At 43.9% G+C, this 72089-nt stretch overlaps 2 protein-coding genes, 1 long non-coding RNA gene and 1 pseudogene across 7 annotated transcripts in view; 3 read left to right on the top strand and 1 right to left on the bottom strand.

Annotated features, from left to right (window-relative positions):
* Positions 1 to 13480, top strand: part of Kcna3 (potassium voltage-gated channel subfamily A member 3) — a 19457-nt gene extending 5977 nt beyond the window's left edge. Inside the window, exons 2-3 of one of the 4 annotated variants that reach the window (XM_052179502.1) lie at positions 364 to 476; positions 7473 to 13480. The gene's annotated coding sequence lies outside the window, so the exon portion shown is untranslated. Of the gene's footprint in view, positions 1 to 360; positions 477 to 7472 lie in introns of all 4 variants that reach the window. The other 3 variants (XM_052179503.1, XM_052179501.1, XM_052179504.1) reach the window with 3 other exon arrangements.
* A 10701-nt stretch (positions 13481 to 24181) lies between these two features.
* LOC127682139 (splicing factor ESS-2 homolog) lies at positions 24182 to 25590 on the bottom strand (annotated as a pseudogene).
* Positions 25591 to 38425: 12835 nt separating this feature from the next.
* LOC127682138 (uncharacterized) lies at positions 38426 to 53873 on the top strand. 2 transcript variants are annotated; one of them, XR_007977356.1, is made up of 4 exons: positions 38426 to 38590; positions 49006 to 49254; positions 53422 to 53469; positions 53695 to 53873. It is a non-coding gene; the product is annotated as an uncharacterized LOC127682138 (long non-coding RNA). The 2 variants fall into 2 exon arrangements; XR_007977357.1 differs by lacking the exon at positions 49006 to 49254.
* A 9594-nt stretch (positions 53874 to 63467) lies between these two features.
* On the top strand, positions 63468 to 69266 carry Kcna2 (potassium voltage-gated channel subfamily A member 2). Its single transcript, XM_052179500.1, has 3 exons — positions 63468 to 63525; positions 65569 to 65894; positions 66332 to 69266. Exon 3 carries the CDS (start codon positions 66495 to 66497, stop codon positions 67992 to 67994), a length of 1500 nt encoding a protein of 499 aa, XP_052035460.1. The 5' UTR covers positions 63468 to 63525; positions 65569 to 65894; positions 66332 to 66494; the 3' UTR covers positions 67995 to 69266.
* Positions 69267 to 72089: the final 2823 nt, after the last annotated feature.

Raw genomic sequence — 72089 nt, 5'->3', positions numbered from 1 at the left:
GAGAAGTTACTGCTTGCTATTTCTTTTTCTTGTATGGTGTTTTAAACTCATATTATGACAAATTCAAATATGGCAACAAAACCATAGACAACTACATGGGAAAGAAAATGTTATTCCTAAGCCTCTAAACAGAATGTCAGGATTGATGAATATGCTCTGAAAATGAAATTTAAGGTTGTGGTTTATATAAAACTTATTTACATCTAACACATCAGCAGCTTTGTACACAGCATATACTGTGTACAACTATAGCACATATGACATACATGGCATATGTACAGCACATATGTATAAGAGCTTACTCCTTTGAGAGCCATAACAATATTTTCTATACATTTAAATTTTCAAAATTCTCTGCAGCAGTTTCAAGCCCTTTCCACCTCTCAGCTGTGAATAGAAGTGATAACCCCTCCAACTAAGAAATGCAGAGAAGCATGTGCCCCAGTCTGAAGACTTACGGAAACATTGAGGTAGAGGTGAGAAGCTCTAGACCTGGAAGAAGCTATTTAAGGATTGAGTCTTATGGTGGAATTTTTTCCCCTTTCTGTTTGGTAATGCTTATTTCAACTAAGGAAGATAGAATTACTGATTTGTAGGATTTCCTATGTTTTGCTGAGGCAAGTGTGTGTGTGTGTGTGTGTGTGTGTGTGTGTGTGTGTGTGTGTGTGTGTGTGTGTATGTGTGTGTGTGTTCATTTTCATTTGTTTTTTATACACCTGTGAGTGTATTTATCTTTGAGAAAAGATAAATCAGAGAGGTTTTTTTTAAGGAAAAAAAAAAGGAAGGGAAAGCTATACATACAAAGCCCAAACCTTAATTAACAAATTCTTCACATCCTGCCAGAAAATGTCCAGAGTTATGTGGCATTTGATGGTAGTCGTCATCACATACTCATTCTCAAGTCGCAAATACAGTCTCATGATTTCAACTTGTTAGAAGGTTTACAGCTGTTTGTCTTGGTTTTTAATGATGCTGTGATCTAATTTTGTCTCCCAAACTGCAAAGTAAATACATTTACAAAGGAGCGTTTCATGCTCTCCCTCCCTCTTCCTCCTTCCTTCTTCCCGTTACCTCTCCCTGCAGCTCCATCAGATGCAATTTCCTTGCACTTCAGAATTTGTACATCAGCCATCATGTGCATTTCAATGAAGACCTGGAAAAGAGGTTCCAGCATTTCCTTGAGTTCCATGTTGTTATCATAATCTAAGAGGATGGGAGCGATGCACTGAGAAACACAGAGGGGTCTGCTCATTAGTAATATAGCAATCGAATAAGCCACAAATGGTGTTTCATCATAACCAAGGAATGTTCAGACATGGCAGACAGGGGGGTCTTACCATCATTTATGGAAGAGTCACAGAAGTAGAACAAGTATTTCTTTTTCCAAAGAGCAGGAACTGTCACAGTATAAAGGCTCTTGGGAATTACTGTTGAGATCCCCAGTTTTTTTTTTTTACTAAGAAAGTTATCATCAAACCCATCATTGTCCCTCCCCTGGATTTTTATTGACAGTCCTGATTAGCAGCCCAGATATTCTTTCCCTTGACTCTGAACCCTCAGTAAACCTTCTTTCTTTGTTTTTATGTTTGTTGGTTGTTTTTGTTTGTTGTTTTGGTTTTTTGAAACAGGGTTTCTCTGTGTGGTCCTGACTGTCCTTTAAGTCACTGTAGACCAGACTGGCCTTGAACTCAGGATCTGCCTGCCTCCCAAAGGCTGAGATTAAAGGTGTGCACCACCACTACCCAGCTATTTTATTTTTCTCTCATACGATAAATCCTGACTGCAGTCTCCCCTCCCTCCACTCCTCCCAACCACCCTCACATCTCCCCTCTCACCCAGATCCACTCTTCTTCCATTTCCCTTAAGAAAAAAGTAAATCCCCCAGGGAGACACTACATAGCAAGATGCACTAAGACTAGGCCTCTCCACTCATACCAAGGCTGCACAAGTTAACCCAGTAGGAGGAAAGGGGTCCCAAGAACAGGCCAAAGAGTCAGAGACAACTCCACTCCCATAGTTAAAAGTCCCACAAAACCCCAAGGTAAAAAATCACATATATGCAAAGGACCCAGCACTGACCCATATAGGTCCATGATTGTTCCTTCAGTCTCTGGGAGCACTGTGAGCCCTGCTTAGTTGATTCTGTGGGCTCTGTTTCCTTCTGTATCAACTTCTCTAGCTCCTACCTCTTCCGTTTTCCTTGAGGTTCCTGCATTTGCTTGTTTTGATTGTTTTTGTTTATGGTTTTTTTTTCTTTTTTTGGCTTTTTTGCTTTGCTTTGCTTTGCTTTGCTTTGCTTTGCTTTGCTTTGCTTTGCTTTGCTTTGCTTTGCTTTGCTTTGCTTTGCTTTGCTTTGCTTTGGTTTTTTAGGCTGGCTGGCTGGTTGGTTGGTTGGTTGGTTGGTTGGAGATGTGGTTAGCCTGTAACTTACTCTGTAGACCAGATGGGTCTTGAACTTATATCAGTCTTCTCATACAGACCTTATAGTGACCTACAAGGCCCTACTTAATTGCCTATCAATTTTCCTTTCTGATATTTGATCCACAGTGCTCTTCTTGCTCTTTTTAAAATGTAGACGTCATCTCCACCCTGCAGATTTGTGGTGGCTGCTCCCTCTGCATAATACACTTGAGCATTCAAGCAACATCCATATGACTCAGCCCATCATCTTTTTGATGTTACCTTAGCATTGTAGCCTTGCCTAACCAGTCTGCTTACCATTGCAGTCCCATGACGTGTACTTTGTTCTTTATTTGATATTCCTTCCAACATAGTATATATTTTATTTATTAGATTTATCGTTTTCTCTTTCCTTCCTTGACGTCATGACCTGGAATAGTACCTGAAATAACATTTGTTCTCAGCATATATTTATGCAGATACTCTTATCATGCCTCAATTTTCACTGCTATGGAGCTCAGACTCTTTACTGGGATCTTATGAATGAAATTCCTGCAGTTCTGTCTATTGGGAAGGCTTCCACGTAGCATAACATACTTCAGATTCTTACAAAAAAGTTCTGCCCAACTGTAAAAAATGAAGTCCCATAATATAAGTATCTTAACTGTGGATATCATCAAACATGCTTAGAACTTAGAATTCTGTTTCCCAGAGAGCATGGATCCTACATAGTAGCTAACAGAGTACTTGTTATAAATATTGCTCCCAGACATGTTTGCATAGATTTATTAGCCTAAGTAGTACAAGAAAAAAATCCCAGCAAATAAATGATTCCCCAGAGGACTTCATCTTTCTATGAAGCAAAGACTGCCATGATTTCAGATGCATTCTTTTTTGCAAGAAGTGGAATTCTCCTTATTTTAATAGAAATATTTCTCTGGACCCCTTTTGAATTTTCTCTGTTCTCTTGGTTTCCCAAGCAAATCAGACCAGTTGGTGACCAGGATGTTTCCTCCACATATCCAGGTGGTACCATTTTCTTACTAAATGTGTCATCAAATTAAAATCAACATATGTGTTTGAATTTAGCAGCTTATCAAACAAGCCTACATGAGACAGAATACTCTATTCTGAAAATATTGTTAGGTCTTCTTAACTAAATGATAAAAAAATAGAAATGAATATTTTAATTTCTTGTTTTGTCATGCTTTTAATATTTTTTAATTCTGTATGTATTTATAGGGACGTGAGTGTGTCCCACAATACCCGTGTGAAGGTCACAAGACAGCTAACTTCAGGAGTTGGTTCTCTTTTTCTGCTATATGAGTTGTAAGGATCAAACTCATGTCATCAGGGTTAGTGGCAAGTGCCTTTACCCTCTGATCTACCTCGCTAGTGACCATCTGTCAGATTTCTAAATGGCCACATTTACTAGGTAGATAAAACTAAAGACAAGCAATTTCTCCAAGAAAAACTGTAGTTTAATTGCTTTATTTCTAGATTATATAGATCTTTTAGCTGCAAGTATTTTTACTGATTTGAGCAGAACAGTTTACAGTGCTGTGTAAAATTTAGGTAGTTTACTTACAGGCTTGGATCTGTAAATTTAGATATGTATTAGTAATGGACTTAAATATTCCTGATATTTCTCAAAGTAGTGGTGGTTCCATTTGACAGGCTCATTTTACAATGATTTCCGGTGATTTTTAGACAATGTTCATATCATTCATATTGCAAACTTTAAGTACTGTTTGCTTAAATCTTTTGTTGCTTGACAAGAGTTCATAACTTCCAAGACCTTAATCAGGAAACTTAATAAATAAATCACTAAAATGTTCTATTCTTTGGGCTTATTCATTATCATTTAGCTGGTAGAACTGTAGAACTTACTGGAAATGTAGCCAAGTTTAAGTCCTTTAATAGATGTTAAAATACAGACACATGGTGAGAACAGAGTTCCCATAAATCTACATTTTCTTAGGCCCTCTCATCAAATGCACATTGTTTAGTATGCTGAGTCTATATTTCTTTCATTTGGGACTTGATAGAGTTATGCGTTGCTTCTTTGCAGATGAATAATTAATAAACTTTGACCATCTTTGTTGACCTTTTGAGTAGGTGTCTTTAATTATAGGTCATCATTTTCTACAATACCTACTGTACCTTTTTTATATAAATGATTTTGATATTTAATTACTCTTTTTTCCTTTTCAACCCACTTCTTATCCACTAACGTAAGCATCCGTATTATTATCCAGATATCACCTTTCTTGTTGTTCCTATAGAATTACAACTTTATCAACTTTTATAAACTATTAAATAATTGTATGGAGGTTTTGTGTATGTATGTGTGTGTATGCATATTGGTAGATATATATTCTTGTGGGTACATGTATATGTATTCAGGTTCATGTGCACATGTGTGCACATGCATTTAGAGACCAGAGGTCAACCTTGAGTTATTCCTCACGAGTTATCCACTTGTTTTGTTAGACAGGATCTCTCATTGGCCCAATGCTTACCAATCAGGTTAGATTGGCTAGACAATCAACTGCAGGGTCTCCACTTGTCTTTACCTCCTCAGGATGGATTTACAAGCACAACCACCACACCCAGGACTTAAATGCACTTCGGTGATCAACCATAGATCCTCATGCTTGTACAGCAAATACTTTACCAACTGAGCCGTTCCCTCAGCCTCCATGCCATGTTATTCTTGCTCAGTAATTTCAAAGGCCTTGACAGGAATTTATAAAAGTTAGGTTCTGGTTCTTCCTCCCAGCCCCTTGCTCCCAGAAGTAAGTCTCAGACTCAAAATATATTTACACATACCTTGGCCATATAGATAGGCTCTACTCTGACTAGATCGTAACTTAGATAACCCAGTCTTTTAACCTACACTCTGCCATGGGACTGGTGAGCTGTGCTCAAGTACCATGCCTCTGTCTCATCACATCTCCCAGGAGAATCTCCCATGCCTGGCTCTATTTCAGAATTCTTTCTGCCCCCTAGATGTGCCATCTATTTCCTGCCTAAGCCACAGGCCATAGACTTTTTAATTGACAGGTGATGCATCCATATAATATGAAAAAGGTATTCTCTCTGCAAGAAGTAATGGATATGTAAGTTTTAAATCATAATGCTCAGTCACTTTTACTGAAGGTCATAACAGTTCCAAAGCAAGTAGAGCTGACCAGAACCATCTCAAGCAAGACGAACAGGCTGCAGGAGCACCAAGGGGAAAAATAGGTACTTAGGTTCTAAAATGGAGGCCAGATCATTCACGTTACTAGTATTTTCTTCCTAGTGGCTATTAATAATTAGATCATTGGAATTTTCATAATAAAAACTAAGCATATTTTTAAAATGCTCCTACTTTTTTACTCAAAAACAGTGTAAAGAAAGTATGTCTTTGGTCAATATGACCAAGTGTAATCCATGCAAACAAGAAAAAATGCTTCTGCAGATTGCCCAGCTCACAGGAGGCCTTGGTTTGTAGCTTCATGAGAGAACAATTCTCCCACCAAAAACATGGTGAAATTCCAGATCTTCATCTTTGGATATTTACTCAAGGTTTGGGGACATCTGCTAAGGCCAGCAGTATATTTGAGAAACCATCTTCTCTATGAATCTGATAGATAATGTTCACACATTCAACGTAGGTTTAACAGTCTTTGTGTCTTTGTGAGGTTTTTTTTATTACAGACTAAGCAAATGTTTTGATGGCATAACTCTAATCTTAATGTATCATTTGTGTATTCACTCAAAATATATACAGTGAGTACCCCACGGTATGTCAGGCACTATACAAAACAGTAGGAACTGACTCTTGTAACATATAAAATGTAACCTATAAAATTGTAGCATATATATTATATTATGTTTTTGCAAATTAGTCTCTACATTTCCTAGAATTTTTCTAGTGGGAGGAGAAGGAAGTCACCAAACTTGCAGCTTTTATTTATTGCTTCTTCACAACCCCTAGCGATGTAGTTTTTGTTGCCTTAATTATTTAAAGTGGTTCATGACTGTGCATAGTCATATTTTAAGGATAAATAGATTTGTGATGGAAAGCCAGGCCTAGCACTCATTCTACAGCTTTCTCCCCACCCCCTTCCTTCTCTTTCCCATTCTTTCTCTGTGTCTCCTTCTCCCTCTCCATGTAGCAAGCACCTCACTAAGGACAGAACTTCTGTTTGGTTCAGAGAGTTCTCATTTTAGCTTACCATAGTAGGAGATAGAACCAGCAAGGAAGCCTTCACAAACCATTGAAAAGATAATACATTTTTCTAACAATCACTTGAAATATGTCAGATGTCCTTGAGGACATGGAAAATTTTTTATTACTTTTATTAGATATTTTCTTTATTTACATTTCAAATGTTATCCCCTTTCCTGGTTTCCCCTCCACAAACACCCTATCCCATCTCCCTCTGCCTGCTCACCAACCCACCCACTCCTGCTTCCCTGTCCTGGCATTCCCCTATACTGGGGCATCAAGCCTTCTCAGGACCAAGGGCCTCTCCTCCCTTTGATGTCCAACAAAGCCAGCATAGTAGACCTCTGCGACATATGCAGCTGGAGCCATGTGTCCCTCCATGTGTACTCTTTGGGTGGTGGTTTTGTCCCTGGGAGCTCTGGGGGTACTGGGTGGTTCATATTGTTGTTCCTCCTATGGGGCTGCAATCTCCTTTAGCTCCTTGGGTCCTTTCGCTAGCTTCTTCATTGGAGACCTTGTGCTCAGTCCAATGGTTGGCTGAGAGCACCTATACTTTTGTTTCTCTTTGAATCATGTAAATCTTTTGCCTTTTTTTTTCCAAAGCATACTATTTTACTGGCTTAGATTAGATCCTGGAAAAATTATAACTGGCATAATCTGAAACTTTACAACTTACAATTTGAAGTTATTCAAAATATAGTCTATGATTTTTTAATGATATTTCTTGAACTTGACAGGTAACAGTAAGAGAACTCAAAGTTTGAAATATTAATGACTAAAACTTTTCTATTAACATAATTTCTGTAATTTCAAATGCTAGACTGAAAATTATTGAGTCTTCTCTATCCAACAGGTCCCTCAAGATCCCCACATAAGGAACGGCAGCGTGACCCTGATCAGAAGGATGCTCAGCTTCAGGCTGCTTGGATGGGAGTGCAATGGCAGTTACATATTTCTATCTCTGTTAATATTCAGAGATACATCTCCAACCGATGCTTCATATGAAGGAAAGAACTCAGAGCTGGATGGTTCTCTTCATATTATGAGTGGTACAAATGAAATTGAGCAGGGGATAAAGAGGAACATTAAAAATTAAAAAAAAATAAATGTTAAGGTATCATGTCAACCTGTAGACATTCTAGTTGATCAAATCGTCCAAAAACAATAATCGGTGTCACAGATAAAGATAGCCTAGTGTGTGTTTCTAGCAAGCCAACTATTGTTGTATTATTTTTTCATTGAAATACTGGACTGTATTTAATTGTGGAATATGTTTCTATAGTCTATGTTCTAGATTATGTTTAACTTTATCTGTGAGGGTGTGAATATACCAAAGGCTTCCATTGGTAGATTAGCCCATTCACACAAATAAGTGAATTCAACACTGTGCCCAGATGAATGGTATTAAAAACAGACTTGCCTAAAAGAAATGTGCCTTGCTTGATGAAACATTCTTTTATTTTTTAATTCAAAATGATAGATTTACAATTTAGATTTTACATAGGTTTTAGTTGACCTTAATTTTACAAGAATATATTAGTACTTATATTATGTTTAAGTTGTCTGTGTTACCTAAATTTTAATATTTAGTTATATCTAGACAGTTCCTATATATTAAATTCTATTTTATTTCCACAGGATGTTTGGTATGGTGAGACAAAGTACATTCTTAAAGATATATATACTATCTCATTTGATGTTTATAACTTTTCCTTCAAAATTATATGTGTAAAAGATTCTTTGACTCATTTTCTATTTTTATATTCTTTTAGAAATGGAACTCTTTTCAGTGTAAAAAAAAAAAAGGCAAATTTTTAGTTGGAAAAGAGACTTGGGAAGTCGTGAAGATGGCTTTCCATTTGGGAACATTTAACTTTTGTGCCATTATTGTATTTACTGTGACATCTCAGCAGAATGGTAGCTCTTTGTATATTATTTCATAAGCCTTATGGAAAGTCAAACTGTGAAATTTAATATGTACACTACTTTACTTGTTTCCATAGTTTATTATCAAAATATTCCTGAATACATGAATGAAAAGTAATGAGTGCTTTTAGAATACTAACCACTCATTATAAAAATATGTCACTATAAAAATATGTTAGTCTCAAGGCCAGGATTATAAGTTTTATGATGACCTACAAAAAATACAATGATGAATTTCATTATCTATGACTCTTAACTAAACACCCATTCATACAGTAACTCCCAAATCGGCAGAAATATAATCCAGGTAACTTTCTTTGAGGCAATGTCTAAAATGAATTTTTAATAATCTCCTGGTAATTTCTTCATAGTCAAAACTTGGAGGCCATATCACTATAGTTTTCATGAAGATAAATGGATTAAAACTATCTTTGATTTGAATGACATGAACCTCCAGTCGAGATGCATTAATCTATTAAACAGATTAATCTATTTATAAATTAATCTATTAAAATGAGAATATAACCACCACCTTGTTTTTGTTAGTGCTCACTCACATAGTAGAGTGGAGAATAGTAGGCCCTTAGAAATCATCTGGCTCCTCATAATGATGGTCACAGCCTGGTTGGCAGTAAAGTAATCCTGGTAGATGGAAAAAAACAGAGGTTCTTAAACTTTCAAATTTTTTTGTAAGGATCAGTAGGTGTTGCAAAGTTACGCAAGAACTACCTTCATACAATGACAAAACATTAAGCAATGTAATATATGTAATAGTAGATCTGTTTTATGATTACATAGTTTTAAATAAAGGTAAAACCCTGAACTTTTACCCACATACACCAAAGAAAAGCACAGAACAGTATCTGATTATAACATACCAAAACATTCACACAAGGAGTAGTACAAAATAGCATGTGCATAGGTTACAGGATCCTGGCATTCTTACCCACTACCTACCTCTGGGACCCCAGATAAGTCATTACCATTGCTAGGCTTTAGTTTCTTGGATTGCAGAGTATGTGCACCAGTTTCAGCAAACTCAAAAGCCCTTTCCAGTTACCAAATCCTATTATACATATTTCTTTTAAAAATGCTTTGAAGAATACTTACATAGAAAGATTTTTGATACATTTCTAAGGAATAAATTGAAATAAGATTTAAGCCTTGAAAGTGTATGAATATGTTCCATTCTTCAAATTGTGAGAAGAGGAAATAGGATTCCTTCTCTTCTAAGATCTTTCACTTGGCTGTAATAGGATCATGAAAAAAAGGAAGCTGAGGATCCCTCTGCAGAAGGGAAGCAGATTAATTAAATGGCTAACGAGGTGGGGCAGATATTGGTGACATTAATTGGATGTTAAGGTGATTTGCAAAGTGTGCATCAAATGCTGAAATGGTTCCAGAACTTAATTGCACATCGTGGAACTAAAAGTAGGAAGGGTGGGGAAAGACCAGAGAACGGAAGTGTTTCCCTTATGGTCTCTTGATTCTTTTTACACATGGGAACTTAGGCAGGGATCTGCACTGCAGCACTGTATCTGTCTGCCAATCACTCCTTTGTCCCTAGAAAGTCCCTTTAACTTCGCAGAACTCCCATTTCTTAATCTTTAAAGGGAACACTTTAAATTAGAATTTTATAGTCTGCATCTTTCTTTTCATCTTTTAATATTCTGTGGCATTTCAGATTCTAAAATACAGCCATGCAGACATATATGTGTTGATCCCTCCATCAGTCAGGAGGTTACCACATAACTGAATCGATTACAAAGTTATTTCTTTTTCTAACATTTTTGTAACATATGTTGCTATTTAACCTCAACAAGACCTAAAATACTTCAACCTCATTTTCATTCTGATATGGATGAAATTATTAAAATTTGCCATTTTATCTTTTTAATTTCTTTTTTATTGGATGTTTTATTTATTTACATTTTAAATGTTATCCCCTTTCCTGATGATCCCCCCTCCAGAAACCCACATCCCATCTCCCCTCCTCCTGCTTCTATGAGGGTGTTCCGCCACCCTCCCACCCACTACTGCCTTCCCGCCCTCGCATTCCCCTACGCTGAGGCATCGAGCCTTCACGGGACCAAGGACCCCTTCTTCCATTGATACCCGACAAGGCTATCCCTCCAGCCATTTTATCTTTTAATGCTGAGTTCATCCAACAAATAAATGTCTTATCAAATTACTCTGCACACTTTTTGTAATTCAATTATCATATTGTATGTACCAATGAACTATAGCTGACTGTTAGGGAACAATTCTGCCACATTTAAAAGTTAATGCCCTTTTGGTCAAAGAAGCTGTAACTATAATACAAAAGAATATTCATACGATTTTGTGAATTTTTTTAATACAAAGGCAGCTTGATAAAGCTGTACTGTAATTAGTCTTGCTCAGGAGTGAGGAAAACCTTCAGGGATAGCCCAAACACTTCTGTTTGGCGTTAGTGGACAAATGGAGAAAGAAGGGTTGTATCTTTTGCACAACAAGGATAACAGGTGATGATACCCATGAAAATGGAAGTATTTTTTGGTGGCTGGTTTTAATATAGGAAGACATAGGTTAGAAGAATGCCAGAATTCAGACACTAGAAAAATTATTAAAGTGGTAGCAATCCATTGAGTAACACAGAAATATTTTGTCATACTGAGATTATTTGTCCAGAAATTTAGTCTCATATCCCTTCCATTCAGAAAGGGGCCAAGTTTCAAAATGCCTCTGTCATAATAGGAAATGTATATTTTTGACTAGTGGAGCAATTAGCTAAAGCATTTAATCTGATATTATAGTTTTGTGAATCTGAATTTTCATCTTAGACGTAACTTAGTCTCTTGCATATGTGATAGTATCTGTGATCATGAGAAATTGTTTCATCAATTTTTTTGAAGTTAAAAACTGTGCTAAGTGGTGATTCCAGCATACTGTGTTAATACTGTATCTGGCAGCATCATTTGTGAACTGACCACACTAAGCAACCCATAGTGTTTCTCTTCTGGTAAATTGTTTCTGTGGTGTGATCATTTCGTGCTGGGGGCTGGGGTGGGGTGGGGGAGGTTAAGTATTTAGTTTACTTAAAATGTCAAAGTGTTTTTTAAATGCCATACAATTGTGTGACAATAAACCAAATAGAAAATCCTCTGTTTTCAACTGTGAGAGAACTATGTAGACTACTTTGGGGACTACCCCATAAATGCTGTTATATGTGTTTTTAAAAAGCTTATATATTATATATACATATAGATACCATACAATATATACTACATACAAAGGAAATCAAACAGTGCATGTAGTGTTTCTTGGAGTCTACATGTGTTTTATTTACGAAGACTACTCATACTTCACAAAGACCATCAACATAATTCTGTATAAATTTCTAAAACAATGTTCACATGAATAACTAATACCATCTAAAGTTAAGAAATGGACCAATCAGGGTTTTAAGGAATCAAATGACTTACCTTAACTCATGTGCCCGTAGTAGCTCTAAATGCCCTCTCTTTACACTTTTCACCCTGGCATGTCGTGTATACCCTATTGCTGCCATTTTACTTCAAACTGAAACTTTAAAAGATGTGTTGACATTTTCAGGTTTTAGTGGCAAGGAGTCATTGGAGTTATGTTAGCCCTTTTTAGATAACATCAAGATTGTCTCTGCCTACATGGAGTACCCAAAAAGTACATAGTAAGTCCCCACACCCAAATTGTATACCCTCATATTCATTTAATGTCATCAAGCTAAACTAAAAAATGTTTCTTCAACTATCTCTTTGACTTGCCTTTTAAAAAGCCCACTGTAGGGCTGGAGAGATGGTGCAGTGGTTAAGAGCACTGACTGCTCTTCCAGAGGTCCTGAGTTCAATTTCCAGCAACCACATTGGGGCTCACAACCATCTGTAATGGGGTCTAGTACCCTCTTCTGATGTGTCTGAAGACAGCGATGGTGTACTCAGATGCATAAAATAAATAAGTAAATCTTTTTAAAAAAATAATTTTAAAAAGCCCATTGTAACAACTAATTTCTGAACAATCTTTTTAAAGCAACTAGAAAGCTTGCAGTCATTCTGACTCAGAGAAAGCAACTCCCTGCCCCACAGCAATCATTTTAACCTCTTGTTTTTATGAATGGGGGAAAGGCAGAAAGGTGGGGGGGGGGGGCTAGCGAGGAAGTGTAAAAATTTTTTTTAAAAAACTACATTTCCAGTAACTACACAGAAATACTGAATGAATTAGTCATACCACTATTGTTAACATTAGCCATAGTTCAAATACTGGTAAGCTTTTCAACATTTAGTGATATACTTAAGGATTTTCCCAGGTTAAATTACAATCCAATGACATTCTCAATTTTAATATGAAGAGCATTTATGTTTTAATCCATGTCAGATATTATATTTTTTTGTTCTCAAACATCAAGTAGACACTAATCTGCTTTCCCTTGTGTCAGCAAGAGTCTGTGATGTGTTCTGTCCTTCTCTGTGCAATGCAGTGTTACTGTGAATATTTAAAAGGAACATGTGCATATTATACTGGTATTTAATATTTCCTGACCTTGACTTTGGTTTTCCTCATCAAATAGGTAAGTCAAGCAAGAATTATTTTGTATAAAATGAGGTAATAATTATCCCTAATAACAACAGGATTCTAACCATGATGTAAAACCAAATGCGCATTTTATATTTTTATAATCATTTTCTTTTGCCATTTAGATCTTCTTACCACATCGTAATGTAAAGTTAAATTCTTATACCACGTTCTCTGCTTAATTTGAGGCCTTTTGTTGAGTAAATAGCTATGAGTTTGGATTGTGTGATATTTTCTTATAGTCAGCACAAGTCCATTTGCCATTGGACTTGACGTATTTGTTGCAGATGTTATAAGCAGAATCCAATAAAACACCTGGAAACATCCTGTTGCAGTAATAAGTCCAAATGACTGTTTGTTTCTTTTCTTCAGACGTTTCATCCCTCGCCCTTGCTCCTTTCCCTTCTCTCCCTCCATTCTTCCCACACCCTCCTCACAAAAGAGGAAACATCAAAAGCTAAGCTCTTGTCCACAGTGCCAGCATTAGCTGTCTTTTCCTCATCCACCATTTGCCCTCCCTCACAACAACGGCCTCTACCATTCCCTACATGTTTTTCCACTGCCCCTGGATTACACTTCTAGGAGCCCCGTAAAGTCTCATAAAAGAAGAGTAACTGTTTAAAAATGATGCTGTACCATCACTCCTTAACACAATCATAGAGTAAATTATTTAGTAAATTAGAGTAAATAATTTAAATTATTCATTTAAAAATAGCAATCACATTCATCTGAGTACAACCTTGTTAAAAACATTATGGGGTTATTATGGTCAATGTGTAGTTGACCCTATTTTTTAATTGTTCTGAACTTTATTTTTTTTAACTTTTTATTGATTATTGTGAATTTCGCATCACGTACCCCCATCCACTCATCTCCCAATCTCTCCATATCTGTCCTTTAAAGACAGATTAAAGTCACTTAAAGACAGTCACTTAAAGTGACTAATAAATGAAATGAAATAATAATTATTTCAAAATTAAAATGAAATGATAAAACATCTCGCCACGGAATCTGCAGTGTGTCACCTAGTAAACACGTTTGCCCAAACAGCTTGCAAATGTCCATCACAGTGAGTCATTTGTCTGGTCCCAGGCCTCTGGCTCCTGCTCCCCCATCAACACTGGCTCCTCACCTGGACCCTCCACAGAGATCCTGTTGGTGCCCTGAGTCATGGAGATCCTGCAGCTTTTGTTCTGTAGGATGGGCCTCCCCACATGCTCCAGCAACTTACAGATGAGGTAGATGCTGGAGTGACTCAGCTCAAAACCCTGAATCTGGGCCTGGGTAGCAGCTGAGTTGCTCAGTCTGCCTGCTCTTTTGTCCCCAAGCCACCAGAACCAGTGATGGATTATAGGTAGTCAGATATTCCAAAGTTTGTAGATTAGGGGAGTAATTATATCCAAAACAATGGAGTATTGAGGATATTATCATTTTCACTACATAATATCTTTAGGATTCCAGTATTTTTCACACTATTAAAGACTCTAACATCCAGCAAGCACCTAACCATTGCAATCATTTTGTGCCCAGAAATGTTGACCTTCATTCTCTAACAGCAGCTCTTCCCAAGTGTTTGTGATTCTGGATTGTCAACAAAGCATACATCACCAAACAGGCCCTCTCTAGTTTCCATTTGGAATTTTACTTTATCTAAAACAGATGAAAACAAGTGAAGATTTAAACATTGTTACATGTTCAGTGATTTTCTTTAGAAGAAACAAAATATTTCTAAACATCCACTTTTTCTAAGAAATAACATTGTTGTAAGCTGTCTTACAACATACAATTTGTTGTAAGACAAACTGTATGTTGTAAGACATACAATTCTGCTGACCAACTCCATGAGCCATCATTTGTTTCATTTTATAGAAATTTTCAAGTTGTTTCCAAGGGATTACAAATAGTCTCTGAACTAAGATAATCCATAGACAGACAGATGGACAGATATTTTGTACTTTAACACTGAAAAGTTTCTACAGATGAGGGAGGGAGGGAGGGAGGGAGGGAGGGAGGGAGGGAGGGGGAGAGGGAGAGGGAGAGGGAGAGAGAGAGAGAGAGAGAGAGAGAGAGAGAGAGAGATTTAATAATATTAAAATTTTTAATGCAATAGTGTCCTGGTTTGGAGGCTGCATATGGAATGAATCCCCAGGTGGGGCAGTCTCTTGGCCTTTTCTTCAGTCCCTGCTCCACTGCATTTGTCCCTGCATTTCCTTTAAACAGGAGCAATTCTGGGTTAATATTTTTGAGATGGGTGTCAACCAGGGGCCATGCCTAACCTCTGGATATGGTCTCTACAAGGTCTCTCTCCCCTTTGTTGGGCATTTCAGCTAATATCATCTCTGTTGGGTCCTGGGAGCCTCTTGCTTACCTGATGTCTGGGACTTTCTATTGGTTACCCCCAGTTCCCCATTGCTACACACCTCTGTTCAATTTCCTGACCCTCCGAACATCTCCCTTGCCTTCTCCTACACCTGATCCTGACCCCCCTTTTTTCTTCTCCCCCTCCTTTCTTCCTCCCAAGTCCCCATATCCAGCCATTAAACCCAGTCGCCATTGCTGATACCAAGAAGTGCTTGCTGACCAGAGCCTAATATGGATGTCTCCTGAGAGGCACTGACAGAGCCTTAGTGATATCTATGCTGATGCGTGCAACCAACCATGGGACTGAGCATGGGGACCCCAATGGAGGAGTTGGGGGACAGACTGAAGAAGCTGAAGGGGTTTGCAACCCCATAGGAAGAACAATAATATCAACCAACTAGACCTCACCCCCAAAGCTCCCAGGAACTAAACCACCAACCAAAGAGTGCACATGGAGGGCCCAATGGCTCCAGCTGCATATGTAGCAGGGGATGGCCTTGTCAGGCATCAGTGAGAAGAGAGGCCCTGCCAGTGTAGGGGAATGCTAGGGCGATGAGGCAGGGGGTGGGTGAATATGTGAGGACCCTCATAGAGGCAGGGGTTGGGATAGAGGGGTTTCGGAGGGGAAACTGGGAAAGGAGATAACATTTGAAATGTAAATAAATAAAATAACCAGTAATTTTTTTAAATCTTTAATGCTGCATCCCTTCTGTGACTTAAGGCCACTACAATGTTATCTCATTTTCTGGGATTAGTCTTATCGTCTTGTGCCTTTTTCTCCTTTAAGTCGACTACTTAGAGCTTTCACTCATCAGAGCCAAAGGAGGCTTCTTTATTTCATTTTAAAAGTGTCTCTTTTTGTTCACTCTAAATAATATCTGCCTTGAATCATGGAAGAAAACTGTTATGGAAACCAATGAGAAGGACGAAGACCTGATGCAATAATCCATTGAAATTTAAGGTCAGTTAAGCTGGATGTTTGGGGGAGGGGGGTGCTGTTTTTCATTTGTTTTAAATGAGGCAAACAAAAGAGAAAAGTAAATAACCAAGAAATCTGATTTCAAAATCCATAACTGACAAGAAATTGAGCATGTGTGCCAGAGTTTATGCCTGTTCCCACTTGGCATAACAGACACTCTTACATGAAGATAAGGAACACGTGGGCTCACAGGTGTTATCATTAACCCTTGGTGTCAGGAAGTACTTAATGTAAACCTGTTATGCTAACCATGAAAAGAGGTGGTTATTTCCACATAATTTGTGTGGTGCTTTGAAAGACAATGGCCCTAATAGGAAATTAAACAATTGGGAGATGTAGCCATGTTAGAGGTAGTGTGTCACTAGGGTATGGGCTTTGAGATCCAAGAAACTCAAAACCAGGCCTAGTAGCCCTCTAGAACACTCAACTTCCTCTCCAGCACTATGTCCATATGCTTCCTGCCATGGCAGTAATGGATTAAATCTCTGCAACTGTAGGCCAGTTCCATTAAATGTTTTATAAGAGCTGCCATGGTCTTGGTGTCACTTCATGGCAATAGAAACTCTAAGTAAGACAACCTGAATCTATAAATAATCAGAGACTACCTGAATATTAGAGATAATGACTGGAATCTAGAAACTGGACTACAAGGTGTTAATTACACTTTTAAGGATTTAGTTTTCAATCTCTGGGGAAGCTTAGGAACTAGGTAGAAGAAAATGGCTGCATTATCTTTTTATTTCTGGCAGTGGAGATGGGAATAATTATGGGAGAGAAATAGTACTTATAAATGTGAAAGAAAATTTTTGAGACAGAATTAATTTTGCCTTATAATTTTAGAGGCAGTTTATAAGACTTTAAGAATGTTATGTGTCCTACTTTCAAGAAAGTAATGAATTTGTGATTTTAATATGCTTGTTCCTCTGGGCATATTAGGCCACCAAGAATACTATGAACCGTCAGGCTAAGCCATCAGCATGTGTTACAGCCAAGAAAGAACCTATCTATCCTCCGGAAGCACACTGTATGAGTTGCATACATACATACATACATACATACATACATACATACATACATACATACTAGGCCAGATCAGAGAGCACACCTGGGCACACTTCAGAGAGACTCCACATACTCAAAATGGCTAAATATATATTAATAGGAACTTACACCTATACTGTGATTTCCAATAAGCAGAATTTAAGCACACACACACACACAAACACACATACACATACACACATGCACACACACATACACATGTGTGTGACATGTAAAACTGGAATAGATAGAGATAGTGATATACTGTAATTACTTCAATCGCCATTGCCACAAAGAATTGTCATCCCACTGTGTCTGGTTTCTGTCTCCATATCTTCACTGAACATTTCCTCATGACTACTTTCCTTGTCATACTTCAGCTCTCAACCCCTCAAATCTTGGTAGAACCGATACCATTGACTGGCACCTCTCCTTCTAAGTTTTCGACATTTCTTTTCATCGCTTTCCATCTCCTCTTGGTCACTTTCATTGGTTTATCTTCCTCTTATCACCTCTTAAATGCTGTTGCCCCCAAGGATCTGATTTTTTCAGAATCTAGATTCTGTCTCTGTAATTTTACCCACCCAGCTTAGCTTTAAGCCCTCCTGTAACTACTGTCTCTGTCCCCAGATCACAGAAACTGCTACTCTCACCACATGCCAGGTGTTCACTGGTTTTGCAGCCAATCATGAGGCCTGCTTACATTCCTTTGATAGAGAACCTGCCACTCTACTATCCAGAAGGAACACCCCTAAAATTCATGTGAGTCCATTTTTCTGTCCATAGTGCATCACTTGAGCAACTTGAATCCTTTTTCCTTGGAATTCAGAATAGAGACTTAAAGATAGAAACAAAGACTTGCAAAGTTAGGGGAGTTGTGTTGTATCACTATACCAAGAGAAAAATGAAGCAAACATTTTTTTTTGGTATTGCTGCAGAGAAAGATGGAAAGAGCTATCGTTTTCTAGCACAAACCTTCCAATTTGGAGACACTAAACTCTGCTCATTACCATTGGGGTCTATGAGATTCATCTAAACCTATAAACTGTGATGATACTGGCCAGTTCCATGGACTTTCTGTCCCTTTCTGATATCTTTTGTCTATGTGTCTCCTTGGTAAAACTACCATCTTGCATGGTCTTTAGACTTTGAAAACTTCTTAAACATGGCATATTCAAGCTGAGTATGCCAAACACTCAAACAACCCATCCTTATTATGTCCTTGGGCAATCAGACTGCTGTACTGCTTCAAGATGCAACTCCTTAGAAACCCAGGATCAATTAACCTCAGACCTCGCCCTCACTCTTCACAGGAATTCATTCTGTGGCTTTTGCAACCACCTCCACCTCTGGATTACTTCTGCATCTGTGATTTCAGATCATTGTGATTTTAGGTTGTGATAATCACCTAAAATGTTCATACTGTAGACTATGTGAGCTCTCTCATTCCTAGCTAAAATATTTCAAAGACTCTCCCGTTATCATTTTGGAATAAAGGCCAACCTTTTTCACATCCAGGACCCGTAATGATCCTTCATAAATCCTTCTGTCTTCAGTTTCTTTACATTTCCTGATCCTACAGCCCAGGGTTAATCACATCTTTCCTCTTCCCCATCCACACTGTTAGACTTGGTAAGGGGACAGCAAATTATCTTTCAAAATGCATTGACACCTTCTCTAGGAAGAGCTGTTAAGTGTCTCTCTGATGTGCCCGCAACATCCTGTTGTTGAACTTAACAGAGAATATTGTCACCTGTTCTTTTGACTCCTTTACAAAAGTGAGGAACTTGCAAGCTGACTCAGCTAGTTATCTTTGAATTCACAGTGCCTGATACACAAGGGATGTTCAATAAACATTTGCTAAATGAAGACTGCACAGAGAAGATGTACTTCTACCCTCAATAATTTGTAGAATCTAAAGAGACATGGTGGCAAGCTTTGTAGGGGGCAGGTCCAGGTGCTATGAGGAGGGAGGTAGAGAAAATAAAAGAAGGGATAAGGCATAATGGGTGAGTAGAAACAATTAAGGGAAGCAAGAGTGGGGAAGGGATTCTAGCTCTTTGCAGCCAGCGTAAAAATACTTGTCTGTGCAGTTACAAAATATGCTACATGCTGATGCTTCCAACACTATACTGGCAAGGCAAATATAGTCTGAAGAAACTCATTCAATAAGTCATTGTCTTAGCAATAGAAAACTTTTTTGTTTGGTTTTATTAATTTGGAAAATTACTTTATATTTATGATTTATACACATGACTGAAATCATTATAAAAGCCTGCATTAGATGTGAATTGACAAAACATATTAGTAATAAATATAGCAAACATTGAGTATTCTAATATAATGCATAATTCATGCATTTTATTTTGATTATCATGGAGTATGGTAATACATGAAGCCTGTTCACAGTCCACCAGGCCTGGCATGATACTACAGTCTAAAGTTATCTTTAGCCCCACATGGGGACACATGCTCTTAATACTGGCACTTGGGCAGTGGAGGCTGAAGAATGAGAGTTCAACGTCATCCTCAACTACAAAGAGGGTTTGAAACCAGTCTGGACTACAAAATTGTGTCTCAAGAAAGCAAACTAACAGAAAAGAGGAAGGGAGAGGAAGGGAGGAAGGGGAGAGGAGGGGAGGGGAGAGAGGGGGAGGGGAGAGGAGGGGAGGAGAAGGGAAGACAGGAGGGGAGGGGAGAAGGGAAAGGAAGGAAGGGAGGGGAGGAGGGGAGGGGAGGAAGGGAGGGGAGGGCGGGAGGGGAGGGCAAGGAAGGGGAGGGGAGGGCAGGAGAAGGGAGGAGAAGAGAGGGGAGGGGAGGGGAAGACAGGAGAGAAGAGAAGAGAAATCAATAAATTGTAATTGTTCAGCAGTAAAAAAAAAAAAAAAAAACTTCTAGAAAATGTTTCAAACTATTATTTTGGATTCAGTAAAACCCCAAATATGTTTCTCTCTTGGAAATTTTTTTCTCTTAATCTTAAAACATAAAATAATATGTACTTTCAAATCAGCCACTCTTACATCATGTAGTTTCTGGGGAAGAGGTAGTTTATTATTCCAGGAGCCTTTGGGTCCTCATTGTAAACTTTCTGGCTTAGAAACAGGCTATCATATTTCATTTCAAGTGTAATTTTAACCTCAATATTTAAACATTTCCGGTAGTTTCTAGACTTCATACTTTAATCTCCAATCCTTTGAAGTATTCTGCTCAGATAAGGGCTCTTGTGTTTAAACTATAAAGGATTCAGCCATTGGTTTCTCTATAAATCCCAGTCAAAATGACTTTCAGTTAAAAATATAAAAATATACACACATTCTCTCATTCTAGTGAAATCTATTGGAAATTAGCCTACTTAAGGCTCCAAGCACAAAACATAAAAAGGAAAATTCTGGCAAGGATGTGAAGAAAAATGATACACAGTGAGAAAATAAAATGGGATAGCCATACTAGAGACCAGTGAGGCTCTTCCAGAAACTAAAACTAGATCTACCACATGAGCCAGTTACTCCACATCTAGGTGTATAGCCAAAGTAAATGAAATTAGCATATCAAAGAGATGACACCTCCCCATGTTTGTTGCAGTATTAGTCACAATAGCTAAGTTATGCAATCAACCCAGTGCCCATCAGCAACTTAATAGACAAAATGTGCTAGCTCTGTGTACACACTGTGCAGTAAAATGGGCAGCATTAGGGGGCCTTAACAGACATAAACCACATATAAAGGAAAAGTACAGTTCGTTCTTTCTCTTATATGAAAGCTCTGCAACACAGTCAACCCGAATGTGGACTAATAATAAATAGAGGTTGGGAAGATTGAGGGCAGAGTAGATAGAGGAAAACCGGATCAGGGCTTACTGTTACACATACTCAAGCCTCTCACTTAACTCCATTGATACATGCAACTAATACATACTACTAAAATAAAAGGTGACAGAATAAGACTTTAGTTGCTGGTAATTCTAGGTAAACTCCTCCACAAAACTGAGAATAAGGATGTTCCTATCTGCATTAATGAAGAATATAGATTCTTAGAAAGAAAAACTAACTCTGAGCCCCGCAAATGGGGTCTCTATATCCTATTTAGCGCAGAGCTCTCGGATCAATGAAACAGGAGTCAGAGAGTCAAGGAGTGGGATGCAATTACTGTGACTGGTGCTGGGGACTTGTCCAATGACAAACTGTGAGTTGGCTACTCTAAATGGCTCCCAGAAGTTCAGGAACGGCAAAGCTCTTCTGTCCTAGGATAGGTTGTGGTATTCTCAAATAAGTCGCTTCTTGTCTCTTCCCAGTAAGCATCTGTCAACTGAGAAGTCTTTCATCTGGAATCCAGTTATGTGGTTTCAGTTTAAACCTTTTTGGTGCCTCTAAGCTCCGTAGCACTGCAGCAAACTTTGCATCTTGAAATGTGTCTTCATGTCCAATCTGTCACACTCTCCCATCCCCAGTCTGAATTGTTGCTGGTTGAAAGAACCGGCATCTTCAAAGGCATTACTATCAGAGCAATGACTCCTTCACTGGCATCAACAGACCTCAAGTTCCAAGTCTTTCAATATTGAATTGGTTTAAGAATCTGCAGGCAACGGCAACTTTTACACACTAAGATAGATAGAAAGCTTCCCTCTGCTAAAAGGAACAGACTACATGGCTAGTTATCTAAATTGAAATAATCATTCTAATAAAATGGGCATACATAGGTGACTATGACTCACCTTTTGAGTCATAGTTAACCTAAAATTCAGAGAGGAAGTCTACTTTATGGGGTTTTTTTTTTCTGAATTTAACATATTTCTTCACAATTTTCCCATCCCTCTAAGAGAAGCTTGACACTACCAGGACTTTTAAGTCACATGACTCACAATTATGAGTCACGAGCTGATTCATCCTACCAATAGCTAACCCTCCCATCTTATTATCAGGCCTTTAATTCCACTGGTAATTCAGAAGCAAGCTTGCAGCTGTTGTGTATCACCATTATTGTTAGTTGTTAAAAGCATGTCAAGAGTATGGTCTGCCTTTTTTTCTTTTTAACAAAGCTTTTACTGAAATAAGAGCTTGTCAGAGATTTATAGTGGGAAAGCAATACTTTTAAGTGGAAGTTGAAATTTCCAGCTAATATTTTAATAATCGAGCCTTCATTTGGCTCAACTTCACTTGTATTTTGGTCCAAACATCATGTTTGTTAAATATTCTGACTAAATCAAACACGCCACCCCCAAAAGCCTTAGTAACAATCAGAAAAAAAAAAGAGTAGTATGTTAGATTCTGAGGGTTAAGAACAAAACAAAGTGTGTAGTGAGGAAAAGCCCTTTCACGATTCAGACATCTCTGAGCTTTCTGGCCCCCAGATGATTTTATATGGGCTTTCGTGACTTCTGTCAAACCTTCAGGAAAAGGATGGACTTCTAGCAGCCAGTTACAATTCATGCTCTCCTGCTCTCCTGGGTGTCTGGATCTGTTCATGTTGGGTAATCCCAGCTTTGTTTCAGAAGAGGAAAACAAATCCCCTCCTCCCAACCCATGCCAGAATTCCAAGATATCTTTGTAAAGAACTGGTCTCAAAAGACCCACAACTGACCAAAAAGCAGAGAATAAGAGACTGGCCAATTCTCAGCCCTAAATGAACCAACTCCCTCTTCTCCTGAGGCTCAGGTCAGGGGTCACTGTGGAAGGATGGTAAGAGGCAAGGCAGTGGATAACTACACGAAAACTGTCTTCTAGACACAGCAGGGCAGTTGTACACATGAACTCACAGTGGTTGTGGCAGCACGCACAAGACATATGTAAACACAAGCCAGACCAATCTCAGGATGGAGAGGGGTGAGCACTTAATCCCATCCTTAGCCAGTGATCTATCGGAAACTGATGATTCCTGGGAGAGGGATGATCAGGTTTCCTTAAGAGTGTAGCCTCTGTTAAGTCAACCGTGCACCACTGGAAGGCTGCATCAGAGACAATATATAGGCAGCACAAATTAGATTTAATTTGCTGCCTTAAAAAAATGGAAGAAGAAGAAGGGCTGGAGAGATGGCTCAGAGGTGAAGAGCACTGGTTGCTCTTCCAGAGGTCCTGAGTTCAATTCCCAGCAACTACATGGTGGCTCACAACCATCTGTGATGGGATCTGATGCCTTCTTCTGGCTCACAGGTATATGTGCAGCAGAACACTTACACGTTAAATTTTAACAAGAAGGAGGAGGAGAAGACAACGATGAGGATGACAATGGGGAGAAACCTCAGTGGTTCCAGAAGGGTTGTTTCCAAACCTATACAGCAACATATAACCAACTGTAACTGCAGTCCCAGGGCATATGATGACTTCTTTTGGTTTCTGTGAACAACACCAAACAAGATAGAGTATAAAGAATACATGCAGTAAAAATACCCACTTAAAATCCAGGAATAGCCTTTGAGAAGCACCTCCACAATGGCAGAATCCCAGTAATAGTATTAGGGAATGTGAAGTTGGGTGGGTTGGACAGTGGGGTAGATCTGGGAGGAGTTGGAAGAAGGGTGTATATGATTAAAACATGTCATACAAAGTCTTGAAACAACAAAAAGAAAAAACTCATAATGTTGATACTCACTGGCACCTAAGGGCCAAAGAAGCATTGTTACCTGGGCGTTTACTAGACATTCAGAATTACAGGCTCAATCCTCAACCCTGGCTCTAAAAGAAGTCTGAAGCTTTGCGCTGGCCAGGGAGCTATAGCAGGTTGCCTGCGATGGAGGCTGGGTCACGTGTGAGGGGTTTGCGTGTAGCAGACCCAGGGGCTGGGGTTCTTGTAGGTGTCTGTGACCAACCAGCTGGGATCTTGAGGTGGGTAGACCGTGCTGGAGATAGTGTATAGCTGGTCCACAAGGCACGATCTGTCCTGCTTATGAGGTGCTTTAGGGCTGGGGACAAGGCTGGGCTCAGGCCTTTAGGAGTAAGACTGGACAAGTTCTCTGTATGCTTTCTGCTTCTTGGCCGAGTTTTTGGCAGCTGCTTCATTGGCCATCTTCAGACCCAGACGCTCCCTGAATCCCGGCTCCAAGATCTTGAAAGTGGGTCCATATGTCCTGTCCACACAGGGGCTCTCAGATCCTTCGACTCACAGGAACATAGTCTCAACCTCTCCCCCATGTCATCAGTGGGGACTCATTCACACCAGTAACAGAAGAAGTGGCAACCAATCCAAAGCCACCCACTCTGGGGGACTCCTGAGGTTTGAGTTCCTTGCCATCATCAGGGCCGACCTTGCCCTGTCTGTACTGAGCCTTGAAGGCAGCCGCCTGCTGAAGCTGGGACCTGCTCAAAGCTTGACTGAAGGGGTCCCGGAGGAAACGTGTGTTCTCGTGTACTATATGCTGTGGCTTCTTAAACAACTGCTCTTCATCAGAGACACCCTCGGGACAGTACATGAGAGAGTTCTTGGCCTTGTACTTCCAGGTCTTCACTCCAGCCTGACTGCTCTCAATGGCTTGGTACTCTGCCGATGGGAGTGTAGGATTATCTTTCTCTCGCTGCTCAATTCCTCCTCAACCTGGTAGAGTCGTGCATGGCAGGCATGGCTTCTTTCCTTGGCCATTTCCATAATATCCTGGAAGGAGGCATTGTCCTCACTTGTGTAGCAGCTCAAGAAGACATCCAGGCTGGGCAGCAGCTCCTCCTCCTCTTCAGCCTCTCCTGCGTCATCTAGATCTCGGCCTTGAGGCTAGGGCTTGCTGCCCAGCACACCAAAGCCAGGGTGTACCTCAGGAGTTTCAAAGGTGGCTGGTGTATCATAGAGTACTGGAGGTTCCCGAGATATCTCACCCATTACAGAGCCAAGCTTGATGGCAATCTGGTGCATGCACTCCAAATCTCCGTTTTCCGCAAGCCTCCAGGTACTCCTTCTGTGCCTGTAGCTTCTCCACATCAGGGAAGAAGTCTCTCTGGATAGCTGTCTGACCCTCGATGTACTCTTCTTCATCCAGGACCTGCTGCCTGCTTCTCGCAATCCCAGCCTCTCCTGCCTCCCCAGCCATGCGCTTCTTCGGGGGCGCAGATACAGAGGACAGAAACAGAGCACCCACCGAGGCCTCGGGCATCCCCATCACTATCATAAATTTTTTTGTAAAGTCTCAAAATGTCAGAGACGGATGCTCGAAGCCAACCATTGGACTGAGTGCAGTGTCCCCGATGGAGGAGTTGGAGAAGGGACTGAAGGGGCATGGGGGGAGCAACAGTGTCAACTGGCCAGACCCAGAGCTCCCAGGGTCTGGACCACCAACCAGAGTCCACATGGAGGGACCCAGGGCTCCGGCCGCATACGTAGCAGAGGATGACTGTTGGACATCAGTGGGAGGAGAAACCCTTGGGCCTGAGGGTGTTCAACGTCCCAGTGTAGGAGAATGCCAGGGCAGGAAGATGGGAATGGGTGGCTGGGTGGGGGAGCACCCTCATAGAGGTGGGGGAGGGGGAAGGGATGGGGGTTTCTGAAGGTAGACCTAGAAAGGGGGAAACATTTGAAATGTAAATAAAGAAAATATCCTTTAAAAATAATGTTTTTATAAGTCTCAAAATGTGTGGATAAAGGAATACTTTTATGATTTCTAAGAATTAAAGTTTCTGACTCATCCTATTAAATAGCTAGCTAGCACTCTCATAATCTGGGTCTTTAATTCATCTAGTGAACACAGCCATTATCTATGACCATTTCTGCTAGTTAAAAAAATCATGCCACCAATTTTTCTGTTTACATTTGCATTCCATTTTCAAAACAGACTAGACTATGTTTTATCTCTCATTCCATAACCAAATAGCCCTACCAACCCTTCGTCCGGTTTATCACGAGAGCTATAGAGTCTAGCAAAACCCCAAGACTGATACAGTCTTTCTGAATTTGCATGAACTACTAAATTAATAATTCTTATTTATCAGATCCCTTATAACCAATAACAACAACATTGTAAGACCTTACTAGAGCCCCAAAACAACACTAAAATATAGAGCCTGCCATCATCACCCTCACTTTAGAGATTTAGAAACTGATATTTGGAGAAGGTAAATAACCCCCTTCAAGTCAGGAGGCAGTAACTGACCAGGAATGTAGAAGTCATGAAGTTATGTCACCACCAAATGCTTAAAATACAGCATTTCTACTTCTGAGAATAATCCTGTAAGAGGTCTGGGGAGATGGATCAGTAAAGCACATACTGCACACACCTGAAGAAGTGGGCTCTACAGTTAGCATCCATGTAAAAGCCAGGAAGAGAAGCATCCTCCTGTAGTCCCAGTACTGAGGCATCAGAGACAGGAGGTCCCTGAGACGGCCAGCCCAGCCAAATTGGCATGTTCCAGAAATGGTGAGTTTCTTTTTGAGACAATGTCTCAAAAAAGTGAACTGTAGAATGATTGAGGAAGACACTGGCATAAATCTCTAGTTTCCACACATATGCACAATGCAAATATATGCACATACATAGACAAAACACAATCCTACAAGGGAGTTATTATAGATAGACAAGAGCACTCTTGTAGCCTATAAATAGTAATGCTTGTGTTCTGCCTCTGTTTTGTGCTGTCTTCTGTCCACCCTCAATGTTGCAAATCTTCCAACTATTCCTAATGAGCTAGATACGCCATCTCAAATAAGTACAGTTAGAATTTAGGAGCTTGGTTTCCTCTGTCAGTGTAATAAAGGTAATAACAGTACACTACACACCTCGCCCTCATCTGCATGCAATATGGTTATTCTAGTATAACCAGCCTGGTGTATTTTACAAGATTTGGCTTTCATCTCTGTCAGTGTATATATCTTTATACATATAGATTACATTCTGTACATGCACTTAAAAGTCTGAAGAAACATATGTCTACCAAAGTGACTGTGGAGGGGGGCTTCCTCATTTCCTAGTTAGAAGTCATCTTTGAGCCATTAGTATTCTGGTCAGAGAAGACACTTCCTCTTGCAGAGCTGTGATGGAAGGGACTGCAGCTTTGTGCACTATAAATAGTAATTTTTATTAAAATGTTGAGAAATGGAAAAGAGGTAGGGGTAAAGGGGTTGCCATGACAACTCAACCATTACCTCAGCTTTCGAAGAGTGGGGAAGACTAAGGAATAGTAAATAGAAGAAGCTAAATGGCTTATGATCACAAGTGAAATGAGGCAACGTGGAGAGAATAATTTCTTTCTTTCTTTCTTTCTTTCTTTCTTTCCTTCCTTCCTTCCTTCTTTCTTTAGAACAATGTCAAATTGAGTAATGAGCTGGGGAAACAAAGGATGGATTTCACGAAGGGATGTCCCTCCTACAGAGCAAGGAGACCACTGGAGGTATGACCTGTCATCATCTTCATAGCTCAGCCCCAGCACTGTTCTTAACAAATAATGTGCAGATAAGTAACAATTCCTTCTAAGGGACTAGCAGCGCTCCTAGCATCCTCCTGAACACTGCTGCCCCTCCACTCTGTATACACTTTTAGATATTAATTACAGAATCAGTATTCTCCATCCCCACTCCTCACTCCAGGTCTGGCTCCAGAAAGATCAAGAGAGTAGTCTTGACCAGAGCTCCACCCACTCATAGCACATGGATTAATTCATATATTCTAAGTATCCAAATGTACTATTCTAAAGACAACTAGTATAAAGGGATAATCTTTATTCATCACTTCACAGATCGTCGTATTCATCTCACTCACAGTGCAGAGCCATCTCAGCAATCTGGAATTTCTTCGCTTTGCCATGAATCTGATGAGCCAGCTTAGACAGAACAACCTAATTGCTATCTCCTGTATGCAAAAACTCTTCGTTTTTCCTGGGGAATGGATTCAGTGCTGATAGTTTGCACGATTTTCAGCTGGTCTCAGTCACATATTGTGACAATTTAAACTGCTCTCTGCTCATTAATTAGCACTTCAGGGAGGTGGGGCAACAGAATCATTAAATTCACATAAGCAATTCTATATTGTTTCTTTTAGCAGGGAGGAAATAAGCAAAAGTTAATCCTAGGTCATTTTAAGGATTTTATAATGCACTTCAAATATGCTAGATTGTGGCACAGACTATAGCAGATGTTTAGTATAATTTTTCCCCCATTCTCTGGAAGAGATAGCGAAGGAAGTTCCAGGTGGAAAGGGCTAGTACTAAAAACAGGTTCCAGATAACCTACACATCACCTTGATGGAGTAGACCCATGGCACATACATCTGGGGTACCACCAAACAAACCTCATGTACTAGGCAGTGTTCAAGAAAGACAAAACCCCTCCTTGGGACATAGCAAGGGCTCCTTGAACTAGAAAACAATAAGGACAAGAGGAAAGAGTCTGGGTGAGAAAGGCATATGTGTTCTTCGGGATGCTTTTCCTAAAAGGTTCATTTACTTGGGATGAAGAAACTTAGAGTGAATTAAAAAAAAAAATACAACAGTCTGAACAAAGCACATGTTAGAATTTAGTCCTCATGTGTGAAAACAGAGAAAAAATTAGAAGTTTGGAAATGACAGAAGCGCATATGTGGGTGGGGAGTGGGGAGACGACAACGACAAAGCTAGAGAAAAGGCAGCATTTTTGACTGGTAGAAATGGGGAGATGGTTAAATTTAACTGCATAATTAACTTAAACACACAAATTGGGAAGTCCAATTTGTGACTTTGTAACTTGCATTTGTAGATACTGGTGTCTTTTCTAGTAAGAAGGTGAAACCTTCGTCAGACTTCAGTATTTAGGAGTGAGACCTTTGGGGTGTAATTACAATTACATAAGGTCATGAAGGTGGCCAGAGTACTGGCCTCTTGGACCTCCGGTTTTATAAAAAAGAAGAGTTCTAGCTAGGACATTCTGTCTTGTCCTGTGATGTCCTATGATGTCTGTGTGCCTCCCTGAGCTTCACTAGCAAGAGTATTCCCACCAGAGGCAACTGCTCAATCATAAACTTCCAAGATTTCAAAACTATGAGTGGAATAAACTTTTTTCTTTATAAGTCATCAAGTCTTTCATAGTCTATCATAGCAACAAATGAAAGTAATCAATTTACGAAGCACACACATGTGTCTACACATATACGCAAATAAAATATAAAATACAGCATAAGTGCCATGAAAACCGTTAGTATGTTACATGTTATCAGGTGGGACTCTCAACAGAAAGGAGTCAGTCACAGGAAGCCTAATGGTTATCGATGGTCTAGCCAAGCAACTGAAGGATGGTGTGTTGGTTTCACTTTGTGATCTTTGCCTATCTAACATATATTAGGTAGAGAGTATTAAATACTGTCTACACTGTTTCTCTTTAGAATAAGGGCAAAAGAGGGTGTTGGATCCCCTAGGACTGAAGTTACAGATGGTTGACTACCATGTGGTAGTGGAAATCAAACCAGCTCCTCTGGAAAAACATCCAGTCTTAACTATTGAGACATCTCTCTAGCTCCATCTAACTCAAAACCAGTAAATTCTACAGTATGGCATTTTAGTGTTTTCTTGGTGGTTTTTATTTGCTTGTGTCCTCCTATCCTCTCCATTTCTGCTGATGACATCTATTTATTTAATTCCCTAGCATCTGGTGACCATCTGACCTCTTTATCTTGTTCGAAACTTAATTTAAGCAAAGAAGATATACAACCCAAGAAATCTTAGTAGTTCATCTCTCCCGTTAATTGCTCAAACCTCTTATGGTTCCACACAATCCTTCAAGCCACCTCTTCCCTCCACTGCCAAACTCTTACTCTGCCCTCCCTAAAACGCCATGCCGAGGTCACAGTGACTTCCAGAAGCCTTTCCTTGGCATTTACTTTCTTGGGCTTATTTGGGTTTTGGCTTCCATGGTATTGAAACCCTTTTTCATTGGTCGTCATCCCCTCTCATTTCCTCGTGTCTCCTCTTCATCTGGCCTTCCCTTCGATGCCTGCCTCGAAGCTTCACCCTTGGCCTCACTCCTGTGATTTCTCCCCACACCATCACACGTATTCTTATTCATTAACTCTCTGTGGGACTAAGTCACACATCTCCATCCTTAGCCTATCTCTTATCTCTTATCTTCCCCCTCCATCACTGTCTCTGGGATGAATTGCTGACACGTAACATGCAAACTATCCACGAAAAGAATTTCTTTCTCCCGGTGCAGCAGCCCTGTCCTCTGATGTCCTTTCTTTCTATCAGAAGCCACCATAGCCTTGTCACCCAGGCAAAAACAAAATTATACTGTCATCCTTTATTTTCTTTCCATTTTCTTCGCCCATTATATTCCATTGCTTTTATAACACAAAATTTATCCTACCTTCAATATCTCTTATTACTGCTATGTCTGGAAATTAAAATGTCCGCCTTTGTATGCCACTCACTCCACTGGTGGCTCAAAGTTATCTGCACACAAGTCTGTTCCAACCATATTAAGCTCCTCTTCAGCCTCAGAGGCATGACAAACTTCCCTGCCTTGCCACTCTGATGCATATATTACCCTGATACTTTCTTATCCAACACAAAAGAGAGCTTTCCTCACAGCTCTATGCACAATAAAATAGTTTGGTCTGAAATATCCATCAGTGACCCATAAAAGACTCAGTTGCTATGTTATGGCACTACTGAGGTGTGAAGTCATTTAGGATCCAGTGTGAGGAAGTAAGGTTATTGTGGGCTTCTCTCTCTCTCTCTCTCTCTCTCTCTCTCTCTCTCTCTCTCTCTCTGACATCTCTTTCTTCTTTGTTCCCCCTACCAGCATTCTCCTTCCTGCTTCCGGGAAAGTAAGCAGTTTTCTTTGCCAAGCACTCCCACAAGTACACTGCTTTGCCTACAGAGCAAAGACCAACATGGACCAGAGCATACGGAGCTATGAGTCAAAATAAACTCTTCCTGTTGTTAAGTTGTCTTAGATATACTGTCATGGTGATGAAAACTGATTAATACATCTTCCCAAATTTTGTGTTATTCATCATATTCTATGATTTATTTTATGTGTTTATTTAACCTCCAGAATTAGCCTGATGATTTGAGTAGCAATTTTCTAACAACACATATATTCCTTAAACATAAAAAGTCTTCATCATACAGCTGAATAGTAGGAGTGAGATGACCTTCAGTGTAAGAAATTCAACACTTTCAGAATTCCTCTTCTCCTGGAACCAGAAAAATGTAAGATGGTCCATTAATTGTTTTATTTCTTCATGTTCAAATTGCACATCCTTTTTCCTGTGCAGCCTAAACACTGACTGTTAACCTCTGTGCTGAAAGTCAGACATAGTATCATTCACAGCTCCTAGATGCTGGATTTTGAGAGTTGAACCACCAAAGCCAAAACTCCCAGTCTATGCAACTTCCTGTGACCTCTAGACTTGATGAGCCTTTCCTCTCTTATCCAAAAAAATATTAGGATGGGGCTATTAAGTCCCACCCTAATAGTCCTGCCTACTGTCAGTCTCTGTAGGACGCATGAAATATTTTAAATTCTCTAAACTGCTCCACAACTTCTGAAGTGGGTGTTATGCACCTGTGTGGCAGATGAAGAAACTGAGGCATGGAGAGGTTCTGTGGCATTACTGAACTTGAACAGTTAGAGAGGGAGAGCTGAATTTGCATTCATCTCCAGTGCCCCTGTACCACCACTATGCTACATGGAGATGCAAGTTCAAATGGAAAGAAATTTTACTTGTAGGATTTGGTGGTCCAAATCTCAAAATCCAGAGCTTGGGTTGGTTTTTACATGTCTGGCCAGCCATGTACAGATGTGTGCTTTCTTATTTTTGTGCAGTGGATCATAGCGAGCAACATTCTGCATTTACATTCTGTTGTTTAGCTTGTGCTTAAAGGTTTAGTATTATTTCCCAATGCAAACCCCCTGAGAGAGGACTGGACTCTCCGCTTCAGTCTCACATTGACACCTTATCCAGATTCACGCCACAGCAAGTGAGCCACACATTTTTTGCTGAATTATATTTTCATGTTTAAGTCAGTACTCCAGCCATTCCTTCCTTTTAAAGTATCTGTTGTCTGCTTCTGCTCCTCCTGGCCTCCTGACACACATCACACCCTTACAGGGCAACACTTTAGCAAAACTCAAGCAAGTCAGCTCTGAGTGTCAAAATGGGATTTTACATAGTTACCAATTTGGGATAACCAGGAGAACAGCAAATCAATATCTCAATGAGGTCATGTTATGAAATACATGCTACCCTTTGTGATCTAATGTTTAATTTGAAGTCAATGGTTTGTACAGTTCTTCAACTACTTGGAACCAAGCCAAGAGACATCAAACATGGCTCCAGATGCTAATACATTAGCTACAGAGGGAAGCTTTGAAAGCCATGGGGATGGGTGCCTAGAGAGCAGAGCCAGTAAAACTTGTCCAAGATGACACTGAGTTCGAGCACAGACACAACCCCCGAGCTCTAGGCTGCCTGTCAGGACTTTAGTGGTTTCCTAGAAAGGTACTGGCTTCCAGCTGTTCCACTTGCTGCAGGCCAGCTGCATGGGAGGCATACAGCCTAGGGCTGAGGCAGGGACTGCTTAGCGACGGAGGTTTTCTGTTCATCATGATATTTGGGTGTTGGGAAAATAGTTACAGAAAGAAAAAGAAAGGATAGCAGATGGATTATGCTAGAGTGGAGATGCTGAAAGGGGAAGAGATCCAGAGCACAACTGCCCCAGTGTATATAACTCACCTCACTTTACCCACCAGTCCTGAGGACACACATCATTATAGCACCATCCTCAGCTCCCAAGTATCTCCTCAGCTGCCCGCCTTTCTGTGCCTTCCAGACCTGATGATGATCCTGCTCACTCTCACCCTGGCTTGAGCTCTGCACGTCTGATGAAGAAGGGCGTACCCTGCCACACTCACAACGTATAGATCTCTGCTTCCTCTCCTCAAATAGCTTCTTGAAAGTAAGGATGTGTCTGTTCTTGGCTCAGCATCCCAAGCACATAAAACATATTCTGCTTCCAGAGCCAGGAAGTATATATGAAGGCTTAAGACCCAGAACCATATCAGTTATTCCACATAACTCCCGCAGAAAGCTTCCCTGGTCCCAGTGGAGACCCAGCCAACAAAGTCTTTCTTACCAGTCTGTGTACAAGCCATAAAGAGGGCATCCATGCTACCTGGGCTACTCGCAGGAGCAGACCCAAGGCCTTGGCATCCTGAAATACTATAATACTCCATCAGAGAGCAAGGTATTAATGAGAATTTAACATCCCTCTGGCTATTCAGCCTAGAAGGATGACTCCTGAGCACATGCCTGCTTCAAAGGAAGTGTTGTTGTCGGTAAGCAGAAGTAAATGAAGCAGAGAAATGAGAAACAAAAGATGCTTCCACCCAAGCCCACCCCCATCACTTCGTGCTTGGAAGTCCCCCACCTTTCTATGAGCATTTCCAAGTGGAGGCTAATTACTCTAAATAATGAACTTTCTCCCACTAAATCTTCATCCTGATTAAATATAATTTGATCACACATCAAAGAACCACCCTAAATCAGAACCGTTGGCTTGGTCATTTAGAAGTACCCAAGGCCTGACTTGCTTTGTGCTGGGACCTCTGGCTGCTGTGCTGAGCTCGGTGACAAGGAGGTCATCACAGTATCCCACGGCTGTGCTGATAGCAGTGGAGGTTAAAAGTAAAATCAAAAGGCATCCAGAGACTGCTCTCTGCCATACAACATGAGGGGCCATAGACACACAGAGATCTGACTGCAACCATGCCAAGCAGCACAGAGGAGGAAGACAACCAGAAGCCTGCCCGATACCATGCCATGCCACACTGGTGGGGGAAGATACCCAGAGACCTGCCTGCTGCCTCTCAGCTCAGGTGGACCATAGACATACAGAGGCCTACCTGCTACTATGCTATGCAGTATGGGAAGATGGCCACAGACTACCCTGCTACCATGCCACCAGGGTAGGCTATAGACACCTAGAGATGCACTCGTCACCATGCCCAGCTCCACTGGCAGAAGAAGTCACCCAGAGGTCTGCCAGCCATGTGGCCTGACTGCAACAGAAGCAACTACAATGGGAAAGTGTGGTTGACAGATGAGAGAAAAAGAAGCAGAATGGTTTGAGTCCTATTAAGGGAGACTGAACTGCAGACATGAGGGAGGAGAGGAATAATCTGTCTTGAATATCCAGCCCCACTGCCTGAGGACATGGTGAAGTCCAGGCCATGTGCTGTCACTGAAGGCCATGTCTGGGTCTGTGACTATGCAGCAGCAGTGGTCAGTGGGGTCAGTATTGATGTCCACGGTTCATATTATTACTAAAGACTAGAGGGATGTCCCCAGTCTGGGCAGCTGCCTGGGAGTACATGTATGTCCAGGGGCCTGTGCAGATCTTCCCCTGCCCCTCACTAGTTACAGATCTCTGGAGAGCTGACCCCCACCTGTCACAAGCAGAAGCACTTGGAAGAACAGGCCCTGCACTTCACCCTGGCAGCACAGCGAAGCTGACCCTGGCAGCTGGGATATGGATGAGCCGACCCTGGGGACTTGAATGTGGGAGAGCTGAAATCACCACTCATCTGACATGAGGTGGCACAAGGTGGAGGTGATGCCCTCCCCACCCTTGCCCATTGCAATCTGCAGCAGTCAGGAGAGCTGGCCTCAGGGTCAGGAGAGCAGAGAGCTGTCCCTGCCTCTCACTGGTGGGAGTGTGGGCCCTGCACCTCGGCTCAGCAACACAGTAGATCTGGTTCTGGTGAGGGGGATGTGGGTGAGCACCCCCAAGGGCATGAGAGCAGAAGGGCTGATGCTGCCTCCTGCAGATGGCAGCATTTTGTGGCCAGGGCAGAGCAGCGCCAGAGAGCTCGCCCTGGAGGAAGAAGCTGACCAGCTAAGCTACTCCCCAGGCCAAGATCAGGGCTCTGAGTTGGGCTACCCCAAAATCTACGTCATCTGTGAACTGTTGGAGTGTGTAAAAGAGCCAGTCCTCCTGACTCAAAGCTGCAGGATCTCCATGACACAGTGCAACAACGGGTAACAGTGAGGATTCAGTACTGATAATGTCACAGAAGCCAGAGACCTTGAACCAGACGGATGCAAGTGAAGATGTGGACAGGGGGATAGACTGTGGGACACAGTAACACACTATTGCTTCTATAATGAGATGTTTTCTATGCTTTTCTTTGTTTTATAATTTTTGTTTGTGGGTTTTTTATTTTGGGGGGAAGCTGCAAGGGCATAGGGCAGACACAGGAAATGGGCAGACGAACAGGACTGGGGGCATGGTGTGATATTCGCAAAGAATCAATAAAAAAGTATTTTTTTTAAGTATCCAAAGAGAACTCCCACATGGCACATGTATTTCAGAAATTCTTGGTGGTTATTTCTCCTTTTCAGTCCTGATTTTCAGCCAGATTTTTGTCTTTGGTCCTGTCGTTGGTGATAGTGCTATCAAATCTTTGTGAGACAAAGTTCCACCCCACTGCACAGGTCCCCAACAGCCAAGAGTCAAGGAGCTCTTGCCAGGTGCATCTGTCAGAGCTACACCTTCCTATAAAGTGTCTTCCTACACAAGATTCAAGTTATTATCCTATGCCTGAGTAAGGAAACTGGCCCCTTATTAAATAGTTTCAAAGGAGAACTCCAGAGCTCATAGTTTTGACTAGAACCCTGGAGCAAACGACTGGGGGTAGCCATCTGAGTCCCCCTCAGGAGACTCAACTGAACTCAAATTGAACAAGTGGAAGCAGTGCCTATGGTGAAAAGGGCTGGAAGAGGCAGCCACCATCCAGCTCTCATTTATTAGAACATAGCAATATGAAGCTAGCTTGTCAGATTTTTATATCTTTCAAGAAAGCCTATAAATATGGATTTGTAATAAAAAAATTTTCCAATTCGTATTAGCAATAAATGCACATTTTGAAAATGACTCTGGAAGCCTACACTGAAAGACTTTTCTAAGCACATCCGTGAGCAAGGTGGCCAACAGCTACCCATTGCGGCTCACCTCTAGAGCCTAGGATCCTAGTGAGTAGACAAGTTAACATGCTGCATGTTAAACAATCAAAGAGGCTCATTGCTGAGGACCACAATTTCCCCCCACGATTTCCATCTACTGGCTTCAGTTCTACCACTTACAGCTACAAGGATTCCGCAGCACCATCTTCCTGTTGTCATCTGTAGACTTTGTTACCCAGGACCCACTACTCCAGGCATGCATGCTCCAACACATTCCAGCCTGGTCACGTGATCACCAAGGTCCACTGCTTGGACCTTACCTTTGATACTTTTGGTCTGTGCAGATTAAAAGGGACTCCCAGGCCACGAGGACTCATCCAACAGCAGAAACAATGTCACTGAGCTTCCTTAGCAGAAAGGATTTACCTCAGTTTAAGTGGAGGCATTTAGAGTCCCCTAGCCTACCCGGACAGAGGCATCTCAGTCTCATCAGTGTCACTTCATGAGAAATAATATGGAAGATACCATCCCTTCCCACCACGATCCTGAAAAGCTTTCCTGTTTACTTGAGTCCTTGCAGGGACGGCCCCAAGGTCATTCTTTAACATCTGTGGCTTGCAGGCCTCACCTGACTAAACATTCCCTCAGAGAAGATAACCCATGGTCAAAGAATCCAAAGTTCTGAGTTATGAAGCAGGTTACATTCTCTTCCTGGTGCCTCTTTTCTAATATTTACAGAATGTTTTCCATGGGTCCAGTGTAAAGACCCATTTCCTGAGGCTAAAATTTTCAGTGTTCATAAAATAGTATGTGCAGACTATAAACGTGGCTGTAGCTGCCTGTGAGGACCAGAAACAAAAGTGAAAACACCATGTGCAGAGCGTGGTGATAGCCACCTGTGGGCCAGCTCCAGAGCCTGAGGAGCAACTCTAAGGACTCGGCCCAAAATCTTTACCCTCCACAGTCATGAGCTCCACTCTTTGCTGAAAGGTTCTAGCTCTTTCTTTCCCCTTCCTGTGTGAAATGGGGAACTGGAAATATGTCATGCTTCTACAGAAACCGAGAAAGTCTAAGTGGCCTATCTTCTCTTTGAACTTACTTCTGTGCCCTTCTCCAGAGCTACTGGGGCTGGGGCTGAGCCCAGTAACTGGGTTTTCCCCCTGAGTGGTGAGTCACAGATGTCGTTTCTCTGACACAGGTTCTCAGAACAGTCCCAACTGGGAGGCCTGCTGGTGGCCGAGTGATCCATCCCAGCTGCCATGCCTGAGACAGGACTCCCAGATGGTGCTAGGTGACAAAGAACAGGTCCAGACTTGGCTACAGGACTTGCCTGTTCACTCAGACTCAGGATGTGACTCATCACCACAGGTCCTGGGAAAAGCTGAGCCCATCAAAACCATTTTAGTAAAGCCAAATTTGGAAGAGAGCATTGCCACTCCCACCAAAGAAACCCACCAATCACTGCATACAGTGCAGAGGCATTCAGGGATGCTGTGTACCCACCAAACACCTAGGCATCAAAACTGACAGGGCAATGAAGAAGATAAGCCACCCACTAGAGATGCCCTACATTCAACATATAAAGATAAGTAAAACCTTATAGACAACCAAACTTGCAGGGTCAGGGTAGGCCAGAACACAGACAACGCTGTCCTAAAAAGCACACTCCTCATATCATACAGAAGTATAACATCTGTGCACATTCAAGGGTATATCCTCATATCAACACCATAGCAGACCCAGAAAGCACCTGCAATGTTCCCTGTAACTCCCCACATAGTACTCTTCCAGCAAATTATGGAGGTGTAACTTGCAGTGCTTAAAATCCAACACTGTGCTTCAACCCCAATTATTCACAGTGGAAGATGAGGCTGGTAGAACATGGTAGGGATTCCCTAGGAGCGTGTGGTGAACATGTTGTTTTTTAAATCAAGATAATAAAAAAATAATCTGATAAGGTATGGTGGTTTGAATAGACTTGGCCCACAGGAAATGGCACTATTAAGAGGTGTGGCTTGTTGGAATACATGTGGCCTTGTTTGAGGAAGTGTGTCACTGTGGAGGCTGGCTTTGATGTCTCCTAGTGTTCAAGCTCTGCGCAGTGCAGAAAAGAGTCTCCTCCTGGCTGTCTTTGGATCAAGATGCAGAACTCCTGGCTCTTCCAGCGTCGCATCTGTCTGCACACTGCCGTGTTTCCCACTGTGAGTGTTATGGACTAAACCGCTCTGAAAATGTAAGCCACTCCCAATTAAATGGTTGCCTTTATATGAGTTATGGTGTCTCTTTACAACAATGAAACCCTAACTAAGAGAAAAGTTAGCTTTTATGAGCTATAACATCTATGCTTATTATAATTGGGCTGTTGGTAAGAGTTAGAAGAGAAAGAATACATACATTAGACTTATTCCATTTTGACATGGTCACTTCCTCACAAGCTGTCCCTTAGTCAAATCATTCTAACTCGGTTAGCCAAAGGCTGACCTAGATCAAGCAGCTTCCCAAAGCATCTCCTGCTCACTCTTAAGCATCTAGAATATAACAAGGCCTCCTCTCAGAGCTGTGCACTCATTCTTCAATTGCAACATAGCAAAACGTCAGGGTGGTTAGATAACGGGGACTCTGGACTAAAAAGCTTTCTGTGTTCCACAGTTCTGTCAGGCTGAGTCTAAGTCACTTCGCACATGGGGCTCAGCATTTCTTCTGCAGCTCTGACGACTGTACTCATCAGCAGGAGGGGCTGGAATGCCATCAGAAGGGACCTTGGGCTGTTGACGCTGAGACACAGAAAAGGAGGATGGGCTGAAGTAGGAAGGCAGAGGCCTTTAGAAACACTCCAGGGCCTCATGCCTGCAACTAGCCAAGTCAGGATCCGGTCATATGACTCCTTGAAAATTATACAATCCTGTATAACCCACCTGCACCCCAGCCTTTCGGCTTTCCTGCTTCTCATGCCCCACATACTTGATAGCTGGTACCTTGCTGATGGCCTCCTCACACAGAACACTCTCAGCTCCCAGACTGCCAGCCTCTGCCTGCTCCCATTCCTGTAAAAAGATATTTTAGAGTCTTCGGTCATTGCTTGAAGTGTTTTCTTGCTAGGTGTCTAACTCATATAACCGTTTACTCTACTCCAGCAAAGCACCACCTGAAGGACCACATCCCTCCCTCCGAAGTTTCTCCTCTTGCCCATCCTTTCTTTCCCTTTGGCATCGTCTTCTCTTCCTAGCCCTGATATGTTCTCAAGTCTTTCTCTTCCCTTTGGTTAGTTCCTAGGCCTTAATTAAGTTCATCCCACAGAAACATTGTCTGCGCTGCCCTCCAGATCTCCCTGCAGATCCAGCCTAGGCCTGTCCTGAGCGGTAGGCAGGAATATCAGAATCCCTCTGAATTTTCCAATCATGGAGCCCACCAAGTCCCAGGCCCCATCAGTCTGCATGGATTCAAGAGCCTAGAGGCTGTCTCTGTGCTCTCTTCTCAGCTAATACCCTGGTCTCTGCCTGGACCACCACAAAAAGTTCCCAACCTCCAGTATTAACCTTTTGCCCATCCAAATGTTACAATCTAGCAGTCTTTTTTTTATTCAATATATTCTTTATTTACTTTTCAAGTGATTTTCCCTTTCCTGGATCCCCCCCTCCCCGAAAGTCCCATAAGCCCTCTTCCCTCTCCTTGTTCCCCAATCTAACTCTTCCCACTTCCCTGTCCTGGTATTCCCCTACACTGCTGCACTGAGCCTTTCCTGGACCAGGAACTTCTCCTTACTTCTTCTTGATATGTGAATTGTGTCTTGGGTATTCCAAGCTTCTAGGCTAATATCTGCTTATCAGTGAGTGCATACCATGATTGATCTTTTGAGACTGGGCTACCTCACTTAGGATCATGTTCTCCAGCTCCAACCATTTGGTCTAAGAATTTCATGAATTCATTGTTTCTAATGGCTGAATAGTACTCCATTGTGTATATATACCACATTTTCTGTATCCATTCCTCCGCTGGGGGACATCTGTGTGCTTTCCAGCTTCTGGCTATTATAAATAGAACTGTTATGAACATAGTGGAGCATGTATCCTTATTACATGCTGGGGAATCCTCTGGGTATATGCCCAGGAGTGGTATAGCAGGGTCCTCCAGAAGTATCATTCCCAGTTTTCTGAGAAACCACCAGACTGATTTCCAGAGTGGTAGTACCAGCTTGCAACCCCACCAGCAGTGGAGGAGTGTTCCTCTTTCTCCACATCCTCGCCAGCACCTGTTTTCTCCTGAGTTTTTGATTTTAGCCATTCTGACTGGTGTGAGGTGAAATCTCAGGGCTGTTTTGACAATCCAGGAGTCTTAATCAGGTTTATTTTCTCTGCCAGTTAAAGAATTAAAGTGCATAGAAAATCTTGAGTGAAACAACTCTCAGCAGGAAAAATCTCAAACACAGATTTCTTCATCCCTAGGAAGAAATACTTCCTAGGGATGGAGAAGGCATCAGCAAGGCACAGAGAGGAAAACCCGTTGCAAAGCAGAAAGGGAACTCTGGAGCCTGAAAACGGCCCCTCATAGTGACCTGGGGGAGGCTTCAAGGTCTTCTTTCCCTAATCTACGGTTGGTCAGTTTGAACAAAGACAGAGAAGAAGATGATGAGTGAGCCAACAGCATTGGGTAAAAGTGTTTCCTGGACCCAGTCTTGAAGTTGTCCAACTAGTAAGCCTTCTGGTGTGCCTTACTGGCAGGAGAATAAGCATAACAGGCCTCTGTCCTATGTCCAAAGAGTAAGGGAAAAGCCAAAAGTTTCCTATCTTTGTTATCTATCTTTGGTCTGCTCTCCCTGTTTGTCTGCCTATCAGGAATTTGTATAACTCCTAATCCCTAACAACTAGAGCCACATGCTCCCCAGCTGCTAAGAAAAATCAATCACGACTCTCACCTGTTTAATCTCTTTAAAATTTCCCTGCCACCAAAGGAAAGTCCAACCAACCTTAGGAGAACCTTCCCTGCTGATCCTGAAGAGCTGGCTCTCCTACGCTCTCCATCCTCTCCCTTCATCCTTCCCCAATTTTGCTCCAATTGTAATGAATTCCTTCACTGATGTCCCTCCATGTTTTCATAATGATGGCTTTTCTTCCTAACTGTGCATGGCTCACCAGCTCCTCCTAGTCCTTCAGTGCTCCTAAGCCCATTGCAAAAACCAGTGCACACCTCCCCTCGCTGCATGCCCTCACTACAGTCTACACTTCTGAGCCATACCGACTAGATACTGGCCTGTCTCACCCAGTAAGTCCTGAAGAGTGGCACTTTGTCTTAACTTTGTTTGGGTAACCAGTATCCACAGGCTAGTAGTGCTCAATACGCATGTGGGTAGAGGAAGGAAGGAAGGAAGGAAGGAAGGAAGGAAGGAAGGAAGGAAGGAAGGAAGGAAGGAAGGAAGGAAGGAAGGAAGGAAGGAAAGAAGGAAGGGAGGGAGGGAGGGAGAGAGGGAAGGAGGGAGGGAAGAAGGGAGGGAGAGAGGGAGGGAGGGAGGAACTGTGTTTTTCCAATAAGTCTCAAAAGTTTCTGCATTTCAAAAAAAAAAATTTCTCTGGGGTGTTTGGCTTTGTCAGTGCCCTTCTTCATTTCCTGTTCACCAGGGAACCCCAGAGCCAAGGAATGTCACATTCCTCGTTTATACACTTGCTTCTTTCTCCCGTACGCCCATCAATAAGAATATGAAAGTGTAGGTGGGGTACAGCCATGGAGTTAGAAAGGACAAAAAAAGCACGTGTTCTATTTATTCCCTCCCTTGCTTGTGTGACTGGAAACCCCTGAAGAGTTCTGGTAAAGTATTATGCAGATCCCCTGAAACCTGAAACTTAGCTGTAAGTACTTACCAAGAAAGAAAGCTTTCAGGAGGAGGGGGAGTTAGACCTCATCCGGAGTCAAACTGTAAACCTTTCTGCTGGGGGTTTTCTTTGTGGTGGTGAGGGAACAGGGAGACAGTGAGCATGAGCGTGAATGTGTGAACTTGACATGAGCCAAGTCAGGAGAGAAGGCAAATCCTTGCCACTGTTGGGGTGAACAAGAATAAGGATTCAAGTTTAGGTGGGGAGGGCAGCTTCAAGGTTACACAAGAAATTCTGAGCTTCCACCAAAGCAATTGGGGGGGGGGTGTCTTTAAGAGAATAGTCTCAAAAGGAAGAGCACCCCAAATGTTCCGACAAAGATGCTGGATGAGGACCCTTCAGTGTTGGGGTGACCCTAGGGTAGGGCTTAACTAGTGGTTGGAAATAGAAATGAAGACGCCTATGTCAAAGCATTACATAATCTTCAAGCAGAATAACAAGGCTTGTGTCCGAGTGCTAAGAGCCTTTCTTCCCCGTGTTTTTTTCAGAGACCCTGAAAATACCTTGGCTGGTTTTTTGGCCAGTCGGTCAGTGGTGTCTATGTTGCCATCTGGTGGTTGATTGGAATATGAGTCTTAATGGGTCAGTCTGGCTGCCTGGTGTGTGGTCAGATAGTGGCAAGTGGATGTTGGAGTTCCTATGATTTGGAAGAAGGGTGTCCAGGAAGTTGATAGCATCTCTTGAATTCTCCAACCCTTTTTTAAAAAGGTACAATATATTGCACATTAGACTGCCCTCTTTCCCCCAACACATAGCAAAACAAAATAGAGCAGGACAGATACTTGTGTGTGTTGTTTTCTCTATCATAGCACTGGATTTTAAAATATTACCTGTGTGCCATGCACTAGATGCTTTTATAGTTCACTGAATCTTTTCCTCATAGCAACTCCAAATGAAGATGATGTTTTAACAGAAGAAACTAGAAACCATTAGAAATCATCAAATCACTTTTTAAATATTTATCAAGTATCTATAATATGTTGGGCTGCATCCCTGAGGAGAATTTGCTCTACCAGAAACAAAAACTTGGGAGAAGAAAGAGATATTCAGGTGATGGTGTAAAAATTGGTCTTTTGTAATAGATGTCCTAGCAGGAAAGAGTAAAGTACATGGTACTTAGAGAAGTTAACTGTCTAGTCTGTAGGGTTATAAAAGCATGGACCCCTGAACTACATGAATAGAAATAAATATAATTTTTTTCTCCTTCAACTTTGACTTTTTCTACTTTTAATCCTTTTTGTGTGGGGGGAATTTTTTTTCTTTTCTTTCCTCCTAAGTACTTTTCAATTGTCATATCTTTCTGTGATTACCATATTCTATTGAACTAATGCATGAACTAATGAGTGACCTTATGGTGTTATATAGTAGTTTCCTCTTGGCAGGATCTATGACCGTTAAAGGGAAAGTTGTAAGATACTGGATATAAAGGAAAAGTGAAACAACAGGAAATTTGTGGTACTGGATGTTTTACTAGGAGAGGAAACAATGGAATGTTCTAAGAGGAGGTGAAGCATTCCATCCTGCAGGGAAGCCTGTTAAGACAGGAAGTAAATAGCTCAAAAATGTCTTTAGGAAGTCCCTGAAACTGAGCAGATTCACTGGGCTCTTCTCTCCCCAAGAGTGTATAAGGAGTAAAGTCCACTGTGAGCTATTCTCAGACAAGCCTGGAAAAAGTAGGAACCAACTAAGCAGCTTGAAAGAATCAGAGACCAATCAAACTGCCTAGAGGAAACAAAAGACCAGCTACCTGGAAGGCACCTGGAAAGGACATTCTCCAAGCCGTTACACTGCCCACAGGCTGTGTAGCGTGCTCCAGGTTTCCAGCTATTGTAAGCTGTCTCCTATGCTGGGGTAGGCTTTGGTAGTATAGCTGTCTTTGAGTTATTTCTGCCCAGGTAGGTAACGCCACACCTCCTGTAACTGACCCTGGTAAAATTCATTGGTCCCACAAGTTGAACTTTGGTGGTATCTATACTTTTATCTGGGGTGAATAGATTGTGTGTGTGTGTGTGTGTGTGTGTGTGTGTGTGTGTGTGTGTGTGTGTGGCTTCTCCCAGGAAAACCTGTCACACAAATGCATAGACACTTAAATAACAATCATGTCATTCATCTACTGTGGATCAGGACACTCACTTCCATTGTGGTCCAAGCCTTTGAGTTGGCAACAAATAACTGCAATACTGATTGAATCACAGAAGAAGGAGAAAGGTTTTGTGCTGAAGAGCAGATGCTCAGGAGCATCCACAGACACTGAAGCACCTGAACACATCCCAGCCCTCACACCAGATGCTTCAGTTTTACAGATGTTCTGTAGTTAAAACTCCACTCACATCATGGTGTAGGCTTAGGTGTCTCTGATAATCTTGTGATTTGGGGAGCCTTACTCAACTTCCATAATGTTTTTTCCAAAGCAATGGTTCCCAAAATTGACTGTTCATGGGGAAATCTTGTGGCTAGAAGACCTTGAGACCATGGGAGGTCTCTAGAAATCTCTGGTTGATGATCACTCAGGATCCTGAGGTCACCAAGGATTTCTTAGGATCGTGGGGAACTTCAGGACATCACCAATGTCTGGCTCTTCCTCCTAGTCATTTTAGCTTAATTGATATGAAAATTGTCCTGGGCACTAAGAATTTTTTAATTCCCTTAAGAAAACAAATTGCAGACATATCTGGAAGCCACCCTTGAAGGTCCTCACAGGCTTACCAAGAGATAGATCAACTCTTAATTTTGTTTTTAAAACATACATCAAGTCTGTTGTAAAGAACTCATTCTGACTTCAAAGAGCCCACTCCTGACCCCCAGGAGAATCAACTCTGTTGAGGTTTGAAGCTGTCCACAGCATGATGACTTTTATGTCAGGTTACTAAGTAAATAACCACTTAGCATTGACTTTGCTCCTACTTTAAACACAAGCAGTCAGGCTCTGCTCTTGAAAGTGTGCCCGGAAGGGAGAGATCTACCATGTGCAGGTGAATCCTTGTGGTTAGGATGTAGAATGATGCATACTCAGGGATAGGATGTAAAAGACCAGGGCATGGTGAAAGATCCACACACAATAGGACACCTAATAAAACCTCTTCAAAGTCATTGCCTTTTGTCCAGTTCTCTACAGAAAGACCTCAGTCAACAAATATTTATGGACCATCTGTTCTGTCAGGCCCTCAACAAGCAGCAGTGATTTGGGTTTCTGCTCTCAAGAAGTTAATAGTCTGGGGAAAGAAGAGGCAGTCTCTCTCATGCCTCCCATAGAAAACATGTCCTGAGTAGAAACCAGTGAACAGGAATGTGGAGGGCAAACTTCAGACATGTGTGGAATTTCTGAGGTGACCATGGAAGAGAATGGAGAACACTTCCCTCTCCACCCTCTTGACTACAGACTCCTTCCTGCGGCTCCTTCTGTTTTAAAAGTTCTAAGTGGAAATTAATCTCAAATCCAAAGACGGCCAGCGTACACCAGAATAGGGAACTGACTTACCACTGGCTTTCATGACTCATGCATAGTGCCTTGTCCCTCCCAAACTGCCTAAGACACTTGGAAGTTAGGGGCTTTTTAACTTCGTCTCAATCATCCATTCCATAGGCAGACAGACAGACAGACAGACAGACAGACAGACAGACAGACAGATAGATAGATAGATAGATAGATAGATAGATAGATAGATAGATAGATAGACTCAGTATTGCCTCCGAGTGTTTCCTCTAAATATGAATATTTTCATAATCACATTACATGACTTTCAATACTCTTGCCCCACATCTTCCTCTTGTTATTTCACTTCCTGTCCACATCATATGAGCTTCTGCCCCTCTCACTTCCTCAATACAAGCTTGGCATGCTTGGTTTTTATAATTAAATTGGCCTCCAGACATATCATGTCTAGAACTTTTTCCTATATAAAGAGATTTCTATATATTTTAGATTTCTTCTCTGGATGGATTTTGTTGTTGTTGTTTTAGTTTGGTTGGTTAGTTGGTAGGTTAGTTGATTGGTTGGTTGGTTGATTGGTTGCTTGGTTGCTTAGTTGCATGGTTGTTTGGGTTTTGTTGTCATTTTGTTTGTTTGTTTTTATGTTCCTTTCATACTCTTTTGCTCCAGGACTTAGTTAAGCAATAGATAGCTGTTGAGCATATTGAGAACCAAATCCAATGAAGGTTACAGACAGTCCCAGGAGCTGATCCTATCTCTGGAAAACTTGTGATCTAGCTATGAAAATAAAGACAATTGAGAGAGATGAGGATGATATGACCTCGCTTGACATGGTGTTAGTGACTCAAGAGCCTTAGGTAGTTGGCCCTTTGCATTTCAAAGGAGGAATACTTCATTACAGGCAGTAAGAAGGATCTAGAAACACCAGAACTTTCTGCCTACCCAATCACTGAGCACTGACTGTGCAGTTTTCCTTCCTGAGCCTCCTTGATTATGAGCAGCCTCATGTGGGAGCCATTTTTATTGTTACCACATTAGTGATGATTAGGTTAAGGGTTCTGAGATGATGAGACTCCTCAGGGTCACAGAGCCAGAAAGGAGCTGAGGTGGAACTCTAGGCCAAACTTCTGGGACTCCAAACATCAAGATCTCATGCTGTACCATTGGAGTTACCTCCTCTGGCCTCAGTTCCTTGTGTGTGTGTGTGTGTATGTGTGTGTGTGTGTGTGTGTGTGTGTGTGTGTGTGTGACTTTTCTTTCATGTAGTGCATGGGACCATTAGATTCAATGCAAGAGGCATTTTATGAAGTAGTAGCACACAGGTAATCTGTGATATTACTATCATCATTAACACCACACTCCTTACTATAAACTTCACAAGAGAAGCAGAAAGAAGGTCTTGAAATGTATTAAGTAGCAAAAAGGGAATGGTCCAGGCAGAGAGATAGAAAGGTCAAAAACGCACATGGTTTTCTTGGGTAGTCAGAAAAAGCCTGGCCCATTTGATACCTAAAATCCCAACTAACCACCTTGGGGAGTTTTTACTTGATCCCATAAAAAATGGAAAGGATATTTCTCTGGGTGGGGGCAGGCATGCACATGCATGTGTATGTATATGTACTTCTGAACATCTGCTCATGAAGAACTCTTTTAAATTTTGTTTTGAATAGTAATATTTTACACAGATTAAAATAAAAATAACAGTTTTTAGAACGTGTTGAGATGTTTCATCACACCCTACCCCCACTCCATAGTCCCTGCAGGGAACGACTGAGATTTATTCTTATGTATTATTCTAGTATATTTTTATGCAGATATAATCATATAATTTTTTCATCCTGATTTTTTTATGCCACAAAAGTGACATACTAAACATTGTCTTTGTGTTCCTTTTATTTACTTTATAATATGTCCAGAATTTTTTTCCTATATAAAACAGAAATATTCTTAATTTTTAATTCTTTTTATATTATCTTTATTATGTGTGTGTGCACATACATAATTGGCATACACATGTCATGGCACAGACATGGAGGTCAGAGGACAGCTTCTGAGAGGTGATTTTCATTATCCACCTGATTGAGGCAAGAGACTCTTCTTGTTGAGGCTGCTGTACTGAATAACTGAGGCTAGTTAGCCTTGGAGCACCCAGGCCAGAACCTCTTTGAGAGTGTCTTGCCTCTGCCTCCCATCTTGTCATAGAGAATGCTGAAATTACAGCTGCCCAGCACTACATCTGACTCTTTTCTATTGGGTCTATGAATTGAACTCAGGTCTGGCTTGCATGGCTAATACCTTCACCCGCTGAGTCATACATCCAGCAGTTAATTCATTTGCATAGATGCAATTCAGCATAACATAGTTTATGAGCTGCTCATTGATGGACACTGGAATTGTGTTCAGTTTTTTTTTTTATTACAGAACATTGTACAACAAAGATCTTGGGCATATTGCCACTTAGATATACTCAACTGAATTCATAGGATACATTTCTAAAAATAAAACAAAACAAAACAGGATTGTCTTAGTTAGGACTTCATTGCTGTGAAGAGGCACCATAACTAAGGTAACTCTTATAAAGGACAACATTTAATTGAGGCTGGCTTACACTCTAAGAGGCTCAGTCCATATCACAGTGGGAAGCATGGCAGCGTCTAGACAGACATGGCACTGGAATTGCCAAGAGTTCTACATCTTGATCCAAAGGCCAGCCAGGTGGAAACTGTCCTCCCCAGGCAGAAGAAGGTTCTTTTCTGCCCTGGGCAAAGCTTGAGCACTAGGAGTCCTCAAGGTCGGCCTACACAGTGACTTCCTCCAACAAGGCCACCTCCTTATAGTACCACTTCCCATGGGCCAAGCATATTCAAACCATACACACACACACACACACACACTTATGTATATTTGTAGTTTTGAAAACTATTGCCAATCATTGTCCCAGGGTAGGGGAATGCCAGGTCAGGGAAGCAGGAGTGGGTAAGACAGTGGGGGGGGGGGGGGAGATGGGATAGGGGTTTTCTGAGGGTGAAATGAGGAAAGGGGATAACATTTGAAATGTAAATAGAGAAAATATCCAATTTAAAAAAAGAAAAAAAGAAAACTATTGCCAAATTGCCACTCAAGGAAGATAAGCCAATTAACCAGTTAAATTCCCGTTTAACAGTCTGAGAGTTACTGCTTGTTTTCTGTTTGGTTTGACTTTTCACATAATTTGTCTCAACTTAACCTGTGGCTGTGCGTCTTCTTTGTGCAGCACTGCTGCTACCAATGTGTCTGTTCAATTTTTTCAGGTCGGTTTTTTTTGTTGTTGTTGTTGTTGTTTTTTGTTTTTATGTTTTTTAACCTTTTTTTCAGACTTACCTTGGAGAAGGTCCTTGTTTCCGCAGAATAGCCAGACAATGTCTCAGAAGTTGGGCTCAAGCACTTCAAGTTGGGTTCAATTACTTCAAGTAATTTCCTCATTACTATGCTGTGGAAGAGTATCTATCAAAAGCAACTGGGAAAAGGAAGAAGTCCGTTGGGCTCATGGTGTGAAGGGATACAGTCTGCTAAGGCGGGGAATATCACGGAGGAGTGTGAGGCAGCAGTTACATCGCCCCCAAGGTCAGAAAGCAAAAGAGCTGACTCTTATTGCTCAGCTCTGAAACACAGGATGGTGCAGGGCACATGCTGGGGGTGTACTCCTGGGTGTGTAAACCTCTTCCGGAAGCACTCTTACTGTCACGCCCAAAGGTGTAACCCATAGGTGACTTCTCTCCCGGCCAAAGTGATGATGACTTTTAGCCTTTGAAACCTTGAGTCAGATTTCTACTAACAGTGGATCGGGATTGGGTCAGCTTTCAATTTCCACCAGGTCCTCAAGGAAATGAGGACAGTCACGTATGTGTGGAAGGAATACTTACTCCCTTTGAGGCTCTCTTTATTTCCAGATTCCTGTCAGGCTGCTGGATAAGCCATGGACTCAGCTCCCACCCACAGCCTCACGCCTACAGGCTGGCAAGGCTGAGAGCGCGTCCATTTGTTTTGTATCAAGTTTGCTCGTGTACTGAAAACTGTACTCGGGTGGGACTTTTGTCCTCTTCTCCAAACCAAGTCAATGTCCTCTGAGGGATCCTGTAGCCCTACTGACTCACCCTAGCTTGGAGGAGAGGAAGCCGTTCTAAGCAGGGGAGCACCATAAACTCCCACATTCTCACTACATATGCAACAAATTTTTATTAACAGTCTTAATAGATTATTTGTATCTGATCAATTTCAAGAACCCTTACTTGATGGATTGGTTGTTTTGCTGTGGCTTTTTGTTGTTTATTTGGTTGGTGTTTGTTTCTACAATGTAATCTAATCTCACAGCTTTTAGAGGGCTTGTTAAACCACCTTTCTCTGAGCTTGCTAGGAATCAGGCCCATTGTTGCTTTCGATGGAGATGTAATCGGGCTGTCCACACAATCTTTACTCCACAGTCCCCCACACTTTATGGAGTCAATGCTTTATATAGCTGGTGGATTGCAGTTAAATTTAACCCTAAAACCCATGCTTTATGGAAACATTTAAAATATTAGTTAATGAGCCATTGTACAGCTGAGGAGCAGACGTAGCAGGATTGAGCAAGTCAGACACCCAAGCCAATATCTAAACCCAAGAGTCCCAGAAGACTGAATGCCCAAAGGGACAGTAATGAATGCTTTCACGATTTTAGAATGCTAAAAGCCTGAGGAAAAGTTACACCTTTCCTTTTGACAAGGCTGCCCAGACAAAATAAAATGCTGAGTGGCTTTACTGTGGGCTGAATTCTCATGTTAATGAGGCACATACGCCATTTCACACTGGCCAGAAGCTATGATGGCTGTGATAGATGGCCACATGGTTAGCAGGACACAGCCACACTCTTCACTGCATAACAAAAACACTTTTGCAGGCAAAAAGATCTGCTACCTAGAAAACCTCGGTGCTCAGCGGGAGGCTATTTTAAAAGGAGCTTCGAGCCTGAAGTGAAGAGGCTTGAGCTGGATGAGGGGCTGAGGATCTCCAAGACTGACTCCTTCCCCTTCATTCAGTACCTTGAGTTAGCCCTGCTCACTTGCCTCTCCTATCAGATCCACAGCTCACACAACTGATGCCCTGCCCCCGTCTCACCCTGCCCTCACCTCTTACCATCCTTTCTGTCCAGTGGCGGATTTTCCATAGCTGGCTGCCCCTGAGAAAGGATAGAAAAGTCAGGTCATCAATCACAGTGGGACAAAGTACAAGAAGAGACTGGGGGAGCGGGCTTTGGGCGCAGGGGAGGGACAGGGAGTAATGAGGACTGAGCTTCTCGTGTCTGTGATAATTAGGCAAACCCAGGATCTCTGAAGTGATCCTTAATACATTGCTCAGTGCTGAGGGCCTTCGAGGCTGGTCTGAGTGCACAGGGACCACAGGGAAGGGAAGGAGGAGGAGGGCCTAGAAGGAGAAACATGGATATGTGAGGTCAGGGCCAGAGAAGCCAGAGTTGTCAAATTTGCTTGGAGGCAAAGACTGATAGGTGACCCCAGCCCTAGTTACACCCCAAGTTAGTGCCTGATATCCTCCCCCTCCCCCTCCCTGCTCCCTCCCTGAAGCTCGCATAGCTGACTGGTTTTTGCTATACAAGGTACAGTGGCTCCTTGGCTAGGTCCCGTAATTTTAGGAAGGCTGAGAATGTTGTTCCAGGAAAGACCAGAGCAAGGGTGGGTGCTATTTAACTTCACTGAAACATCAGTCTCTAGATTCTGTATTTTTAGACTAGGGAAGGGGGGAGAGTGTCATAAGAGATGTGACCTCAGGTGACTGGAGGTGCTGGGGTTTGGGGCTTGACAGCTAGGTGGGAAAGCTCATTTTAAACTCTCAAAAATCTCACCTTCCCCTTTAAAAAAAAAACTAAATCCCCCAAGATACTGTTTGAGGGGTGTGTGAGCAGGGGGAGGGGCGGTGCAGTTGGTTCAGAAACTCAAGCCTGCAGCTTGCAGCTCTTCTTCTCTCCAGGTACAGTGCGTGGGTGTTAGGACAGCTTCAGGGACCGCAGGTTGCCACAGCCTCGTCTGGAGCAGTCTGCAGCGCTGTGTGTGTGGCTTCCTCCGGTGCACATCTAGGCGACTTGGTATGCTTGGGGTGATTTCCATCGCTTAGAGGAAGGGGTGCATGCTTTTGCAGATGAACTGTTAAGGGCAATAGAAGCAGATTTCATACCCAAAGGCAGATAGCACGGGCCAGGTTACTACTGCACGCAGGTCAGCACGTGCTTCCTGCGTGCCAGGCACAGGGCTGACGGGTAATGTGGAGATGAAGTGCAAAAAAGGACCCTTAAAGGAGTGGAGACTTAAGGCTGAGGTAAAACCCTCTGGACAATGGGGACAGCTCAATGCTGTCGTCTCTGTGCTTTCTGCCATTTGAGGACCAACAAGGAAGCAGCTGGCCCAGCAGAATGAGCACAGGGAGGGTGGTTGAAAATGAGGTCAGAAAGGTATGCGGGGACAGATGGTAGAGAGCCTTCTAGGCCACGGAGGACTTTGGCTGTGTTTCTGAGGGTGAGAAAAACCATTGAATTTTGAACAAAGTCATAACAACACCTGACTTTTTTTTTTAATCTCTCTTGCTTCTGCAAGGGGTGAAGGGGGAGGGTCACATAAAAGATTACAATGTCTGATCATGGACTTGTTTCTTTGAAGGGGATTAAATATCCAGTTCAGGTGGATTAATCAAAGACTACATCCTGGGGTTTGGGCCTGAGTAATTAAGGAATGTTGCTACCAAGAGAGACAGGGGAGGTTGGAGGTGTAAAAAGCAAATGAGAATTTGCCAAGCCTGGACTGTCTGTGAGTATTGATGCTAAGTCACCCAAAAAGGGTTGTCCAGCCCCTTGGCCTAGCCTCTGGACTTGCTGCTTGCTGCTTGCTGCTTGCTGCTTGCTGCTTGCTGCTTGCTGCTTGCTGCTTGCTGCTTGCTGCTTGCTGCTTGCTTGTGTGTTGGTTTATTTTAGGCAGTATCTTTCTGTGTAGCCTTAGCTAACCTGGAACTTGCTGTGTAGATCAGGCTATCCTCAAACTTGTGGTGCTCTTCCTGCCTCTGTCTCCTGAATGCTGGGATTAAAGGCCTGGGTCATCAAGCTTGGTCCCTGTACTTCTTTTTATGATTCTCTTACAAATCTCCCTGATTTTTCTCATCTGAGGGTATGGTCTTCCTTGCCTCTCCCCACCTCAAAGAAGAAGCAGCTCCAGATTAAAAGAACAGACTAAGACAGTAATCTTTTTCAGGGCACACCAAGCTAAAAGGCAAAGGGGAAGAAAGTTAGGCTTCTAGACTCCTCAAGTTAGAAGAAAGCCTTTTTCCATGATGGCCAGTCTCCATGCAGCACAGGGAGGGTCCAGCAACATCAGTATGTGGCCCAGTGAGCCCAGCCTGTAAGCAGTCAAGACCCTGCCCGGTAGGGCAGTCTCCTTCCTATGCTGAGCCAGGTAACATCGTAATACCATCACCCAGTGCACATCGCTCTATCTTCTCACAGGTCAGCAAGCCTTTTAGGAGGGACAGCATCCTATCTCTTCTTCCCATCAGCATCTTCCATCTCCAGTGTCTTTCCATATCCCAGACCTATCCAAAGCACACACATGGAACTCACTTCTGGATAGTGGGCCTCATCTTCAGAACACAGTCACCTCTGCCACACAGAAAGAACGGGAAGAAGGGGGTGCTTTGAATGAAAATCCTACAAAACGTTTGTCAGATTTATTTAAAGTATTGTTTTTAACTCTACAGATGCTAATAGGTTATTTATTCTTCCTGAAGTAAACGTCCTGATGCAAGGTCAGTGTAACAGCTTGGTTTATTGCCCATCTAAGTAAGCCTTCTCAATGCGCGGAGGGAAGCTGAGACTCGGGTGGAGGCTTCAGGTCTATGGACATGGGAAACCAAGGGGAGAATGAGAGCCCCTGGATGACGGTGTGGACAGACTGAGGAGGCTTGAAGGTGCCAGCAAAATTCTTCAGGATGCTCACTATGACCTTCGTGGTGTACTCTCCATTCTTACAGCAAAATGCACAACTCCTGAGAACGAAGAAGCCATTTCTATGCTCTGCCTGATGTCCTCTTACCCTGGAATCCACTCGTCCACAGACGTGCTTACTCTGAAGACATGAACTGAGCACCCAGAGTACTTCATCCCTCCCCATGGCATCTGAAATAAAAGGAGAATAAGACAAAAGTGCAATACGCAGAAATCGTAAAGAATACGGGTGAATCATATATATGAAGAGGCTTATAGTATGATAGAGTGGAAGAATGAGCAGGGTGTGGTGTCACACGCCTTTAATCCCAGCACTTGGAAGGCAGAGGCAGGCAGATTTCTGAGCTCGAGGCCAGCCTGGTCTACAGAGTGAGTTCCAGGACAGCCAGGGCTACACAGAGAAACCCTGTCTCGAAAAAACAAAAACAAAAACAAAAACAAAAAACAAAAAACAAAAAGAAAACAAAAATATAGTGGAATAATGAGAGGTGCTTGGTAGAGATTGTTCTAAAAAATCTTTCTTATGGTTTTCTGGTTGGAGACGAAGGAAGGAAGGGAGAGAGGGAGAGAGGAAGGGAACAAGGGAGGGAGGGAGAGAGGGAGGGAGGGAGGGAGGGAGGGAAGAAGAAGACACAAAATATACCTCCAAATGCCAAAACCCCACCCAGACACACTAGGAACATTTGTCATTCTCAGCAACTGGAAAGGCTTAAACCCAAGAAGGGAGGGGGCATTACTTTGAGCCTCCACTTTTCAAGGCCATCTTAGGGCAGTGTAGTAGAACTTGATCTTTAAAAAAAAAAATCAAACTTGCCCAAACCACCCAAGTGCCCATCCTTTGTGAAGGCTCTCTTTCTCAAATGCACTTTTCCACTTGGCTGACAAGCGTAAGCCAACTCTCAACCTTCCTTGAGTCAGAAGCAGGGTCTGGAGACTTCTTCGCCATCCATACCCTTAGATCTACAAATTCAACTAATATGCATGTGCCAGGCTCTGTGCCCCTGAGGAGTCAACCAGATCAAAGCCCATCTCTTCCTTCAACCCCCTGTTCCCCCCACCGATATGACACTGAGCTTTGGTGTCAGTGTGCCCTATGAGAATGAAAACAGTACCAAGCTCTGTGAGGCCACTCCCTTTCACACATGCCTGGAAAGAGGAGCTACATTGTGACCCTCGTTCCACGGCTCCATGCCACCTCCCTCATGCTCCAGCTTTGGGTGCTGCTTTTGTTAGAGAAAGAACCTGTGCTTATTTCTAGAACGTTCACTGATCTCGAAGAGGGTGTGGCTGAGAGAGAAGTGACTCTCCCTCTGCAGCCAGTGACGTGGCTCCACTCCCTCATCTCCGTCCGACTGCACTGACCTGAAAGCCATGAGTGTGACTTGTTCCAGACACACCAGGGGAAGTCCACCTGTCAGGAACATACTCGGTCCTGACATAGAAACCCAGGGAGACTGGCAACTCTGTGAGCTAGATAGAGTTCAGAGAAGAGAGGAAACCTTTCAGAGCATGAACAATCTTTGCAACTTGACTCTGACTAGGTTCAGAGAGTCCTGGGGGCTCCTACACAATATCCTCAATTCAGGTAGATTTGGGTTTTGTTGATTTGTTTTGGTGTTTGTTTGTTTGTTTTTCTAGACCTTTTCCTCTTCTGCCTACCTAGCTGCTGCTTTCTTAGGCACTGTCCTGCACCTCTTCCATATGGCCACTGGGTGGCGCTGTAGGATGACCCTTGAAGAACAGGCGACTAGTAGATGGTCCAAGTCTCTTGGTTGGAAATGTGCAGAAATGGGAAAGAACAGGCTCTCTACCAGGTGCCTGCCCACCTCCGCCTCTCTTCCTACCTATTGCTGTGCCTCCAGACCTTCTTCCTCTCTCACGTCATCCTCCCTTCAGTTTTCACTCTCATCTCTGCTCTCCAGCACAAGAAAATTGGCCAAGATGATGGCTCTGTCGCTTCCTTAATCCTCTAATTTCCCCACTCCTTGCTTCAGAGACTGGGTCAGAGAGGTTGAGTTTCTCTGGGCCCCAGATCACAGCTCCCTGAAGAAGCTCTGCTCTCTCTCCATTCCGTACAAGGCTTCCTTTCATTATCTGATACTTCTGTCCTCAGTCTTCACCCAGCAATCGACAAATCTAAAATAGCAACCAGGCTCCCGCTCTGACCTGAAAGATTCTATTGGGTGTCTCTAAGTGAGCAGTGTAAGCCCACCATCTCCCGTGAGGCCTCAGGGCTGTAGACTCCCTGTGATCTGCGGGCATCTGCACTGCTCGGACTCAGAACATCATTATGATGCGCCAAGCATCAGATTGACACTGTTTTGAATTCTTGCAGCACTTATGATTGAAAATGATCTGGCATCTCCTGATCCCTCCTTGCATTCTAAATGGGCAGAGAGAGAGCGTCTGTCCTGGAGCTCCAACAGACCTGAGCCACACCACACTCTGTCCCTTACTAGAATCAAGTGACCTTGACCTCTCTGAGAATCAGTGTCTCTCAGCATAAGGTAGAGTGGACCCAAGGATGCTGAGAGACCGAGGGAAGCACATCCGTTGCTTACTTGGGGCTTCCACTGTCTAATTAAATGAAGCCAATGCAGTTGTCTTAGAACAGAAAAAGATCATGAAAGCATCCAACTTTCACATTCTACAAATACATAAAGTGAGGTCTAAAAAGAAAATAAATTAACGTTTTCTGTGCCTCGTGGTCCTTGGAGTAGGCAGGTCAGGGTCATCACATGATTTTTAATGGTTTCTCCTGTACCTGTTCTGTTCTCCATCTCCACCATCAGAGAAAAAAAAAAGAGAAAGACCAGGGATCAGAGTTGTAGCCAGGCAGAGATCAGCCAGGGTGGGACCTGGATACTGAGGGCCAGTGTGTGCAAGGTCACACTCATGGAAGTGTGCCCGCCTCTGAGCCAATTGGACCACATTCCAGTCAAGGTGTTTCCATCTGGGGACAATGGTATGGATGCACTTGGAAGCTAGAGATATCTCTGAGAAGGGCCCGCTAGATGCAGGACAAGAGAAGATGGTGAAGCCAGGATATGCTACTGAGTCCATCAGTCTTCTGCAATACACCAGGTAACAGTGCAAGGAAGCCACTCTTAGGTTAGACCAGACAGCAGAGTATAAGGAAGAGACATAGCCTTACCTGCCTAGTAGAAGATAGTAAGAAATGTAAATGGGACATCTCAAAACCTGATGTAATAGGTTCATGTCCCAGGCATAGGGTTGGTGGATAGAGAATCAGAGAGAGGGCCTGAGAGACACAACGTGAAGTGAGTGTTAGAAGTCGCTGGGTGGCAGAGAGGGAGTTCCAGTCTGGCTGATGGACTGCTAAAGCAGGAAGACTTACAGAGTCCAGATGCTCCCACTGCCCATCACTGAAATGGGCGTTCGCACAAATGAGCAGCAGAGGTGGAGGAGTGGACTCCAAGCCTGTCTCGTTTCAGACCTTAGCCTTATGCATCTAGATTAAGGGCTGGAGCCTTCGTCAGTTTACTGTCATGCCTGGATAGACTGTCATGCCTGGATAGGCTGTCATGGCTGTATAGGCTGTCATGCCTGCATAGGCTGTCATGCCTGTCTGTATAGGCTGTCATGCCTGTATAGACTTCTACAGTAAGAGCCATGGAGGACAGAGGACCTTGTTTGCCTTTTAGGAAATGCTGGTTTATCGCAGCAATAGAGAGTCAAAGAGGAGATAAAGAGGTGTCATAATCTGATTTGCACAGGAGAAAGGCAACTACAGCCACTTTAAAAAGAGGAGGGCAGAGGGGCCCTAGTGAAAAGGCAGAGGACCAAACCGTGTTTGGGGAGGTGTGGCCATGCCCACGGGTGGCTGAATCGGGGCGTGTGGGAAGAAGTGGGGAGAAGCCCAGATGCCAAGGCCATGTGACTGGCTGGATGAAGAGGAGGACTACGTGGAAGAGAAAGTGTGGATTTTACAATGGCTCCCAGGCGTCCCCATTTGGGGGGGGGGGGGGAATGGCAGCGTCTCTCAGCACAGGAACATAACAGAGATGTGGGCCTGGGAGGTGAGGCTCGTGCAAGTCCCAGGCAGAAGGCAGAGATCCCAGGGAGCTTGTCGGGAGTGTGATTACAAAGTGGCTTAGCAGCTTGGAGCCTAGGCTCACAGAGCAGTCAGGTGACCTGTGTTCCACAGTTTATCCTGCTCCAACTGGCCTTCCTGTCAGTGAAGCCCTTACAGGTGTGAGTAGCTGGAACCCCATCCTGGCCACACTGAGGAGCCACTAGATGGCATGAACTGTCTAAGGGACACACAGGGCCAACCTCAGAAAGAGCCTTGAGTCAGAAAAGACACGTGACAGTGCATGAATTTATCTGGGGCATTGTGCTCACAGGCCGCTCACAGAGGTGGTCTGAGAATCCTCAAAGTATCTGCCTTAACCACTCGGTGTGGCCCTTCGACTCCCTTTTCCCACAGAGGGCAGTACTACTATGTCTATGTTACATTTGTGTTTCCATAGGACAGACTCAACTCTGAGTGGTTTATCCCCCAGTCTCACTCATCCTGACAGCACATGACTGAGGAAACTGAGCCACAGCTAATGCTGGAATAAGGCCTTAGACCTTCTGGCACCTGTGCTGTTGTGCTTCGACCACTGTACTGTTTGACTCACAGGTACATGAGACAGCCTGGCCCGGAGCAGCCCAGCCTTAGGCAGAGGTCCACGCCCACAGTCTGCAGCCAGTCTTGAGTTGGATCAACATTCCATGTTAAGAGGAAGAGGGGACACTGAAGAAAATTCAGGCCCAGAGCCTAGGCTCAGACTCCACCCAGGAACCCCTTGGAAGCAGCTGAAATTAATCTAATTTTCTACAGACGCCTACCCTGAGTTCTCTGGTAAGCAACAGACTTCTGAAGTCAGTAGGGAGAGCACTCTACTCGCAAGGATGTTCTCCAGTGTCTGATACACACCCGCAGAGAACCATAGCAGTAGCAGCAGCCGCTGCCTCCACCACCACCGCCGCCATGGCAGCCGCCGCCGCCGCAAGGATGTTCACGGTAGACGGTAGAAGGTTCCACTTCTGAGTCCATTCACCAATGCACTTTACCAGTCCCATGTATAAGCTCCTTCCTTGATCCTTTGGAAGTTTACTATGCACTGACTGCGGATGTTCGCTTCAGTCCTTCTGCCCTCTCTTCTCTCTCTACAGCCACTTAGCATGGGGGCGGGGCTTAAGAGACCGCAGCAGTACTCGGTTCACAAATGAACTCCTGAGAAGAACGGTCCTGTAAATATCCCATGGACCACACAGCTCTTCAAACCAAGACTGGAAACGTGTTGTCTGCTTCTCTCCTATCACCAGGCTGGGCAGTGCACAGCCCAAAGCTGTGCAAATATGAGAGGCGTTCACAGAGCTGTTCCGTGAACAGAGGACCGGAGTCAGGAAGCTCATTTCATAGTTTCTAGTCCCCGAGTCAACGTACCGCAGGTTAACCATTAGCATCATCCCCTTTCTGAAGCAATCTTCCTGTCAAGTCTGAGTCCCTCCTCAGGGTAAGAGAATATGCACTCGGGGTTTTTGATAGCCTGAGTCCACATTCTAAACCAAGAAGCCTCGTATCCAGTTGGCAGGCTGACGTGGCAACGGATGGACTCACGGTCGTGAGCTTGGCCCCCACCATACCATTTACCTCTAACTTAGCCTCGTCAGTGTATGCTCCCTCTGAGCTTCAGCCTCTTTCTCGGTGAGTGAAACAGTCACATCTTTCCCTAAGCCGGACTGTAGGCATTAAACAAATCAAATACCCACAGTGCACCTCTGCCCTGCCTGCCAGTGGCCTTGAAGAGCTGGGCCAACACACGGCCAGTACAGGAGCACCAAAAAGAGGGACTGGTCATACCAGGATGATGATATGAGCAAGAAGAATTATGGAGTCTTTATGGGTCCCTGAATGGGGTGAGAGGAACTGGGGACTTCTCCCTCGGGAGGAGCACACAGAGGATTATAAATCTTTTTTTTTCTTATGGGAGGGGGCGTCAGGACTTTATTGTTGTATGATTTCTGTATAATAAGTTGAATCTCTTAAAATGTAAAATTTGATGAGCCTTGACAGGAGTATGCACCTGCAAAACCATCAACACGTTCAAGATAATAAACATAACCGATTGCCCCACCCCCAAAGAAAGCCCCTTGGCAGCCCGTCTCCCATCCCCCTCCCAGGACTCCCATCCATGCAGCTGTTGACCGGCTTCCTGTCTTTGAAGATTACAGCGCTTTGACTCTTCTAGAATGGTAGATAAACGGAGCTGCACAATGGCTCTGACACGTGATGGGCTTGTTCAACAGTTACTCACATAAACCCTTCTTGTGAGCATAACTACTTGCCACTCCCAGCGGTCACCACCACTTGTCCCTAAAGTCAAGGCCTGGCTCCCATGCAGGACACCAGACAAATGGGAAAGGAAAGGTCTCATTAAGGGGTGAGTGTCTGTGTGTTGTGACACTTCTCTCTGAAGGGGTGTCTCATCAAGGAAAAGGAACAAGGGACACTCTGGGTTTTCTTTTGGAACCAAAACTAAGAACTGGAGACCCCCTCCCCCCAAAAAAGGAACTTGATAATCAAAGCCTTCCTGGCTTAACTTACCAGTGAGACTAGTTAGTGATCCACCCCCTTGGGCTAGCCTGCCCCACAACTTAGCCCTTCCCAGAGTGGGGAGGCTTTGCTTTCCTTTTGAAAATCAGATCAGGAGATTAGAGCTCAAGGATTTGGGAGTTTGGGTTCTCACAGTTGGCAATTGTCTACGCTGGGAACTGGACCCATGTTCTCTTTCCTACGATTCCGTTCCCAGCCCTGATGCTGTCAAGTGTACCCAGAGAGTGACCGTTCAGGGCAAGAGCTGTCCCACAGCCTTTGCTTCTCCTTTGCGTTCATTAGTTACTGTTTCCATTGTCCTTCACACTTAGGTCAGACTTTAAAGGACGAAGGGAAAGTGGAGCCACAAGAGAAGACAAACGAAAAACAGGACCCAGGGGAAATCCCAAAGAGAAGTGAAATTCAGAGAGAAGTGTCACAACACACAGACACACACAGGCACATGGACTTACACACACTCATATGGACACACTCACACATACTCATAAACACAAGAACATACACACACAGGCACACACACTCACAGGGACATACAGACACAAACACATGAGAACATACACACCCACTCACAAGGACACACAAGCACACACATGTACACAGACACACATACTCATATGGACACACACATACTCACAAACACAAGAACATACACACACAGACATACACACTCACATAGGCACACACATGCACATGCACACACATTCGCACATGGACACATACTCACAGAGGTACATACTCACACAGACACACAGACACTCACAGGGGCATACACACACTCACGAACACACAAGAATATATATGTATATACACAAGGACACACACTCACAGGGACATACAGACACAAAGACATAAGAACATACACACCTACTCACAAGGACACACAAGCACACACATGTACACAGACACACACACTCATATGGACACACACATACTCACAAACACAAGACCATATGCACAGAGAGACATACACACTCACATGGGCACACATGCACATGCGCACACATATGCACATGGACACACTCACAAAGGTACATATACTCACACAGACACACAGACACTCACAGGGGTGTACACATACTCACATGGGCATACACACACCCACAAACACACAAGAACATATATACATATACCCAGGCAAGCACACACACTCACATGGGCATATACACACCCACAAACACACGAGAACATATACATACATACAGGCACACACACACTCACACACACACTCACATGGGCATACACACAGTGGGGAATCAGGATCCCAGGACCCCTGGAGTCACAAGAATCTGATTCAAGGCCTAGAGTCACCACTTCTTGTGCAGGTCACTTCCCTCTCTCTGCCTCGGTTGCCCATCCAATGACTAGTGCTGACAGGCAAGTCACAAGACTGTGAGGACTGAAGGTTGTGCTGGGTCACAAGTGCTCAGCACAGCCTCTGACACACGGTAAGCACGGCCTCTGACACACGGTAAGCACGGCCTCTGACACACGGTAAGCACGGCCTCTGACACACGGTAAGCACGGCCTCTGACACACGGTAAGCACGGCCTCTGACACACGGTAAGCACGGCCTCTGACACACGGTAAGCACAGCCTCTGACACGCGGTAAGCACGGCCTCTGACACGCGGTAAGCACGGCCTCTGACACACGGCTCAGCACAGCCTCTAACACACGGCTCAGCACGGCCTCTGACACACGGTAAGCACAACCTCTGACACATGGTAAGCACAGCCTCTGACACACGGCTCAGCACAGCCTCTGACACACGGTAAGCACGGCCTCTGACACACGGTAAGCACAGCCTCTGATACGCGGTAAGCACGGCCTCTGACACGCGGTAAGCACAGCCTCTGACACACGGTAGGCACAGCCTCTGACACACGGTAAGCACGGCTTCTGACACACGGTAAGCACAGCCTCTGACACACGGTGAGCACAAGCCACCAATTCGGATGATTATTAATTCTCCATGAGGGATTTTTGCTATCCATACCTTTTGTTCTATAAATAAGGCAATGAAAATATTATACACACTCATTAGTGGACATGAGCATGACAAATAGGAGAAACAGAGGCCCTCAGGGGAATCATCCAGAAGGATTACGTGGCTGAGCATTGTAGGGTGTTTCTGCTGAATGGCTGAGACAGTAAGAAGCAGGAAGAATAAGAAACACAGCCCAGTGGTTAGGTACAAGGAGACACACAAACTAAAGCCTAGAAGGTCTGAGGAGAGCAGACAGAGCATTAGAAACCATTGTTTATTAGGTAAATGTTAGATGTAAACTCTTCATGAACTTTACCACTGACAGGTTGCCTCTTCTGCAGCAAATTTACTTATCCAATAACTAACAGAGATTGAAGTTTGGATTTGGCAGGCAAAACACCCAAGCCAGACTCTGGATCCTGTATTGACAACCCATCTTCATAACCAATCTTTCAGGAGTGAGAAGCCAGACTAGTATGTATGGTCTTACGGGTCATCAAATACCCTCTAAGCCCACCAAAGCCTTCTTGGAATAGTCCTTGTAGCTCTAGGCAGGGTCCCAATCTTCCACCCACCTTACAGAACTGGGGAATGGCCACATTCCTCCAAACCTGCCCTTGCAGGGCAGCAGGCTTTCAGAGCTTCTGATACTTGCATAGAGAGAACTGTCTTAGCAGAAAGGGCCCAGGAAGAGTCTTTCACACACCAGAGCCCCTCTGAACATCAGAGCTCTGAGGTCCACTTCAATGAGTCTCTCTGTGGAGTATCTATGTAGGCAGTTCTGACAGGGCCTGCAGAACTGTACCAGTGAAGCCTTGGAAAGTTTGCAAGGTTTGCAAGCCAATCTGAACCCCCTAAAACACTCCTATCCCCAACCTAAGCCAAGAACTTCCTATACAAATTATTTCAGAGGCAAAGAATATATATCCTGCTCTACCCTGCTCTACCCTGCGTCTCCACATTCAGATCGTGGGCCAGCTGGTGCTATTAAGATCTGTGAAAGGGCTTTTGTGAGGAACCTGCTTTCCCAAGGGCAACTCTGTGTCCCTCAGCGATCTCTGTCCAGAGCTCTGGGGAAAGGAAGTCAGAAAGTCTAGAAGCCAGTCCTGCAGTTCTGTTGTTCCTGAAGCTCCCCCACCCCCACCCCCACCCTCGTGAGGGGTAAAAACAGCAGTGAGTTTCTGCTACACTGCAGCCAGGCCCTCACCTGCTGCATTGCCCCAGGAAGCTGACACTGTGCTGGGTAAGAGAGAAGTGGGGATCAGGGGTCCCGAAGGGGACACAGGAGCAGAAGGTTGGGGTGGGAATCTGGGGTCTGCAGATTCTGTCTGGCAGCATTGTAATAATAGCAACATATCTCCTTCGGGGCTGGATCGCGCTCCGGCCTGGGGTGGTATTGATCAGTTCATCCTGCCTACTTCATGATGTTGGCAAGCGCTCCTCAACTTCTACCCTCTCCCCTCTCGACCCAGGCAGCACCAAGCTGAGCTCTGCGCAGAGTTTTGGTTGGTAACCTAGGTTCTGTCAAAGAATGGGGCGTTTTCTTTGAGGTGGGGGTCGGGGACACACAGATCTAACCCAGTGGCCAGCTCGGTGGCGGCGGTGGCGAGCGACACACCTCGCTAGCTCTGGCCCCAGCCGGCCCCTTTAATTCGAGTTCGCTGCGGGGCCAGGTGCGGCGCTGCGTGGCGCGGTGCGGCGCGGTGCGGCTGCGGGCGGCGGCCGGGCGCTCTGTACGCGCCGCCCGCGGGACTGCAGAGTCGGCTCCCGGCTGGCCGCCCGCACCCCGCCGCCACCGCCACCGCCACCGCCCGCTGTCCGGGTTCTGCCTGCGCTGGCTGTCACCCAGGAACATGGAGGCTCTGGTACCCATCTGCAAGGGTAAATCAGTGTCCGGCATTCTGCTGTGCATGCTGCCATCCCTGACCGGCTGCAGCGCCCATAGGGGCTGTAGGACACCCCGGCAGTCTAGGTGGGCGAGCTGGTGCCGACCCCTGATGTCGGCCTGGAGGGTTATGGACCCGTACAGGCTGCGTGGTGCTTAAAGGGAAGACTCGTTCTTGCAGAAGAGTGCATGGAATGGGCTTGGGGACCCTGTGGTCTGTGCGTGACATAGGGTGGAGGGCGCAGATTGGAGCTGGCGGGTGCTGGGAAGCGCAGCTGACTGCATAGCCACGTCTGGTAAATAGTGGGTGGGTAGGGCCCGAGGCACTTGGGTCCTCCTGGTTGCATTTGCCTCTCGGTAACAGAGTAAAACGGGCTTCTCTGCAGGCTCTTGTTTTTTCCACTTGGCCGGGGTGGTGGGCTGCCTTCTTGTCTAAAAGGAAGCTGGATCTGGGGCAGCTGCTATGCACCCTCAGAGTTAGGGCTCCAGTGTTTCAGGTGGAGATGGAGTCTCGGTGGTCCCTCGGCTGGACCTCGCAGCACCAGCTTGGCTGCCCTCGGGCCCGCAGCAGGAGCCCACCGCACTGCCCAGGAAGGGGTTAAGGTGGCACACTCTAGCGGTCCGGCGGCTGCCGGCTCTGAGCCGGCTCGGAGCAGCCCAGTGGATTCGGGCGGGAGCGCGCCCGGCGGAATCCCGGCTGGAGCCCCGGGCGATGGGAGAGGGCCCAGACCCCTCCCCGGCTCTGGGGCCGGAGGGATTGGGTCGGCGGGGGGCCAGCCCGGAAGCCAGCTTTCTCTAGGCTCCCCCCCTCTCTGTGAAGCCAATCCGCCTCGTAGTCAGGCAGCTTGAGCGTTTGTTCTGTGCTTCCCCGCCGAGATGTGAGGGATTTTCTCTTGGGAAGAAAACAGTGGTCGAGTGCCTGCCCAGCTCAAATGCCACCCAACCCAGAGCAAGGCCTGAGGCCCAGGGATCCCGGAGGGAGAATAAGTTCAGCGACCCCGTCTATTGGGCATTCTACGGAGGCGATCTTGTGGGGCCTCTCTAGCGGGGAAGGAGTGTGTGTCGAGGAGGAAGGATTGCTTCTTTACCAGGACGCGGCTAAGGTCAGAGAGGGAAACCCTCCCCCTTGGGAGATCTGTGTTCTGACGCCGAGAAAGCTGGGTCGCTCCTGTTGGCAGCTGAGGACTAGGGAGAAAGTGCTTCAAGCTGATGGGAAGGGAAAGCTTATGCTTCCCCAGAAGAGGCTAGGAGGAGGCGACAGGGTGGTGGATCTCATTCACAAGCGTTGTGGGAAGTAGGTGTGGGGGCTTGCCGCTTGCTGTGAGGGGATCTGCCAGAGCCCTTCTAAGTCTTGGTCTCAGCTGCCTGGAAGCCTTGGTTCCACCTTGCCTTGTTTTCCAGGCAACGTCACACCTCCTGAGGACAACCAGGAGGACTCTGGCTTTTGCTGAGCTGTGCATCTTACCTTCTTCCTGCAAAAGGCTTCAGACCCAAGCTCCACTCTCCCCAAGTCGTGCGCACCCCTGGCCAAGCACCTCACTGTCCCTCGAGCCCCACGCAGTCCTAGAGCACACCTCTAGGACCTGCCCTCCTGCTCAGAATGACTCACCATTATTTCCAGCTCAAGTGAGAAGATGTGACGGGGACTGAGCTGCCTATTTGTGTATCTGTGACATCGGGTCTGCTCTTCAAGGAAGAGAAAGAACCTCAGGCTTCTGCCTGGCCAGGTAAATCAATCAATCAATCCCTTAGTAACAGCCATATAGAGGCATTGGGGGTGGTATCAGTGACCAAGGCCCAAGCCCCAAACACCAGACCATACACTTTGATGCAGGTGTTGCCAAAACATTAGCACAGTGCCTAGCAGAGGGCTCCCTTCTCCAGGCCTCCTGTGGAGCTATGTCCCAGGATGTGTGTGTGTGGGACACAGGATCCTGTCTCAGCCGACTGCCCCTAGTGCGGGCCATTCTATAGCTTCCTTGAAAGATTGTTTGTTCCCTGAACCCTACTGACCCCCAGACAAGTGACAAGGTGAAAGTAGTTTTAGTGGCAGAAGTGATGGTGCAGTCATGTTTCTGAAACTCTCAGAGGACATCAAGCACACCTCATGTCATGTTTGCCAATGACTGGTGATCTCATATCCTTACCTGCCTCTGTCTTTCAGCCAAGCGAGGCTGTGTCTCCAACTCACAGAGGGCTCTGGGGCTTTCCTGCAGGAGCACAGACTAATGCTTCTGTGTTTCCTGGGGCCCAGTTACCAGCACCTTGAGTTCCCTGCTGCAGGCAGCTGGAAGGCATAAAGTAAAGTACATTCCTCAGCCCTAATTATGACAGTGGCTACCGGAGACCCCGTGGATGAGGCTGCTGCCCTCCCTGGGCACCCGCAAGACACCTATGACCCAGAGGCAGACCATGAGTGCTGCGAGAGAGTGGTGATCAACATCTCAGGCCTGCGGTTCGAGACTCAGCTAAAGACCTTAGCCCAGTTCCCAGAGACCCTCTTAGGGGACCCCAAGAAACGGATGAGGTACTTTGATCCCCTCCGAAATGAGTACTTTTTTGACCGCAATCGCCCTAGCTTTGATGCTATTTTGTACTACTACCAGTCTGGGGGCAGGTTGAGGCGACCTGTGAATGTGCCCTTAGATATCTTCTCTGAAGAAATCCGGTTTTATGAGCTAGGAGAAGAAGCAATGGAGATGTTTCGGGAGGACGAAGGCTACATCAAGGAAGAAGAGCGTCCTCTGCCTGAAAATGAGTTTCAGAGACAGGTGTGGCTTCTCTTTGAATACCCTGAGAGCTCAGGGCCTGCCAGGATTATAGCCATTGTATCTGTGATGGTCATTCTGATCTCCATCGTCAGCTTCTGTCTGGAAACCTTGCCCATCTTCCGGGATGAGAATGAGGACATGCATGGTGGTGGGATGACCTTCCACACCTATTCCAACAGCACCATCGGGTACCAGCAGTCCACCTCCTTCACCGACCCTTTCTTCATCGTAGAGACTCTCTGCATCATCTGGTTCTCCTTCGAGTTTCTGGTCAGATTCTTTGCCTGTCCCAGCAAAGCTGGCTTCTTCACCAACATCATGAACATCATTGACATTGTGGCCATCATCCCTTACTTTATCACCCTGGGGACAGAGTTAGCTGAGAAGCCAGAGGACGCCCAGCAAGGCCAGCAGGCCATGTCACTGGCCATTCTCCGTGTCATCCGGTTGGTAAGAGTCTTTAGGATTTTCAAGTTGTCCAGACACTCCAAAGGTCTGCAGATTCTAGGTCAGACCCTCAAAGCCAGCATGAGGGAATTGGGCCTCCTGATATTCTTCCTCTTCATTGGGGTCATCCTCTTCTCTAGTGCTGTCTATTTTGCAGAAGCTGATGAGCGAGATTCCCAGTTCCCCAGCATCCCGGATGCTTTCTGGTGGGCAGTTGTCTCCATGACAACTGTAGGCTATGGAGACATGGTTCCAACTACCATTGGGGGAAAGATAGTGGGTTCTCTGTGTGCAATTGCAGGTGTGTTAACCATTGCCTTACCAGTCCCTGTCATAGTGTCTAATTTCAACTACTTCTACCACCGGGAGACAGAGGGAGAGGAGCAGGCCCAGTACTTGCAAGTGACAAGTTGTCCAAAGATCCCGTCCTCCCCTGACCTAAAGAAAAGTAGAAGTGCCTCTACCATAAGTAAGTCTGATTACATGGAGATACAGGAGGGAGTAAACAACAGTAATGAGGACTTTAGAGAGGAGAACTTAAAAACAGCCAACTGTACCTTGGCTAACACAAACTATGTGAATATTACCAAAATGTTAACTGATGTCTGATTGAAATCTACTAATGTACTCACAGCTCAACAGGACTGATGCAGATGTTGCATAATAGCCTGCATTGTGGTCTGTGTTCTACAGTGTGCATCTGGTTCTGCATGGAAAGCAACAGTCGTGCAAGTGACTTTTGATCTTTTGATTTTTGATTTAGAACACAGAATATTTATCATGGCTTTCATGAAATCTTCATCACCAACTTACAGGTTTCCAAAGACGAGAGTTACCCATGGAGTCAGCATCTCAGAAAGGCACAATGCAGCCCCCTCACACCCCCACACAACCTACCATATCAGCACCATCCTATCTTCCAACCTAACCACGAACACACCTGGGAGGTGCATTCCCCCCACCCCACCCCTACCACCCCATTTCAGCCCATCTGCCCCCTCACAGAGGAACACACCATCACAGCTTAGTTCTAAAGTCTGGTGACTACTCCAAAGGTCATTCCCATTCTCACGTTGAGAAGAACACACAGTCCTGTGTGTTGGAACTACTTTCTGTGTCACAGGCTGGGGTTTGTGAATTGCAGTTGCCAACTAGATGCTCCAGAGGCTTATGTTTCATAACGGAAAAATGCTGCATTCTGCTTTTTCTCTGCAGTGTCGATGTGAGGGAAGCCCAGGGGGGGTGGGGGAGGGACAGTTAATATGACCAAATATGAGTTGTCAAGTTTCACATTTGTTCCCTTAGGCCTATGGGGAGAAGCTACCTAATTCAGGGACTTCTCAGCTTCAGATACTATTTTGCAAGCCTCAGGGCCACAGAACATGTTTGATTTCTACTTTTGCTCTGGAGTTTGCAGACACCAGACATTGCTTTCCTGGTGGTGTGGCCCAGCTCCACTGACACTGCAGTGGAGTATACCAGTCATGCAATAGAGCTGCATGGGTGTTCACTGCATGAATCTCAATATTTAAAACACAGGAGATAACCTATTTTCCTAGTAGCCGATACAGTATTCCTACTTAGAGTATTAATAGCCTCGGGATGGTATTGAACTAGGGTTTTTTCACATCAGAAGGCAAAAGCCCTCATCAGGGTAAAACAAAGACTATTTGGAATGGGGAACCAAAACTTCTGGCTGGCCCTCTCAGCCACCTCTGTTCTTTCACTGGGAGCACAGACCTTGCCACACTAGGAGAATAAACAGAAAAGTCAGAGTGTAAACTTTCTCATGATTCAACTTTGGGAATTAATCTAGTCGTGGGCATGACTACACAGCTTACCAGGCTGAGGACAGGCAGGTCTGTGAGTTCAATGTATATAAATATATATCAGCTATCTATCTCTCCCATGTGTTCCTCTAGCAAGCTATAGAAAAATTGCATTTGAACATTGTATATGCTTATGCAATATCTTGACACAGGGCAATTTATGCATGTGTTTGACTATGTGCACTAGAATATATGTATACATACACAAGTGTGTGTATATGTACATTATACACGCACATATATATATATATTCATTCTCTGGAGTTCAGATTCAGGAGCAAATCTATTGCTTGGTGGGTTGGTTGTATAAGAAACCCAATGGGTATGGTAAACCCACTGGGCCTGGGTTTGCTGTCATTGCCTCAGACACACTCCAGTGTTCATGGATTCCTAGACATTAGAATTGTCTTTCTGCCCTCCATGTGCTGCAGCTTCAGTTTCCCATGGCTGAAGCTTGTCTTACTGAGTGCACAAGGGTCCTATAGCCCTCGCAGCTCCAGCTGTCCTGGCCCAGGCCCACCCAGGCCTCCTCCCTACAATCCATCCCATTAATCATCGCCATTATTATCCTCTGCCCCATTTGATTCTCTATCATTTGGTTCTACATCCATCATTTTCATGAACCTGTCCATAGGCGGATCCTCTGCTTTGAAACCAAGGAGTAAAACTCCCTGGGACCAGATTCTGCTAATCTAGACTTAAAGGAAGCCTCCTATTGGTGGAAATTTCCTAATTCCGAAACCAAGGGATGGATTCCCTAAATGACCCAAAGCATCATTTTGATTACTAAACTCAGACTCTCTCCCTAGCATACTGGTAATAGGAGCTGAACTTTAAAAAAAAAAAGATGGGTAAAGAATTAATCTTCACCCCAAGAACAAGTAAAGAATAGATGAGTACTGTGCAGCCTTGAAGTATAAAATGTGTTGGCCCTAGGAAGAGAGTGGGGAAAGCCTTTGCCTTCCCATGCTAGGTTTCTTTGCCTTCTGACATAGTGGCTTAAATTCCCACAAGCATAATGAACTATGGTCAGGCTGTTCAGATTGATTCCAGCACAGGTCTTGCTGTTCACTAGATGGTACCTACAGTTGTCTTTGGGGAGGGGGCACCAGCTCAGGGTGCTAGCCCAGGGTGCTCATTAGTTCCTGGTCACCCATATCCCCAGGTGACTGCAGGGCATCCGATGCCAGGCACAAAGCCTCTGTGCTTCTCTTCTTCTCCTTTGTGGGAGGTGGTGCTGAATTTCATGACATGGGGTGGAAGGGACAAACTTGGGAGAGTAGAAGGCTAAAACAAACCATACATACGGTCTAGACCAAGGGAAGTTAGCTATTCACAAAATCCTTGGCCTGGGAACCATAAAATGTCCACACCCGTGCATGCACATGCATCATTAATAAAACGATAGATTATTGTCACATACAAACATAAAATATGCAGCACACATGCAAAATGCACACAGGCCAAAAACAATATGAGGCATACACCTAAAAGATAGACAAAACATGTATATGCTGCCTAAACATGCATTGTGCATACCAACATAGAATATCTGCAAGAGATATATTTGCCCCATGTGCAAATACACGGCATGCAACTCAGATGCAAAATATACAAATCCAACTGGGGGACAATGGCTATACATGCAAATTACATAAGTGATGCTTTATAATTGCTTTTGCACACAACTTTAGCATATATATATATGCTTATATTATATACATATATATATATACATATATATATATGTATATATATATATATATACAGTGCACCAAATTGTACTAAGTACACCAAAAAAAAAATCATACCCATGCCTATGAATCCACACAAAATGTAGACACTGAATCATCATTAACCATGCCTCTGCTTCCACATCTAAAAATTGATGGATGAAGGCAAGGGATCAGATTTAATTGCTTTTCCTTGCCCATATCAATATCCTTCAGTATTCTCCAAGGAGCCTCTTCTTTGACATCCAACCTCATTCCTGAGACCTATCTCCTGAGGTTTCAAGTAGAAAGATGCGGCACCACAACAAGCACTGGAATCTCTGGGTTCTCTACATTTTGCCTTCCTGCGAGTAGCCCTCAGGGTGAAGGGGGGTGGGAGCTCCAAGAGCTGGCGACCTCATATGGGCTTCCTTGCTATCCCTTTTCTTTGAGAGAAAAACTACACTGAGGACCCAAACTCCTCTCCAAGTATTTGGGATCTCCATATTTATCCCTATTGTCCTGAATCAGTGATAGCCCAAGAAACTATAGGATTCTAGACCCTGAACCAGGTTGAAATGCCCTGATTTTCTTTGAGCCAAAAGTTCTTATTAACACTCCTTCCTTCCAAAGCACTTCTTTGTCTGCAGCCAGGTCAGAACATCGATTCTCTTTACAGATTTAGCTCTTCAAATGAGCCACCTTTTCCTGCCCGTGGCATTTCACTTACTTTTAGGCACGCGTCCAATGAAGTCAACTCTTGATTTATTCAATCTGGACTTGTTCTCCCCTTACTTCCCAACCCTGGCTCCCAGGGAACTCTGGCTTCCCATTCAACTGTTGTGCCTTGACAAAATTGCAAACCAACTTAGCTGAAGTAAAATGAGATGAGGGACATTAATCTATGGCTAGAGGAGCAGTTAACAATTTTTAGAGGGCCTGCTTTTTGTCTTCTATTCTAACACTAAATTTAAATACTTGGTAAGATTACCCACCATTACAGAGCCCAGGGGCTTCTTCCTGCTAGTAGGACCAGCTGGGGCCTGTGCATTTTGGCAACAGCTTTACCCAAAATAGACGTTAAAAGTTGCATCCAGCCTTGGATCAAGTTTTGTGGGCACTACTCCTCTAACCCTGAGTGTCTTAGCCCTCCATTCAGGCCC

The sequence above is a fragment of the Apodemus sylvaticus genome, chromosome 4 (genome assembly GCF_947179515.1).
Source record: "Apodemus sylvaticus chromosome 4, mApoSyl1.1, whole genome shotgun sequence".
Taxonomy (NCBI): Eukaryota; Metazoa; Chordata; class Mammalia; order Rodentia; family Muridae; genus Apodemus; species Apodemus sylvaticus.
The sequence above is the reverse complement of the archived record's forward strand: the minus strand, read 5'-3'. Positions and strand labels throughout refer to the sequence as shown.

Bases quoted from the DNA above. Each gene is read 5' to 3' on its own strand.
- Kcna2 (XM_052179500.1), top strand. From the start codon at position 66,495: ATGACAGTGGCTACCGGAGACCCCGTGGATGAGGCTGCTGCCCTCCCT.